Source organism: Helianthus annuus, chromosome 11 (assembly GCF_002127325.2).
Source record: "Helianthus annuus cultivar XRQ/B chromosome 11, HanXRQr2.0-SUNRISE, whole genome shotgun sequence".
Lineage (NCBI taxonomy): Eukaryota > Viridiplantae > Streptophyta > Magnoliopsida > Asterales > Asteraceae > Helianthus > Helianthus annuus.
Window position 1 is genome coordinate 48161783 of NC_035443.2, and position 67292 is coordinate 48229074.

The 67292-nt window shown below is 40.4% G+C and overlaps 2 protein-coding genes and 3 long non-coding RNA genes across 6 annotated transcripts; all 5 read left to right on the forward strand.

Moving 5' to 3' along the window:
- Window positions 1–34062: 34062 nt before the first annotated feature.
- Window positions 34063–34838, forward strand: LOC110890227 (early light-induced protein 1, chloroplastic). Its single transcript, XM_022137823.2, has one exon. The coding sequence runs from the start codon at window positions 34120–34122 to the stop codon at window positions 34621–34623; it is 504 nt and encodes a 167-aa protein (XP_021993515.1). The 5' UTR covers window positions 34063–34119; the 3' UTR covers window positions 34624–34838.
- Window positions 34839–39313: 4475 nt separating this feature from the next.
- Window positions 39314–40252, forward strand: LOC110888227 (probable glutathione S-transferase DHAR2, chloroplastic; the record flags this gene model as incomplete). Its single annotated transcript, XM_035979878.1, has 5 exons — window positions 39314–39513; window positions 39601–39744; window positions 39838–39955; window positions 40056–40196; window positions 40247–40252. Coding segments are annotated over 5 exons (609 nt in total), but the record flags the coding sequence as incomplete, so codon positions are not given.
- A 9211-nt stretch (window positions 40253–49463) lies between these two features.
- LOC110890228 lies at window positions 49464–50389 on the forward strand. Of its 2 annotated transcripts, none has more exons than XR_002564329.2 (4): window positions 49464–49597; window positions 49758–49843; window positions 50016–50150; window positions 50227–50389. It is a non-coding gene; the product is annotated as an uncharacterized LOC110890228 (long non-coding RNA). The 2 variants fall into 2 exon arrangements; XR_002564330.2 differs by having other exon boundaries at window positions 49758–49834.
- Window positions 50390–55256: 4867 nt separating this feature from the next.
- On the forward strand, window positions 55257–57222 carry LOC118483722. The gene is made up of 3 exons (XR_004871197.1): window positions 55257–55288; window positions 56850–57015; window positions 57106–57222. It is a non-coding gene; the product is annotated as an uncharacterized LOC118483722 (long non-coding RNA).
- A 316-nt stretch (window positions 57223–57538) lies between these two features.
- Window positions 57539–58608, forward strand: LOC110891994. Its single transcript, XR_002565744.1, has 2 exons — window positions 57539–57619; window positions 58339–58608. It is a non-coding gene; the product is annotated as an uncharacterized LOC110891994 (long non-coding RNA).
- Window positions 58609–67292: the final 8684 nt, after the last annotated feature.

Here is a 67292-nt window from a genome sequence, read left to right on the forward strand (position 1 = left end):
AAAGAATGGCTGGTGCCTACAACAAAAATGTCAGATTAAGGAAATTCCAAGTCGGAGATATGGTGTTGAGAAAAGCATTTCAAAATACTATCAATCCTGCTGACGGGAAGTTAGCACCAAAATGGGAAGGTCCCTACTTGATTGAAGCTGAAGCAGGAAAGGGGGCATACAGGTTGCTAACCATGGAAGGAAACTTGTTGCCAAGAGCCTGGAATGCTGTTCACTTAAAGAAATATTTCATGTGAACATGATCCTTCATGCATGTGATCCTTACATTGAAGTATCCTTGAAGGATCCCGGTGATATCAGTGATCCTTACTCTGGTAATATGCTTATCCTAGAAACTATTGCATTTTCTTACTTTTTACCTAAGGATAAGGATCATGTATCCTTCATCCTCTACTCACGAAACATTTGAGTTATGATAGTTCAGGTATCTTCAGCATATCGTCAAAGATCTTCAAAAGCACCGCAGATTCTTGGGTCCAACCCCAGTTATCCTTGGGATTATCCCCAGTTTCCGCCAGCAGCGCACGATGATCCTGATATAGTTCACGTCTTTGGGACCAGTACCCACTTCCGGGGCTGACAACCTCATCGTACTGGCTATATTTAGGATCCTACGTATAATGGTAGACGTACCATACATCCGTTCCTAAGGTTTCTAACGTTTTCACGTTAGCTAAGGTTTTGACATTTTCATGTCACTAAGTTTGGATAGTCGCCAGAAAGGGCCATACTCCAGTTTACATACGATCCTTTGGGCTTGTCCCCAGTTATCCTTTGGGCTTGTCCCCAGTGATCCTCCGGGATCATTCTCAGTTATCCTATGGGCTTGTCCCCAGTGATCCTCCGGGATCATTCTCAGTTACCCTTTGGGCGTGCCCCCAGTTACTAATTTATTTCTTACACTGGCTTAGTCCCAAGTTGTGCTTCGTTTTTCAGGATTGTCAAAGTTAGACCACATAAGGATCCTTAACCCTTATTATCCATCAAAATCTTATCTACGATTGTCTCGATTGAAGGTTAGGATCCTAACTTGGATCCTCAGGTATGATCCTTGACCATTTTGATTATACTCACTATCCTAACCGACCCTTACACTTTGACAACCAAACCTATGATCCTTGAATTAAAGTACTTTGAAAATTTTCAATATCAGGATATTTGATCTGGGATCATATCCTAAATTTGGATAACATATTTTCAACCCTTGTTACTTTAAATATACTACAAAAACAATCAAGAAACAAGAAGATAAGGATAACAACACGAGATAAGCCAGAAAAATTAAAGTTATATTATTAAACAAAAGGATCTTTAACCCTTTCAAAAGTTGTCAAAATTGCCAACCCACATTTCTACCAGCAAAACATGGCCCGTCCACATGGGTTGGCAAAAGGTGTCCATTGTCTATGCGGTCTTAGCATTGTGCAGGAAATTAAAAGCGGCAGGATCACAAAGGCTTCATCCCCCAAACAGAGGATCCCTCCACCTTTTGCAATCCTACCTACTGTTCAAAGGATCCAGGATCCTTAACCCTAAAAACTATTGTTCGAAGATTACAGACCATAATTGTTTCAAATACCACAAACTACTATCAAAATTTAAAAAAACTGGGCTCCGGCTATGTCTAGAAGTTTCCATCATCGCCCAATCTTGCAGCTCAAACCTTCGCTGCACCATCACCACCAGCTCCACTTTCCTCCCCCTGATCCTTACCAGCATCTCCACCTTCAAGCATAGGGATATCCTCAGCATCATCGTCATCCTCCAACTCTGCTAGCCTTGCCTTCCAGCCTTCAACATCCCATGTGCTCTTATCAAAGGAAGGATCCTGAGCCTCCGTAGCCATCTGCAGTTGTATCTTGTACATAGCTATCGCGACAGAGACCTTAGCGTCCTGAGTAATGTCATGCTTCTCATAATCAAACTTGATCAATGCTTTGACAGCCTCATCCTTAACAGCCCGGATCTCCTTCTCAAGATCAGCGATCTTGAGATCCTTCAGCACACCCATCTGTTGAAGGTCGGCAATCTGGCGATCCTGATCTTCAACGTGGCTAACATAAGATTCTATTTCAGTAAGTTTCTGCAAAAACAACAGGATATGACGTCAGACACGGGTGATCCTCAAAAACCATCAGGATAACCAACAGGGGCAGTGATCCTAACCTCGTTGACAGAATCAAGAAACCGCTGGCGAATTAGGGGAAATCCTTGAAGATCCTCAGAAACCTTCCTCTTCTTTCCCTTACCCCTAATGGGTAATTTAGGGGCTGAAGCAGAAGGACTAGCAGCAGAAGTCTTCTTCTTCGAAGACTTGACGTTGGCAAGATCATCAATCCCAAACAAGGAGGCAGACTTGGCAGACTTAGCAGATTTCCCAGCACCTACACAATCAAAACAAGATAAGTCTCCTAACTTATTTAATATTTTTGCATAGAACTTACTTTTTGGTAAGGATACTTACTTGACATTGTGGCAGATGCGGAGGATACTTCTTGTGAATCTTGGATGGTGACTTGAAAACTTCTGACCTCAGGATCAAGCTTTTTAAAAGCTAACACTCTTTCTCTTGCAGCAGGGGTCAATTTCAGGTGAGCAACGGAAATAGCTGCACAAAAGACAAAGGAAAAAAGACATTAGTGATCTTCATCATATGAGACAGGACTGATAGTGATCCTTCGAGGATCCTCTACCCTACCATGAGTGGCCCACTCCTTGGGCAGATCATTCCCATTAGGGAGGGAATCCCTTCTCACAAAGAAGAAACGACGCTTCCAATTTGTGTCATTTTTGGTAACTTTCAAAACAGGGTGATCCTCCCCGGCCTTCCGTTTCAACAAATATCGATGAGAACCAAACGTGGTAAGATCATAAAGCGCGGCCAGCTCTGCCATCCCTAAATCAATCCCCTCCTGCTCGATGATCCTCTCGAAGGTATACAAGACCCTCCAGATCATCGGCATAGCTTGGATATAAGATATGCCGGTCAGAGAAAAGAAAGATTGGGTGAAGGCCGGAAAAGGATACGAATATCCTATGGTAAATGGAGTTGCAGGAAAGATCACCCAGGTGTCTGAAACAAAATCACTCAAAGCAGTGGATGTGAAGGATTTGAAAACAGCATCCGCCGGGAAGCAATGACGAATCCTATCTACATGAGCATCGGTAAAGCAACATCTCTCCGTAGGAGAATCCTTAATGATCCCTTGGCATTTCAGGGGACTGCTCTTCTCGTGATCCTTATGGGGAGAGTTTCGGAGCAACATTCTCACAGCAGAAAAACAGAGCAAGAGAAGGAAGAATGAAAAGAGAAGAAAAGAGAATACCTGATCGATCTTCGGCAGCGATTATAAAGGGAAGATATCTCGAATTTGAATGCAGAGTGATCCCAACCCTATCTCCTATTTATAATCATGATTTGCAGGGATTGTCACATCTATGACGTAATGATCGCAACGGCTAGTTCGATATTAACGGCTAGTTATTCGGAGTTGCCCGTTGGAGATAAGATCAAAATACAACTCGTCAATTTACAATAAACTCCTTATATTTTGGGGGCAATTGTTAGGGCTGGAATTTCATTATACATGATCCTTACACGTGATCCTAACCAATGATCCTTGTTTCTTTGGCAGATAGTGATCCTCAGCAGGACTTCAGGATCAGGATCATGGACCATTATAGGATCCTCATACTAACGGTCACCTCCGCTTAATGCAATGTTATTTTGCAGGAACATCTAGCAGGATACGCTCTTAGCATCATGATCAAGGGACGCGTCTTCACAATTATGGCAAGAGCTTAATCGGAGATAGACGTTGCACAGGATATGGAAACTTGGCTTGATTTATGGGCGGCAATTTAGGCTAGATTGTCTATTATTTCTAAAGGGGTAATGAGCTGATAATTAGTCCTTTTACCTAAAATAGGTCACCTACACTTGTATAAATACCACTCTTCCTCATTTGGAAGAAGAGACACGACATACACACGACATACAACACAATTCTCACACACTTAGACACTCAAAACAATAGTGATCATTGTACTCAGCTCATTATCATCCGAAGTTGTAACTATATTTTTCTTATATTGAAGTTGGTGATCGGTAGTTGCCATCACCCGAGGTTTTTTATGCCGGAGATCATACATTGATCAAGGGCTTTTTCCTCGTATAAATCATTGTGTCTTTGCATCTTTATCACAGAAGTGATCCTTTACTTTCATAATTAACCAAGCATCATACCCCGTTTACATAAAGTTTGGTTACATTATCCTTGTGTGATTTTTGACCAAAACACTAATCAGGATGTTTAACCTTTTACCCAACCTAGTATTATCAAAAAATCAAACGACGTTTACAAAGGAAAGATCATACCAGGAATAGGATATAACCCTATTATCAAACCTCAATTCCTTTGCAACTTTTCCAATGAAGATGTCCCCTGTGTGAGATACTTAGTGCATTAGTTCCGAGCCTTACTCTTTGAGCTTTACATCATTGCTTTAGTGGGAATGTCCCCTGTGTACAATGTCTTCAAACACTTAAAAATCTTCTGGATATCAGTTCCCATTCTATAGACAATTTTTCAGGGGTAAAACCCAAGAATGTACTGGAGATAAATTCCTTGTATCCTGGGGAAAATCCCAAATTTTCATGCGCTACAGGCGGGAGTGTATAAACTCCAAGACTTAGAAAGGTGAAAACCTTTAAACCTTAGAGAGTATGAAAATACCCTTTCGTGAGAGAGGGTGATCAATCCTCATATACCTTTAGGATTCAGGATATAGCCAACAGTAACGAAATTGTCAGCCACTTTTACATGGACTGGTCCCGCCACCTTGAACTATCCCTGAATAACTTGCGCTCCAGGCAGAGTGTTTAAACCCAATTCGGAAGAAAGGTGAATACCTTTAAACCTGTGAAGGGATCAGGATCCCTTGTATGTGAGAGAGGGGGCCAATCCTCTAATCTTCTGAAGTATCCCGAGTGAGCATCCTGGAGCTATATCCCGAAGCATATACTGCAAAACATCCTTACACTAAGGTGGGTGCTAGCTTGGCTAACACCCCTCCAATGCTTAAGTTAGTGTTGGGTTTCAAAGAATAAATTAAACCAAACATATTTAAAATAGATAGAATTCATACCATCCTGAGTTAGAAATTAAATTCTAAACTCACTTGAAATAAAGCTTAAGGTGTATAGCATTCCAAGATCTCGGTAGCATATCCCCTTTCATATTCTTGAGTCTATATGCTCCTTTCCCTGCTTCTGATTCAACTTCATATGGTCCTTCCCATTTTGGAGCTAGCTTGCCATCGGCAGGATTAGTGGTATTCTGAAAAGCCTTTCTTAACACTCAATCTCCAACCTTAAATCTTCTGGTCCTGATATTCTTGTTATATGCTCTGGATATTCTTTGTTGATATGCTGCCATCCTTAGCCTTGCTGCATCTCTCTTTTCATCTATAGTATCCAAATCTTGACTCAAGGCTTCAGGATTCTGTTTAGGATCACTTAGGGTAGATCTTGCAGTAAGTATTGTCATTTCCGTTGGAATCATTGCTTCTGCTCCAAATACCAAGGAAAATGGGGTTTGGCCTGTTGCGTTCTTTACCGTTGTCCTATCAGCCCACAAAACAAAGGGTAATTCTTCTGCCCATCTTCCTTTTTTGGTTCCAAGCCTCTTTTTTAAGTTATTGCAATTATCTTGTTTGAGGATTCTGCTTGTCCATTCGCTTGAGGATGTACTGGAGTAGATGTTATCATTTTGATTCCCTAACTCTTGCAAAAGTCAGTAGTCCTTTTGCTTATAAATTGAGAACCATTGTCACAGATTATCTCGGCTGGTACTCCAAATCTGGTCAGGATATTTCTCTTTATGAAGGATACTACTTCTTGATCCCTAACTTGAACAAATGCCTCGGCTTCAACCCATTTGGAGAAATAATCTGTCATTGCCAACATAAAAACCTTCCCTCCTGGAGCCTTTGGAAGCTTTCCCACTATATCCATACCCCACTTCATAAATGGCCAAGGGGAAACAATAGGCTATAATGGTTCAGCAGGCTGATGCAATATGTTACTATGTCTTTGACATGCGTCACATCTTCGAGCATATTCTGCGGCATCTTTTCTCATTGTTGGCCAATAATATCCTGTCCTTAACACTTTTGAGAATAACGACCTGCCCCCAGTATGGTTACCACAATCCCCTTCATGTATATCCTGAAGTACTTCTTTAGCTTCAGGATCCTCCAAGCACCTCAAATACGGTCCTGCAAGAGATTTCTTGTATAAAACATTATTTATAATAGTGAATCGTGATACCTTCATCCTAAATGCCTTAGGATTTTCATTTCCGGGGATGTGTCCTTCTTTGAGATATCTCACAATTGGAGCCGTCCAAGATTTAGGATCCTCTTCAGGATACTCTGCTCCAGGATCCTGAATAGCCGCTACTTCTTTACCCCGAGGATTCGTTGCAGGATACAAGACATGTATTATTGGTATTTGGGTTCCTTCTGGTATCCTGATCGATGATCCCAGATTTGCTAAGGCATCTGCTTCGGCGTTATCCTCTCTTGGTACCTGTTCAAGTGTAAAAACATCGAAATACTCTGCTAACTTTTTGAGAATATCGAGGTATTCGATTAATTTCTCACCCTTAACTGCATACGATCCATTAAAATGGTTAGTAATTAACAAGGAGTCAACATATACTCGCAAATTCTTGATACTCATACTCTTAGCCAATTCTAATCCTGCAATTAAAGCTTCATATTCTGCCTCATTATTAGTAGCAGGAAATTCACACCTAATGGCCTGGGGTAATATGTCCCCTTGTGGCGATTTTAGTAGTATACCTAAACCTACACCTCTTATATTGGATGCACCATCAGTATATAATGTCCAGGATCCTGAAGATTCTCCTAACTGTTGAACTTCTAGGTCTACCTCATCCTGAATATCACTACTGAAATCAGCCACAAAGTCAGCTAAAGCCTGAGACTTTATGGCATTTCTAGGTTCATATACTAAATCATAAGCACTCAACTTTACTGACCACTTGGCCATCCTGCCTGACATTTCTGGTTTCCTAAGCACATCTTTGACATGATAATTCGTTCTAACATGGAACCTATGTGTTTCAAAATAATGTCTAAGCTTTGTCGATGCCATGACTAGAGCTAATATCAATTTTTCTAAATGAGAATACCTAGTTTCAGCATCTAACAAACTTTTACTAACATAATATACAGGATATTGCTGGCCTTCATGGTCTTTTATAAGAACGGCACTTACAGCATTCCCTGATACAGCGAGGTATAGGGATAGTGGTTCACCATTTTCAGGCTTCATCAATAGAGGTGCAGTTGAGAGATATCGCTTCAAATCCTGCAAGGCTGCTTCATGCTTTGCTCCCCATTCAAATTTCTTATTCTTCTTGAGGATATTATATAATTCCTTGCATTTTTCCGAGGATCTAGAAATAAATCTATTCAAAGCTGCTACTCGGCCTGTTAACCGTTGTACATCCTTCATATTCGAGGGTGACTTTATATCCAGGATTGCTTTAATCTGCTCTGGGCTTGCCTCTATCCCCCTTTTTGTCACCATATATCCTAGAAATTTTCCTGCCCCCACTCCGAAATAGCACTTAGCAGGATTCAGCTTCATGTTATACTGATCCAGGATATCAAATGCTCCCTTGATATCCTGGAGGTGATCCTCAGCCTTTTTAGATTTCACCACCATATCATTGATATATACCTCCATGGTGTCCCCCAGCTTATCTTTGAACATCATGTTTACTAATCTCTGGTATGTTGCACCTGCATTTTTCAAACCGAAAGGCATAGCAGTATAGCAATATATACCTGTTGGTGTCATGAAAGCAGTATCCTCCTGATCCGAAGGATCCATTTGAATCTGCTGAAATCCTGAGGATGCGTCCATGAACGTTAGCATTTCATGTCCAGCAGTAGCATCCACCATTGCATCGATATGAGGGAGAGGAAATGGGTCTTTAGGACAAGCCTTGTTCAAGTCCGTGTAGTCTACACAGACTCTCCATTTCTCGTTTTTCTTCTGTACCACAACTACGTTTGCTAGCCATCTTGGAAACTTGACTTCTCTGATCATCCTGGACTTCAACAATCTTTCAACTTCCTCTTGGATAATCTTGTTCCGCTCAGGAGCAAATTTTCTTCTTTTTTGCTGAACATGCTTGAATGATTTGTCAATTCCAAGCTTGTGAGTGATAATGTCTTTGGATATGCCTGTCATATCCTCATGCTTCCATGCAAATGTTAACATCCTGCATTTCAAAAAGTTAGTTAACTGCTCTTCAATATCCTGAGGGATATTGGTTCCTACGAGCACCGAGATATCAGGATTATCCTGATCCAGGATAATTTTCTTCACATCCTGCTCCGAATCCTCCACGATATCCTGGGCCCGCTTCTTTAATTGCTATGCTGCACTAGGCTTAGTTGAGGATTTCATCGAGGATGAGTAGCATTCTTTCGCTTCCTGCTGATCACTTTCAACCTTGAAAACTCCCCAAGGGGTAGGGATCTTGATGCATTGGTGATATGTTGATGGCACAGCCTTCATATCGTGAATCCATGGTCTTCCCAGTATGATGTTATAGCAGGATAAGGAGTACATCACGCAGAAGCGTTGTATGGAGTTGACCCCTTCAACATATACTGGTAACTTTATCTCCCCTACGGTATTCCTAGCTTCTCCACTGAAACCAACGAGCACAGTGGACTTCGAAGTAATGTCCATCGGAGATACATTCATCCTCTTCAATGTTTCCAGCTGAATTATATTGACAGAACTACCGTTGTCTACCAGTATCCTGCGTACAAAATGGTTAGCCACATATAATGTTATTACCAAAGCATCATGGTGAGGATCCTGAACAGTATCCCTGTCATCACTATCGAAAGTGATCACTTTATCAGTTGTGAGGGTAGTCATCCTGGCTGGTCTGTCTCCCCTCTCACTCTTAGCTTACTTTGCATGTCTCTTGGCCGCTGAATACGAAGTTCCACAAATATCGGATCCTCCTGAAATAAAGTTAATTATCTTGGCATCTGCTGGGGGTGATGCTGCTCGTTCAGGATCCTTCTCGGGATCCTGCCCTTTATTCTTCTTTTTTCCCAACAAGTCCTTCAGATACCCCTTGCTTAACAGGTAACTTATCTCTTTCCTTAGAGCAATGCAATCCTCGGTCATATGTCCGAAGTCTTCGTGGAAGGCACACCATTTGGATTTATCCTTCCAATCAGCTTTCTGCTGGTTCTTTCGAGGCCACCTAGCTTTGTCCCCTAAACCCTGCATAGCATACATTAACTCAGGTATATTAACAGAAAAGCAGTATTCAGATAAGTCAGGATATTCTTCAGGATCCTCGTCTTCAACAACATTCACTTTCTTGTTATCATTTCTGCCATATGGCTTGGAGCGATATGGCTTATATGAGGTTTCTGATTTCCTGTTAGTTGATTCATAGGTTGAGGTAGAATTCATCCTCTCCTGCATCTTCTTGTCATCTTCCAAACGGATATATCTCAAAGCCCTGTTACGAGCTTCGTCGTGATTCCTGCAGGGATTAATTACCAGATCCTGATAAAACTGAGAATCCTTTTGTAACCTCATCTTAAAAGCTTGCACAGCTGTTGCAACATCAATGTTAGGGCTGGATTTTTACAATACATGATCCTCACATGTGATCCTAACCAGTGATCCTTGTTTCTTTGGCAGATAGTGATCCTCAGCAGAGTTCCAGGATCAGGATCACGGACCATCATAGGATCCTCATGCTAACAGTTGCTTTCGTTGAATTTAATGTTGTTTTGCAGGAATGACTAGCAGGATCCGCTCTTAGCATCACAATTAAAGGACACGTCTTTACAACTATAGCATGTGCTTAATCGGAGATGGACGTTGTGAAGGATATGGAAACTTGGCATGATTTAAGGGCGATAATTTAGGCTAGATTTACTTTTATTTCTAAAGGGGTAATGAGCTGATTATTAGTCTTTTTACCTAAAATAGGTCACCTACACTTGTATATATAACACTCTTCCTCATTCGGAAGAACACACAACACAACTCTCACACGCTTAGACACTCGAAACTATAGTGATCCTTGTACTCAGCTCATTATCGTCCAAAGTTGTAACTATTTTTCTTATATTGAAGTTTGGTGATCGGTAGTTGCCATCACCCGAGGTTTTTTATGCCGGAGATCATACATTGATCAAGGGCTTTTTCCTCGTATAAATCATTGTGTCTTTGCATATTTCACATTGAAGTGATCCTTTACTTTTTCTACAAACCAAGCATCATACCCCATTTACATAAAGTTTGGTTGCATTATCCTTGTGTGATTTTTGACCAAAACAGTTTGGCGCCCACCGTGGGGCAATTGGTGCTTCATTCATAAGAAAACTTTCTGTTCGAAATCATTTCAAAGAATTACATGGCTTCATCATTGAAAAACATGTCCACGGCGATGTCTGCAGTCACCTCGTCTCAGAACACTCTGCCTCCTCCACCGGCAGGATCCCAGAAGAATGCTGAGAAGAGACAAACTCCTACTAACTCTAAACCTCCATCTTCTTCTGCTATGAATTCTTATATTCCCAGTACTAGTGATGTATTTACTTTGATTTTACAGATGAAGGATCGTATGCAGCGGCAGGATGAAACTAATGAAAGGATCCTCAGGGAAATTGGAGATCTCAAAAGACAAAGGAGAACGGCAGAGGATCATTCCCCACTGATGCCCAAATCCTTGAGCTTTGATACTCCAATGATCACTTCTCAGCCATCGGAAATTCCAGACGTGCAAATTATGGGAGAATCAAGAGGATTGCACCTCGGATCAACAGCAATGACTCAGACATCAGGCTCACACTTTCAGCCGGCAGGATCCTATCCCCAGCATATGGGATCCTTCATGAAATCAGGAGCCTACCCGGGAGCGCAGCAGTTTCAAGGATCCTACTTTGTTCCAGGATCATCCCAGGTTCAAGGATCCTCCTTCGTTCCAGGATCATCTCAGATACCAGGATCCTTCCAGATACCAGGATCCTCCCAGATGCCAGGATCCCTAAAGAGTTTGCAAACAGGAAGTCTAGATGTCCATCAAGGGGACTTCATTCCAATGCAGACCATTGCTTCCACTGGTCCCTCCGTTATTCCAGAATCCCAGCAATATGGATTCACTAACTTGAACCCAATAGGAGGTAATACTTTAAATAATTATCTTACCACTAACCATGGATTCATGCAGGATACAGGTATCAATCACGCCATGGCCAGGGAGTTGCAGAAGCTAAAAGATATGATCTCAAGTGTTCCAGGGGTAGTCAAGCCTATCCCAGAGATCGCAGATGGAAGCCATAAGGTATCTCGCTTTGCACCACCAATTTGTGATGCAGAGGTACCCAAAAGGTTCCATATCCCTACTATGAAGCTGTATGATGGTACAACGGATCCTGAGGAGCACATAGCACAATACAGGGAAAGGATGGAGATCAATCCAATCCCGGGAAAGCTAAAGGAAGCATGCCTATGTAAAGGATTTGGATCCACTCTTACTGGATCAGCTCTTAAATGGCTGCTAAGTCTTCCCCCTTACTCTATTACTTCATTTGCTAATTTAGTTAATTTATTCAATAACCAATTCTCTTGTAGTAGAAAATTTGAAAGATTAACTAGTGATTTATATAGGGTAACTCAAAGTCATAATGAATCATTAAGGGATTATATAACTAAATTTAGTAAAGAATCCTTGGACATTCCCAACTTGGATATGGCTACGGCTGTTGAAGCCTTCAAAATGGGACTGCTTAAGGATTCATTATTCTATGATGATCTTGTTATGACACCATGCAGGAATCTAGATGAAGTAAGAACTCGGGCACTCAGGTTCATCCGGCTAGAGGATGACAAGAGGATCCAGGAGAGACAAGTAGGATCCTTAAAACAGGAGAAGCAAGGATCCTCCTTCAAGAACAACAAATTCAAATCCTACCATAGAAATGAGAACCAGAATGTGCATGCTGTTGACCAAGAAGAGGATGATGAAGATTATCCTCCAATCTCAGAATATTGTTTTTCCGTTGATAATCATGAACTAATCCTTGCAATGCAGAATCTAGGTGAAAAAGCTAGGTGGCCCAGGAAGAATGATAAACCATCCGGGACTAAAGACAAGTCAAAATGGTGTGCATACCATGAGGATTTTGGGCATCTAACTAAAGAATGCATAGCTTTAAGAAAAGAGATTGGATATCTGTTAAGCAAGGGGCACCTAAAAGAATTGTTGGGAAGAAAAAAGCAAAGGACTCAGGATCCTGAAAGGATCCCTGAAAAGGCTCCAGCACCTCCGGCAAATGCACAAGTGATCAACTTTATTTCCGGAGGATCAGACATCTGTGGTACATCTTTCTCGGCTGCCAAAAGGCATGCAAAGGAGTCAAAAATGGATAATGGAGAAAGATCTATTAGAACATCAAGTGTCTCAGAAGGGAAGATGATAACGTTTGATGAGGATGATCGCATTAACATTCAGGATCCTCATCATGATAGTTTAGTTATTACTCTCTTTATCTCTAACCATTTTGTCCGCAGGATCCTTATCGATGGAGGAAGCTCAGTGAACATTATCCAGCTTGATGTTCTGAAGAAAATGGGTATTCCAGAATCAGACATCACACCAAGATCCTCCGTGCTTGTAGGATTCAGTGGAGAAACGAAGAAAACTCTGGGGGACATCAAACTCCCAATCTACGTGGAAGGATTACATAATTATCAGAAATTTTGTGTTATTGACTCTTTATCTTGTTGCAATGTTATCCTTGGCAGGCCTTGGATACATGATATGAAAGCAGTCCCATCCACCTACCATCAATGTGTGAAGCTCCCTAGCCCATGGGGAATAATCAAGATCGACAGTGATCAGCAGGAGGCTAAGGATTGTTATACCTCATCCATGAAGCCAACCTCGAAGCCAAGGGAGCAATAGCAATTACAGTATCCTCCGAGGAATGTCTTGGAGGCAAGGGAACAAGATGTGGACGAAATCCTCTTGGATCCTAGTGATCCTGAATCAAAAACTATATCGGATCAGGGATCCTTGGCAAGATGAAAGAAGACTTAATATCCTTCCTCAAAAGAAGAAAATTTACCTTTGCTTGGAAACATGAAGATATGACAGGTATATCTAAGGATATTATTACTCACAAACTTGGCATTGACAGGTCTATCAAACCAATCCATCAAAAAAGGAGGAAGTTTGCACCAGAAAGGAATGCCATTATCCAAGAAGAAGTAGAGAGACTACTTCGAGCAGGTATGATCAGAGAGGTAAAGTATCCAAAATGGTTAGCCAATGTGGTCGTTATCCAAAAGAAAAACGGAAAGTGGAGGGTATGTGTCGATTTCACTGATCTGAATAAGGCATGTCCCAAGGATCCTTTCCTATTACCCCACATTGACTCCATGGTGGATGCAACAGCGGGGCATGAACTGTTGACCTTTATGGATGCATCATCTGGATTCCAACAAATTCAGATGGAACCATCTGACCAAGAGGATACAGCCTTTATGACCCCAACAGGTTTGTATTGTTATATTGCCATGCCTTTTGGATTAAGAAATGCAGGTGCAACATATCAAAGGCTGGTGAATATGATGTTCAAAGATCAAATTGGACAAACTATGGAAGTATACATAGATGATATGGTAGTCAAATCAAAGAAAGCTGAGGATCACCTAAGGGATTTGGAAGAAGCATTTGATATCCTTGATAAATATAACATGAAGCTTAATCCTTCAAAATGCCACTTTGGTGTTAAGGCAGGAAAATTCCTAGGATATATGGTAACTCAGAGAGGCATTGAAGCAAGTCCGGAGCAAATTAAAGCACTAGTGAACATCAAGTCCCCTGCCAATGCTAAGGATGTGCAAAGGCTAACAGGCAGGATAGCAGCTCTGAACAGGTTCATATCAAAATCCTCAGAAAAATGTAAAGAATTTTACGATATCCTAAGGAAGAACAAGAAGTTTGAATGGACTGAGAAACACGAGAATGCTTTACAAGCCCTTAAAGAATATATGTCCTCAGCACCAGCATTAACAAAGCCCGAAAAAGGAGATGTGTTATCCTTATATTTGGCGGTATCCTCAACCGCTGTAAGTGCTGTCCTTGTTAAGGATCATGAAGGTACACAATATCCTATCTACTATGTAAGTAAGAGTTTACTTGATGCCGAATCCAGGTACTCACACCTCGAAAAACTTATTCTTGCATTAATCATGGCATCAACTAAGTTAAGGCATTATTTTGAAACCCACACTATTGTTGTTAGAACTAACTTTCCAATTAAGAATGTCCTCAGGAAACCAGAGATGTCAGGAAGAATGGCTAAGTGGGCAGTAAAGCTTAGTGCCTGTTAGGGCTGGATTTTTATCATATGTGATCCTTACACGTGATCCTAACCAGTGATCCTTATTTCTTTGGCAGATAGTGATCCTCAGCAGGACTTCAGGATCAGGATCATGGACCATTGGAAGGATCCTCATGCTAATAGTTATCTTCGTGTGATACAACATTATTTTGCAGGAACATCTAGCAGGATACGCTCTTAGCATCATAATCAAGGGACGCGTCTTCACAATTATAGCACGAGCTTAATCAAAGATAAACGTTGCAAAGGATATGGAAACTTAGCTTGATTTAAGGGCGGCAATTTAGGCTAGATTGTCTTTTATTTCTAAAGGGGTAATGAGCTGATTATTAGTCTATTTACCTAAAATAGGTCACCTACACTTGTATAAATACCACTCTTCCTCATTTGGGAGAATATATACGACATACAACGCAACTCTCACACACTTAGACACTCAAAACAATAGTGATCCTTGTACTCAGCTCATTATCATCCGAAGTTGTAACCATTTTGTTCTTATATTGAAGTTTGGTGATCGGTAGTTGCCATCACCCGAGGTTTTTTATGCCGGAGATCATATATTGATCAAGGGCTTTTTCCTCGTATAAATCATTGTGTCTTTGCATCTTTATCACAGAAGTGATCCTTTACTTTCATAATTAACCAAGCATCATACCCCGTTTACATAAAGTTTGGTTACATTATCCTTGTGTGATTTTTGAACAAAACAGTTTGGCGCCCACCGTGGGGCAATTGGTGCTTCATTCATAAGAAAACTTTCTGTTTGAAATCATTTCAAAGTATTACATGGCTTCATCATTGAAAAACATGTCCACGGCGATGTCTGCAGTCACCTCGTCTCAAAGCACTCTACCTCCTCCACCGGCAGGATCCCAGAAGAATGCTGAGAAGAGACAAACTCCTACTAACTCTAAATCTCCATCTTCTTCTGCTATGAATTCTTATATTCCCAGTACTAGTGATGTATTTACTCTGATTTTGCAGATGAAGGATCGTATGCAGCGGCAGGATGAAACTAATGATAGGATCCTCAAGGAAATTGGAGATCTCAAAAGACAAAAGAGAACGGCAGAGGATCATTCCCCACTGATGCCCAAATCCTTGAGCTTTGATACTCCAATGATCACTTCTCAGCCATCGGGAATTCCAGACGTGCAAATTATGGGAGAATCAAGAGGATTGCACCTCGGTTCGACAGCAATGACTCAGGCATCAGGCTCACACTTTCAGCCGGCAGGATCCTATCCCCAGCACATGGGATCCTTCATAAATTCGGGAGCCTATCCAGGGGCACAGCAGTTTCAAGGATCCTACTTTGTTCCAGGATCATCCCAGGGTCAAAGATCCTCCTTTGCTCCAGGATCATTCCAGGTTCAAGGATCCTCCTTCGTTCCAGGATCATCCCAGATACCAGGATCCTACCAGATAGAAGGATCCTCCCAGATGCCAGGATCCCTAAAAAGTTTGCAAACAGGAAGTCTAGATGTCCATCAAGGGGACTTCATTCCAATGCAGACCATTGCTTCCACTGGTCCATCCGTTATTCCAGAATCCCAGCAATATGGATTCACTAACTTGAACCCAATGGGAGGTAACACTTTAAATAATTATCTTACCACTAACCATGGATTCATGCAGGATACAAGTGTCAATCATGCTATGGCCAGGGAATTACCGAAGCTTAAAGATATGATCTCAAGTGTCCCGGGGGTAGTCAAGCCTATCCCGGAGATTGCAGATCGAAGCCACAAGGTATCTCGCTTTGCACCACCAATTTGTGATGCAGAGGTACCCAAAAGGTTCCATATCCCTACCATGAAGCTGTATGATGGCACAACGGATCCAGAGGAGCATATAGCACAATACAGGGAGAGGATGGAGATCAATCCTATCCTAGAAAAGTTGAAGGAAGCATGCCTATGTAAAGGATTTGGATCCACTCTTACTGGATCAGCTCTTAAATGGCTGCTAAGTCTTCCCCCTTACTCTATTACTTCATTTGCCAATTTAGTTAATTTATTCAATAACCAATTCTCTTGTAGTAGAAAATTTGAAAGATTAACTAGTGATTTGTACAGGATAACTCAAAATCATAATGAATCATTAAGGGATTATATAACTAAATTTAGTAAAGAATCCTTGGACATTCCCAACTTGGATATGGCTACGGCTGTTGAAGCCTTCAAAATGGGACTGCTTAAGGATTCATTATTCTATGATGATCTTGTTATGACACCATGCAGGAATCTAGATGAAGTAAGAACTCGAGCACTCAGGTTCATCCGGCTAGAGGATGACAAAAGGATCCAGGAGAGACAAGTAGGATCCTCAAAACAGGAGAAGCATGGATCCTCCTTCAAGAGCAATAAGTTCAAATCCTACCATAGAAACGATAATCAGAATGTGCATGCTGTTGACCAAGAAGAGGATGATGAAGATTATCCTCCAATCTCAGAATATTGTTTTTCCGTTGATAATCATGAACTAATCCTTGCAATGCAGAATCTAGGCGAAAAAGCTAGGTGGCCCAGAAAGAATGATAAACCATCCGGGACTAAAGACAAGTCAAAATGGTGTGCATACCATGAGGATTTCGGGCATCTAACTGAAGAATGCATAGCTTTAAGAAAAGAGATTGGATATCTGTTAAGCAAGGGGCACCTAAAAGAATTATTGGGAAGAAAAAAGCAAAGGATTCAGGATCCTGAAAGGATCCCTGAAAAAGCTCCAACACCCCCGGCAAACGCACAAGTGATCAACTTTATTTCCGGAGGATCAGACATCTGTGGTACATCCTTCTCGGCGGCCAAAAGACATGCAAAGGAGTCAAAAATGGATAATGGAGAAAGGCCTATTAGGACATCAAGTGTTTCAGAAGGGAAGATGATAACGTTTGATGAGGATGATCGCATTAACATTCAGGATCCTCATCATGATAGTCTAGTTATTACTCTCTTTATCTCTAACCATTTTGTCCGCAGGATCCTTATCGATGGAGGAAGCTCAGTGAACATTATCCAGCTTGATGTTCTAAAGAAAATGGGTATTCCAGAATCGGACATCACACCAAGATCCTCCGTGCTTGTAGGATTCAGTGGAGAAACGAAGAAAACTCTGGGGGACATCAAACTCCCAATCTACGTGGAAGGATTACATAATTATCAGAAATTTTGTGTTATTGACTGTTTGTCTTGTTGCAATGTTATCCTTGGCAGACCTTGGATACATGATATGAAAGCAGTCCCATCCACCTACCATCAATGTGTGAAGCTCCCTAGCCCATGGGGAATAATCAAGATCGACAGTGATCAGCAGGAGGCTAAGGATTGATATACCTCATCCATGAAGCCAACCTCGAAGCCAAGGGAGCAATAGCAATTACAGTATCCTCCGAGGAATGTCTTGGAGGCAAGGGAACAAGATGTGGACGAAATCCTCTTGGATCCTAGTGATCCTGAACCAAAAATCTATATCGGATCAGGGATCCTTGGCAAGATGAAAGAAGACTTAATATCCTTCCTCAAAAGAAGAAAATCTACCTTTGCTTGGAAACATGAAGATATGACAGGTATATCTAAGGATATTATTACTCACAAACTTGGCATTGACAGGTCTATCAAACCAATCCATCAAAAAAGGAGGAAGTTTGCACCAGAAAGGAATGTCATTATCCAAGAAGAAGTAGAGAGACTACTTCGAGCAGGTATGATCAGAGAAGTAAAGTATCCAAAATGGTTAGCCAATGTGGTTGTTGTCCAAAAGAAAAACGGAAAGTGGAGGGTATGTGTCGATTTCACTGATTTAAATAAGGCATGTCCCAAGGATCCTTTCCCATTACCCCACATTGACTCCATGGTGGATGCAACAGCGGGGCATGAACTGTTAACCTTCATGGATGCATCATCTGGATTCCAACAAATTCAGATGGAACCATCTGACCAAGAGGATACAGCCTTCATGACCCCAACAGGTTTGTATTGTTATATTGCCATGCCTTTTGGATTAAGAAATGCAGGTGCAACATATCAAAGGCTGGTGAATATGATGTTCAAAGATCAAATTGGACAAACTATGGAAGTATACATAGATGATATGGTAGTCAAATCGAAGAAAGCTGAGGATCACCTATGGGATTTGGAGGAAGCATTTGATATCCTTGATAATTATAACATGAAGCTTAATCTTTCAAAGTGCCACTTTGGTGTTAAGGCAGGAAAATTCCTAGGATATATGGTAACTCAGAGGGGCATTGAGGCAAGTCCGGAGCAAATTAAAGCATTAGTAAACATCAAGTCCCCTGCCAATGCTAAGGATGTGCAAAGGCTAACAGGCAGGATAGCAGCTCTGAACAGGTTCATATCAAAATCCTCAGAAAAATGCAAAGAATTTTACGATATCCTAAGGAAGAACAAGAAATTTGAATGGACTGAGAAACATGAGAATGCTTTACAAGCCCTTAAAGAATATATGTCCTCAGCACCAGCATTGTCAAAGCCCGAAAAAGGAGATGTGTTATCCTTATATTTGGCGGTATCCTCAACCGCTGTAAGTGCTGTCCTTGTGAAGGATCATGAAGGTACACAATATCCTATCTACTATGTAAGTAAGAGTTTACTTGATGCCGAATCCAGGTACTCACACCTCGAAAAACTTATTCTTGCATTAATCATGGCATCAACTAAGTTAAGGCATTATTTTGAAACCCATACTATTGTTGTTAAGACTAACTTTCCAATTAAGAATGTCCTCAGGAAACCAGAGATGTCAGGAAGAATGGCTAAGTGGGCAGTAAAGCTTAGTGCCCATGAGATAAGATATGAACCAAGAACAGCCATTAAATCCCAAGCACTAGCTGACTTTGTGGCTGATTTCAGTAGTGATCTACAAAGAGAAGCAGAATTGGAGGTCCAACAGCTGGATGAGACCAAGGATCCTTGGATACTACACACTGATGGATCCTCAAATGTAAAGGGCACAGGGCTCGGGATACTACTAAAATCGCCACAGGGGGACATAATACCCCACTCCATAGCCTGTGAGTTCCAAGCAACTAACAATGAGGCTGAGTATGAAGCCTTAATTGCTGGCTTGCAAATTGCTAAGGATATGGGGGTAAAATATCTTAAAGTATATGTAGACTCATTATTGATCACCAATCACTTTAATGGATCCTATGCTGTTAAAGGTGAAAAACTAACCAAATATTTAGAGATAGTCAAAGAATTGGCACTCTCTTTTGTTTCTTTCAGCTTAACACAGGTACCAAGGGAGGATAACACAGAAGCTGATGCATTGGCCAACTTAGGATCATCCTTGAAAATTCCAGAAGACATAAGTATCCCTATCATCCATATCCTGGCTCCTGCTATTGAAAATCAAGTGGCCATGGAAATAGAAGAGGATACTGCAGTAATCCCTAGTGAAGAAGCTCAATCTTATGCAGGATCATGGGTCTCACCAATCATGGAATACTTGCAAGACGGAGAGATTCCAATGGGAGAAAATCCTAGAGCTTTCCGGATCAAGGTATCTCAATTTACAATCTTAAATAATGTGCTATATAAACGATCCCTTGCAGGACCATACTTGAGATGTATTGAGGATCCTGAAATTGAAGAAGTGTTGAAAGACTTCCATGAAGGAGATTGTGGAAACCACACTGGGGGCAGGGCATTATTCTCAAGGATCCTTAGAATAGGATACTACTGGCCAACCATGAAAAGGGATGCTGTAGAATATGCTAGGAAATGTGATCCTTGTCAAAGACACAGCAATATCCTTCATCAACCAGCTGAACTGCTACACCCTATACCATCCTCTTGGCCATTCATGAGATGGGGGATGGATATAGTTGGCAAGCTCCCTAAAGCACCTGGTGGAAAAGTATTTATGCTTGCTATGACTGACTACTTCTCTAAATGGATAGAAGCTGAAGCTTTTGCTCAAGTCAGAGAAAGAGAAGTTATATCCTTTATCAAAAGAAACATTATAACTAGATTTGGCATTCCCTCTGAAATTGTATGTGATAATGGTTCCCAATTCATTGGAAGCAGAACCACTAACTTTTGTGACAGTTGGGGAATCAAGATGATAACATCAACACCAGTTCATCCACAAGCCAATGGCCAAGCAGAATCATCCAACAAGATCATCATCAACAATCTGAAGAAGAAGCTAGGATCCAAGAAGGGAAAATGGGCAGAGGAGTTACCTTATGTGCTATGGGCTGATAGAACAACTCCCAAGAATGCCACTGGTTAAACACCTTTTTCTTTAGTATTTGGGGCAGAAGCAGTGATCCCAACAGAGATGGTGATCCCAACTGCTAGAACAAGTGCTCGTGATCCTGAAGAAAATGCTGCAATCCTAGCTCAGGATTTGGATACTATTGAGGAAATCAGGGATCTGGCTAGGATAAGGATGGCAAGCTACCAACAAAGAATGGCTGGTGCTTACAACAAAAATGTTAGGATAAGGAAGTTCCAAGTCGGAGATATGGTGTTAAGAAAAACATTCCAAAACACCATTAATCCTGCTGACGGAAAGTTAGCACCAAAATGGGAAGGCCCTTACTTAATTGAAGCTGAAGCAGGAAAGGGGGCATACAGGTTGCTAACCATGGAAGGAAATTTGTTACCAAGAGCCTGGAATGCTGTTCACTTAAAAAGATACTTTATGTGAACATGATCCTTCAAGCATGTGATCCTTATATTGAAGTATCCTCGAAGGATCCCGGTAATGTTAGTGATCCTTACTCTGGTAATGTCCTTATCTTAAAACACTTACATTTCCTTACTTTTTACCAAAGGATAAGGATCCTGTATCCTTCGTCCTCTTCTCACGAACCATTTGAGTTATGATAGTACAGGTATCTACGGCATATCGTCAAGAGTCTTCAAAAGCAACGCAGATCCTTGGGCTTGTCCCCAGTTATCCTTGGGATTATCCCCAGTTTCCGCCAGCAGCGCACGATGATCCTGATATAGTTCACGTCTTTGGGACCAGTGCCCACTTCCGGGGCTGACAACCTCATCGTACTGGCTATACCCAGGATCCTCCGTATAATGGTAGACGTACCATACATCCGTTCATAAGGTTTCTAACGTTTTCACGTTAGCTAAGGTTTTGACATTTTCATGTCACTAAGTTTGGATAGTCGCCAGTAAGGGCCATACTCCAGTTTACATACGATCCTTTGGGCTTGTCCCCAGTTATCCTTTGGGCTTGTCCCCAGTGATCCTCCGGGATCATCCTCAGTTATCCTTTGGGCATGTCCCCAGCTACTAATTTATCTTTTACATTGGCTTAGTCCCAAGATATGTTCCATTTTTCAGGTTCTCGAAGTTGAACAAATAAGGATCCTTAATCCTTATCATCCATTAAAGTTTTACTTGTGGTTATCCCGATTAAAGGTTAGGATCCTAACTTGGATCCTCAGGTATGATCCTTAACTATTTTTAATTTCATTATTCATTTGAAAAACCTTTAGACCTTGACAACTGAACCTATGATCCTTAAAATAAACTACCTTGAAAATGGTGAAATTATAGGATATTTGATCCAGGATCATATCCTATATTTCTTGAACATGGTTTGCTTAATTATTGTTACAAATATATTTCTAAAACAATTGGAAACTAAAAGATAAACAAAGGATAACAACACAGGATAAGCCAGAAAGATTAAGGTTATATTATTAGCAAAAGGATCTTTAACCCTTGCAAAAAGTTGTCAAAATTGCCAACCCACATTTCTACCAGCAAAACGTGGCCCGTCCACATGGGTTGGCAAAGGGTGTCCATTGTCTATGCGGTCTTAGCATTGTGCAGGAAATTAAAAGCGGCAGGATCACAAAGGCTTCATCCCCCAAACAGAGGATCCCTCCACCTTTTGCAATCCTACCTACTGTTCAAAGGATCCAGGATCCTTAACCCTAAAAACTATTGTTCGAAGATTACAGACCATAATTGTTCACAAACCATCAACAACCACAAAAAACCATTACTAAACCTAAAAAATTGGGCTCCGGCCTAGTCAACAATATCCATCATCGCCCAATCATGCAGCCTACTCCTTCGCTGCTCCATCACCACCAGCCTCTCCACCCTGATCCTTTTCAGCATCACCGCCTTCCAGCATGGGGATATCCTCAGCCTCATCCTCGTCCTCCAGGTCTGCCAGCCTTGCCTTCCAACCTTCAACGTCCCACGAGCTTTTGTCAAAGATAGGATCCTGAGCCTCCTCAGCCATCTGAAGTTGTATCTTGTACATAGCAATTGCCGCAGAGACCTTGGCATCCTGGGTGATCTCCTGCTTCTCGCTATCCATATCGATCAACCTCTGAGCAGCCTCATCCTTCGTGGCCTGGAGTTCCTTCTCAAGATCTGCTATCTTGAGATCCTTAAGCACGCCCATTTGTTGAAGGTCGGCAATCTGGCTCTCTTGATCCTCAACATGGCCAAGATAGGTCTCGATCTCGGCAAGTTTCTGCAAAAAGGGAAATAAGGTAAGTTCAGAACCGGATGATCCTCAAAGAAACAGGATACACAAACAGGATATTCGAAACGGATAACCAACAGGGGCAGTGATCCTTACCTCATTCACGTAGTCAAGGAATTGCTGACGAAGGAGGGGAAATCCTTGGAGATCTTCAGAAGTTTTCCTCTTCTTCCCCTTGCCTCGGATAGGTGCCTTAGGAGCTGAAGCTGAAGGACTAGCAGTAGGAGCCTTCTTCCTCGAAGACTTGACATTGGCAAGATCACTTATCCCAAATTTGGAGGCAGATTTGACAGACTTGGCAGACTTCCCAGCGCCTACACAATCAAAATCAAGATAAGTTGCCTTATTAATCAAACAATCTTACATATAATTTATTTTCTATAAGGATACTTACTTGACATAGTGGCAGATGCAGAGGATACTTCTTGTGAGTCTTGGACGGTGACTTGGAAACTTCTGACCTCAGGATCAAGCTTTTTAAAAGCTAAGATTCTTTCTCTTGCAGCAGGGGTCAATTTTAGGTGAGCAACGGAAATAGCTGCACAAAAAGACAAAAGAAAAGAGACGTTAGTGATCCTCATCACATAAGGCAAGTCTGATAGTGATCCTTCCAGGATCCTCTATCCTACCATGAGTAGCCCATTCCTTGGGCAGATCCTCCCCATCTGGGATGGTATCCCTTCTAACAAAGAAAAAGCGACGCTTCCAGTTTGTATCGTTCTTAGTGACCTTGAAGACAGGGTGATCCTCCCCGGCTTTCCGCTTCAGCAAGTATCGATGAGAACCAAATGTGGTAAGATCATAAAGTGCGGCCAACTCTGCCATCCCCAAATCAATTCCCTTCTGCTCGATGATCCTCTCGAAGGTATACAAGACCCTCCAGATCATCGGCATAGCTTGGATATAAGATATGCCGGTTAAAGAAAAGAAGGATTGGGTGAAGGCTGGAAAAGGATACGAATACCCTATGATGAACGGAGTAGCAGGAAAGGCCACCCAAACGTCTGAAACAAAGTCGCTCAAAGCAGCAGATGTGAAGGATTTGAAAACAGCATTCGCCGGAAAGCAATGACGAATCCTGTCTACGTGGGCATCAGTAAAGCAACACCTCTCCGTAGGAGAATCCTTGATGATCCCTTGGCTTTTTAGGGGACTACTCTTCTTGGAATCCTTGTGTGGAGAATTCCGGAGCAACATGCTTGTGACAGAACAGAAACAGAATAAAAGCAAAAAACAGAGCAAGAGAAGAAAGAAAGGAAAAAGAGAAGAAGAGAGTACCTGGTCAATCTTCGGTAGCGATTATAAAGGGAAGATATCTCGAATTTAAATGCAGAGTGATCCTAACCCTATCTCCTATTTATAATCATGATTTGCAGGGATTGTCACATCTGTGACGTAATGATCACAACGGCTAGTCCGCTTATAACGGCTAGTTATCCGAATAGTCCGTTGGAGATAAAGATCAGAGCAAAATATAATTCGTTTATTTACAATAAACTCTTTATATTTTGGGGGCAATTGTTAGGGCTGGATTTTTATCATATGTGATCCTTACACGTGATCCTAACCAGTGATCCTTATTTCTTTGGCAGATAGTGATCCTCAGCAGGACTTCAGGATCAGGATCATGGACCATTGGAAGGATCCTCATGCTAATAGTTATCTTCGTGTGATACAACATTATTTTGCAGGAACATCTAGCAGGATACGCTCTTAGCATCATAATCAAGGGACGCGTCTTCACAATTATAGCACGAGCTTAATCAAAGATAGACGTTGCAAAGGATATGGAAACTTAGCTTGATTTAAGGGCGGCAATTTAGGCTAGATTGTCTTTTATTTCTAAAGGGGTAATGAGCTGATTATTAGTCTATTTACCTAAAATAGGTCACCTACACTTGTATAAATACCACTCTTCCTCATTTGGGAGAATATATACGACATACAACGCAACTCTCACACACTTAGACACTCAAAACAATAGTGATCCTTGTACTCAGCTCATTATCATCCGAAGTTGTAACCATTTTGTTCTTATATTGAAGTTTGGTGATCGGTAGTTGCCATCACCCGAGGTTTTTTATGCCGGAGATCATATATAGATCAAGGGCTTTTTCCTCGTATAAATCATTGTGTCTTTGCATCTTTATCACAGAAGTGATCCTTTACTTTCATAATTAACCAAGCATCATACCCCGTTTACATAAAGTTTGGTTACATTATCCTTGTGTGATTTTTGACCAAAACAGTGCCCATGATATAAGATATGAGCCAAGAACAGCCATTAAATCCCAAGCATTAGCTGACTTTGTGGCTGATTTCAGTAGTGATCTACAAAAAGAAGCAGAATTGGAAGTCCAGCAGCTGGATGAGACCAAGGATCCTTGGATACTACACACTGATGGATCCTCAAATGTCAAGGGCACAGGGCTCGGGATACTACAAAAATCGCCACAGGGGGACATAATACCCCACTCCATAGCCTGTGAGTTCCAAGCAACTAACAATGAGGCTGAATATGAAGCCTTAATTGCTGGCTTACAAATTGCTAAGGATATGGGGGTAAAGTATCTTAAAGTATATGTAGACTCATTATTGATCACCAATCACTTTAATGGATCCTATGCTGTTAAAGGTGAAAAACTAACCAAATATTTAGAGATAGTCAAGGAATTGGCACTCTCTTTTGTCTCTTTCAGCTTAACACAGGTACCAAGGGAGGATAACACGGAAGCTGATGCATTGGCCAACTTAGGATCATCCTTAAAGATTCCAGAAGATATAAGTATCCCTATCATCCATATCCTGGCTCCTGCTATTGAAAATCAGGTAGCCATGGAAACAGAAGAGGATACTGCAGTAATCCCTAGTGAGGAAGCTCAATCTTATGCAGGATCATGGATCTCACCAATCATAAGATACTTTCAATACGGAGAGATTCCGATGGGAGAAAATCCTAGAGCCTTCAGGATTAAGGTATCTCAATTCACAATCTTAAATAATGTGCTATATAAACGATCTCTTGCAGGACCATATTTGAGATGTATCGAGGATCCTGAAATTGAAGAAGTGTTGAGAGACTTCCATGAAGGAGATTGTGGAAACCACACTGGGGGCAGGGCATTGTTCTCAAGGATCCTTAGAACAGGATACTACTGGCCAACCATGAAAAGGGATGCTGTAGAATATGCTAGGAAATGTGATCCTTGTCAAAGACACAGCAATATCCTTCATCAACCAGCTGAATTGCTACACCCCATACCATCCTCTTGGCCATTCATGAGATGGGGGATGGATATAGTTGGCAAGCTCCCTAAAGCACCTGGTGGAAAAGTATTTATGCTTGCCATGACTGACTACTTCTCTAAGTGGATAGAAGCTGAAGCTTTTGCTCAAGTCAGAGAAAAAGAAGTTATATCCTTTATCAAAAGAAACATTATAACTAGATTTGGCATTCCCTCTGAAATTGTATGTGATAATGGTTCCCAATTCATTGGAAGCAGAACTACTAACTTTTGTGACAGTTGGGGAATCAAGATGATAACATCAACACCAGTTCATCCACAAGCCAATGGCCAAGCAGAATCATCCAACAAGATCATCATCAACAATCTGAAGAAGAAGCTAGGATCCAAGAAGGGAAAATGGGCAGAGGAGTTACCTTATGTGCTATGGGCTGATAGAACAACTCCCAAGAATGCCACTGGTCAAACACCTTTTTCTTTAGTATTTGGGGCAGAAGCAATGATCCCAACAGAGATGGTGATCCCAACTGCTAGAACAAGTGCTCGTGATCCTGAAGAGAATGCTACAATCCTGGCTCAGGATTTGGATACTATTGAGGAAATCAGGGATCTGGCTAGGATAAGGATGGCAAGCTACCAACAAAGAATGGCTGGTGCTTACAACAAAAATGTTAGGATAAGGAAGTTTCAAGTCGGAGATATGGTGTTGAGAAAAGCATTCCAAAACACTATTAATCCTGCTGACGGGAAGTTAGCACCAAAGTGGGAAGGCCCTTACTTGATTGAGGCTGAAGCAGGAAAGGGGGCATACAGATTGCTAACCATGGAAGGAAACTTATTACCAAGAGCCTGGAATGCTGTTCACTTAAAGAGATACTTTATGTGAACGTGATCCTTCAAGCATGTGATCCTTACATTGAAGTATCCTCAAAGGATCCCGGTGATGTCAGTGATCCTTACTCTGGTAATGTCCTTATCTTAAAACTATTACATTTCCTTACTTTTTACCAAAGGATAAGGATCCTGTATCCTTCATCCTCTTCTCACGAACCATTTGAGTTATGATAGTTCAGGTATCTACAGCATATCGTCAAAGATCTTCAAAAGCAACGCAGATCCTTGGGTCCAACCCCAGTTATCCTTGGGATTATCCCCAGTTTCCGCCAGCAGCGCACGATGATCCTGATATAGTTCACGTCTTTGGGACCAGTACCCACTTCCGGGGCTGACAACCTCATCGTACTGGCTATACCCAGGATCCTACGTATAATGGTAGACGTACCATACATCCGTTCATAAGGTTTCTAACGTTTTCACGTTAGCTAAGGTTTTGACATTTTCATGTCACTAAGTTTGGATAGTCGCCAGTAAGGGCCATACTCCAGTTTACATACGATCCTTTGGGCTTGTCCCTAGTTATCCTTCGGGCTTGTCCCCAGTTATCCTTTGGGCTTGTCCCCAGTGATCCTTTGGGATCATCCCCAGTTATCCTTTGGGCATGTCCCCAGCTACTAATTTATCTTTTACATTGGCTTAGTCCCAAGATATGTTCCATTTTTCAGGTTCTCGAAGTTAAACAAATAAGGATCCTTAATCCTTATCATCCATTAAAATTTCACTTATGGTTATCTTGATTAAAGGTTAGGATCCTAACTTGGATCCTCAGGTATGATCCTTGACTATTTTTTATACTAAACAACCCCTACACTTTGACAACTAAAACTATGATCCTTGAAAATTTTCAATGATAGGATATTTGATCTAGGATCATATCCTAAATTTATTAAACATGGTTTGCTCAACTCTTGTTACTCTAACAAATATGTTTCTAAAAACTGGGAAATAAGAAGATAAATAAAGGATAACAACACGAGATAAGCCAGAAAGATTAGAGTTATATTATTAACAAAAGGATCTTAAACCCTTTCAAAAAGTTGTCAAAATTGCCAACCCACATTTCTACCAGCAAAACGTGGCCCGTCCACATGGGTTGGCAAAGGGTGTCCATTGTCTATGCGGTCTTAGCAGGTGCAGGAAATTAAAGGCGACAGGATCACAAAGGCTTCATCCCCCAAACAGAGGATCCCTCCACCATTTGCGATCCTACCTATTGTTCAAAGGATCCAGGATCCTTAACCCTAAAAACTATTGTTCAAAGTACAAACCATAAAATTGTTTCAAACATCACAACCACTACCAAACTCAAAAAATTGGGCTCCGGCCTAGTCTCAAAATATCCATCATTGCCCAATCCTGCAGCTCAAACCTTCGCTGCTTCATCACCACCGGCTCCACTAGCTTCTCCACCCTGATCCTTGCCAGCATCACCACCCTCCAGCATTGGGATATCCTCAGCATCATCGTCATCCTCCAACTCTGCTAGCCTTGCCTTCCAACCTTCCACGTCCCATGTGCCTTTGTCAAAGGAAGGATCCTGAGCCTCCGCAGCCATCTGCAGTTGGATCTTATACATAGTTATCGCAGCAGAGACCTTAGCATCCTGGGTGATGTCACGCTTCTCGTAGTCAAAGCTGATCAGTGCTTTGACAGCTTTATCCTTGGTAGCCCGGAGCTCCTTCTCAAGATCAGCTATCTTGAGATCCTTCAGCACACCCATCTGTTGAAAGTCGGCAATCTGGCGGTCTTGATCTTCAACGTGATTAACATAAGTCTCTATTTCGGTAAATCTCTGCAACAAAAACAGGATATGACGTCAGACACAGGTGATCCTCAAAACCATCAGGATAACCAACAGGGGCAATGATCCTTACCTCATTGACATAGTCGAGAAACTGTTGGCGGAGCAGAAGAAATCCTTGAAGATCCTCCAGAGCCTTCCTCTTCTTTCCCTTACCCCTAATGGGTAATTTAGGGGCTGAAGCAGAGGGACTAGCAGCAGGAGTCTTCTTCTTCGAAGACTTGACGTTGGCAAGATCATCAATCCCAAACAAGGAGGCAGACTTGGCGGACTTAGCAGATTTCCCAGCACCTACACAATCAAAACAAGATAAGTCTCCTAACTAATTTAATATTTTTGCATAGAACTTACTTTTTGGTAAGGATACTTACTTGACATTGTGGCAGATGCGGAGGATACTTCTTGTGAATCTTGGATGGTGACTTGAAAACTTCTGGTCTCAGGATCAAGCTTCTTGAAAGCTAAAACTCTCTCTCTCTTGCAGCAGGAGTTAACTTGAGATGAGTAACGAATATAGCTGAAAAAACACAAAAGACAAAAAAGACAAAAAAGACATTAGTGATCCTCATCATAAGAGACAAGTCTGATGGTGATCCTTCCAGGATCCTCTATCCTACCATGAGTAGCCCACTCCTTGGGCAGATCCTCCCCGTTAGGGATGGTATCTCTCCTAACAAAGAAGAATCGTCGCTTCCAGTTGGTATCACTTTTTGTGACCTTAAAAACAGGGTGATCCTCTCCAGCTTTCCGTTTCAACAAGTATCGACAGGAACCAAATGTGGTAAGATCATATAACTCGGCCAGCTCCGGCATCCCTAAGTCAATCCCCTCCTGCTCGATGATCCTCTCAAGGGTACACAGAACCCTCCAGATCATCGGCATGGCCTGGATATAGGACATACCGGTCAGAGAAAAGAAGGACTGGGTGAAGGCTAGAAAAGGATATGAATATCCTATGGTAAACGGAGTTGCAGGAAAGGCCACCCAGGCGTCGGAAACGAAATCACTCAGAGCGGTGGGAGTAAAAGACTTGAAGACGGTATCCGCCGGAAAACAGTGACGGATCCTATCAACATAAGCATAAGTAAAGCAGCACCTCTCTGTAGGAGAGTCTTTGACGATCCCTTGGCTTTTCAAGGGACTGATCTTCTTGTGATCCTTGTGAGGAGAATTTCGGAGCAACATACTCTTGGCAGGATAAAAGCAGAAAAACAGAGCAAGAGAGGGAAGAAAGAGAAGAGAATACCTGATTGATCTTCGGTAGAGATTATAAAGGGAGAATATCTTGAATTTAAATGAAGATTGATCCTAACCCCATCTCCTATTTATAATCATGATTTGCAGGGATGTCACCTCAATGACGTAAAGGTTGCAACGGCTAGTTCGAAATTAACGGCTAGTTATCCGAATTGTTCGTTGCAGATAAGATCAAAGCAAAATATAACTCGTTAATTTACAATGAACTCCTTATATTTTGGGGGCAATTGTTAGGGCTGGATTTTTACAATACATGATCCTCACATGTGATCCTAACCAGTGATTCTTGTTTCTTTGGCAGATAGTGATCCTCAGCAGAGTTCCAGGATCAGGATCACAGACCATCATAGGATCCTCATGCTAACAGTTGCTTTCGTTGAATTTAATGTTGTTTTGCAGGAATGACTAGCAGGATCCGCTCTTAGCATCACAATTAAAGGACACGTCTTTACAACTATAGCATGTGCTTAATCGGAGATGGACGTTGTGAAGGATATGGAAACTTGGCATGATTTAAGGGCGATAATTTAGGCTAGATTTACTTTTATTTCTAAAGGGGTAATGAGCTGATTATTAGTCTTTTTACCTAAAATAGGTCACCTACACTTGTATATATAACACTCTTCCTCATTCGGAAGAACACACAACACAACTCTCACACGCTTAGACACTCGAAACTATAGTGATCCTTGTACTCAGCTCATTATCGTCCAAAGTTGTAACTATTTTTCTTATATTGAAGTTTGGTGATCGGTAGTTGCCATCACCCGAGGTTTTTTATGCCGGAGATCATACATTGATCAAGGGCTTTTTCCTCGTATAAATCATTGTGTCTTTGCATATTTCACATTGAAGTGATCCTTTACTTTTTCTACAAACCAAGCATCATACCCCATTTACATAAAGTTTGGTTGCATTATCCTTGTGTGATTTTTGACCAAAACAATCAAGATGTGGGATATCCAAGGATTCTCGACTGAATTTGTTCACATAATCCCTCAAGGATTCCTGAGGCCCTTGAGTTATCCTGTAAAGATCACTGGTTAGTTTCTCAAAACTCCGACTACAAGAAAATTGACTGTTAAATAAATTAACCAAATGAGCAAACGAAGTAATTGAGTGAGGAGGAACGTTTAACAACCATTTTAAGGCTGATCCTGTCAGAGTAGAACCAAATCCCTTGCATAAGCATGCTTCCTTGAGCTCCGGAGGGATAGGGTTAATCTCTATTCTTTCCCTATACTGGGCAATATGCTCTTCAGGATCCGTAGTCCCATCATACAGCTTCATGTTGGGAGTTTGAAATCTTTTTGGGATTTCAGCATCACAGATAGGATATGCAAAGCGGGATATCCTGTGGCTGTCTTGGGATATTTCCGGAATTAGCTGGACCACTCCAGGTACACTGGATATCATGTCCTTCAATTTCTGGAGCTCCCTGGTAAATGTTGACGTCATACCTGCATCCTGCAAAGAGCCATTGTTGTTAGTAGCAAGAGTATTATTATTTGACACATTACCGTTCTGAGGATTTTGGCCATATCCTGAAGCATATCCTGAACTTCTCACAGTCGGTATCCTGACCGAAGAGGGTATCTCAGGGGTATGATTATGAGAATGGCTTGAGACGATATTCCCCCTATTATCCTCAGTGTAAACTGCGGAACTGAAGTTCAAAGACCTGGGCTGTATAGGAGTGACAGTTTCCTCAACAGGTCTGCTCGAGCTAGCTTTTAAGAGTTGTATTTCTCTTAACAGCATTTGATTAGTCTCCTGTTGCTGCTTCATTTGTTCCTGCACACTTCCAAATAAAGTCAAAATTTCATCGTTAGAGGCTAAAACGGGAGCAGATCCCTGGACACTCCGAGTAGGGATAACATCTTGAGATTGTGAAGAAAACGGCATCCTTGGAGGAGGTGGTGGAAGCACCGAACCAGTAGTAGCAGAGGTCGTAGCAGACATAGTGGAAGAGCTCATGTTTGATCTGGAGGCCATTGTAAACAATATGGCAAAAAATTTTGAAAATAGAAAACCGATTAATGATTTTACAAAGATTTTTAGTAAAAGTAGCACCACTTGCCCCACGGTGGGCGCCAAATTGTTTTGGTCAAAAATTACCTAAGCAATTAAGTGATCAAATTAGTTAGGTGAGGTAGTGTGCTAAAATTATATGTGAAAAATGTATTGGCCAAATTAGATATGAAAACAGTTTCAGGATACAGCCCGGGATATAGAGCTGTATCAATGATCAAACAGTGAGCAAAAATGTAAAGGTTGACACGTGATGTACGAGGAAAGCCCTTGATCAATCTAGATCGCCGGCATAAAACCTCGGGAGCTGACAATCGCAGCTGCCTTGTTCTTCTTATTGCTTCAAATATCAGGATACAGTGCAGGATGTGGTGCGGATCGACTATGTGTTACAATGTAATTTGAATACAAGTGTTTGAGTGTGGTGTTTGCGGTGAGCTAGAGAGTAAAAGTGTTCGAGAGTGTAAGTGTAAAATTGCGTGCCTTAAACTGATCCGCCCCCATCTATTTATAGTAAAGATAATGTAACAAACTATACTAAACTTCCGGGATCCAGCGAATATTCCCACTCGAACGTTGAGGACCAAGTCTTTCGGGTTCAACGGCTTCCTTATAACAAATACGCCCGAGTCTTGAGGAGAAGAAGTCCTGATGACCGTTAGTAACTTACAGCCATTAACCTGCACGTGTTTAATTCACTCAACCTTAGGATATCGCCCAGGATGTTAACAATATCCCCGTCCAGTATCCTGATCACAAATAAACAATTAAAAGCGGGATATTAGTCAGGATATGTATACTCAGAAAATGACCCATAACAATTATAATTATGATTATACATATAATTTAGTTATTTTTTTTATATTTATATAAATGGTAATTATTATTTTATAAATATATGTTTAATATATTAATAAAAAATATAAAAACAAAAAGCTCGATTAGGCTCGCGAGCCGGCTTGAGCTCGATAAGCGAAGCTCGGGCTCAGGCTCGTTTACTAAACGAGCTTGTTTTTAGGCTCGGACTCGAGCTCGAGCTCGTTTAAGCTCGGCTCGTATAAGCTTTTTGTGAGCCGAGCTCGAGTAACTTGCGAGTAGCTCGGCTCATTTGCACCCCTACTTATTTCTTTATTTACCAACCATTGCAACCAGCCATTAAAAGAATTTTCTTGTAAGATTAAATGGTTTTATAAAATAATCTGTATGGTTTTGTGGAAACTTTGTAAAAGGAGGTGGTTTGCTACCTTAACAAGTGAATTCACCATATAGATCATGTCGCATTGGAAAACACTAATTAAAATCGGATCAGATTATTAAAAACAAGTAAACTGTACATACGTTATATTAAAATATCATACACGATATGGCATTTACTAAATCAATATCGTGAAGGATGGTTGGAGCAAATCAACGTAACATATCATAAGCCCGTAACTACAACATGAACAAATGATCAAAAATCTCTTACACATTACCAGGTGTTGCCTTGAATGAGTTTTTATACAAAAATACTAAAACACACTACCCTAACTCTCTAATAAACACAAGACAGTTAGCACTAAACCATATTTGTTGAAGAAATTAAAGTAACTAAATCAATATTTAAGAATTTAACTTTATGCAAAGAACATGGTCTAAATCCAATCACTCAATTAGTGAAATTGCACATGCAGACCCCGAATTCACCACAACAACGTCCCAGCGGCCAATTCGAAAGCCACGTGACCCAACTCAAAAAGCGAGTAACGTGGCCCTCTTAATATCCAGTATTTGTCTCCACCCCTTCCCCTATATAACTAACCCACCACCCCAACAACCACAATATAACAAACAACCTTATTTAACATTAATCGCACAACCTTCTCTCAACCATCCATTGCAATGGCAGCTACTTCAGTACTCTTCATGGCAACCCCCGTCACCACCACCCCTTCATCTAGAAGAACCCTCAACTTTGCTGTCGTCAGATGCATGTCACAATCTTCAACCGACGCTTCCAAAACTCCAGCAGCACCAACTCCGCCACCACCGGCGCCGAAGGTCAGCACCAAGTTTTCCGACGTGTTGGCGTTTGGTGGGCCTGCACCGGAGAGGATAAACGGAAGGTTAGCGATGATAGGGTTTGTGTCAGCGATGGCGGTCGAGTTGAGCAATGGTCAAGATGTGTTGGCTCAGATCTCTCACGGTGGTGTACCGGCGTTTGTAGCGACGAGTTTGGTGCTGTCGGTGGCGTCGTTGGTGCCGTTGTTTAAAGGGGTGAGAGCGGAGTCGAAGTCGAGTGGGTTGATGACGTCGGATGCAGAGCTGTGGAACGGTCGGGCTGCGATGTTGGGTTTGGTTGCTTTGGCTTTCACCGAGTATGTTACCGGCAGTCCACTTGTGTGATAAAATTTTATAAAGATACAAAAAAAAAAAAAAAAAAAAAAAAACAAACAAACAAAGAGTGGTGTTACAAGAAACTGTTTTAAATTGTGATTTTAGAGACCATGAAAGCTTGAATATACGGTAAGAAACTGATTAGAATTGGAACGTTAATAGACATGTACTTTAAAAGCTTGTAAAGTATATGTGTAAATGATGAAATTCCTTAATTTATGATTTTTCTTGTGTACATACGTGTGGCTATATGAAAGTAGATATTTTGAGGGGTAAGGGCGTTCATCACTTACCACATACTCATCACCCGTAACATCTATTACTCACCACACTCAACAATTTTCCTCACATCTTCACGCGTGATAGTGGCCACACGTTGTCGGATTCATGCGTGAAAAAACCATCGGTGGCGGTGTTCCACGGTGATCCACGCGTGGTGGATGGCCGACAGCGGTGCACCCCGTCCCCCCTAATTGTATCATACTAAAAAATATAATATATTGTAAAATAGTTTGGCTGAAAGTCTATATCATATGGATGGCATATAAAACCAGAGTCTTTGGCGAGTATACGCAAAGCCTGAAACATTTGAGATATGTAGAGACTAGACATGATTAGTTTTTAAAAAAATATGCGGATATAGGGTCTTATGGGAGGTGAAACTCGGTCAAGTTACCTAAAATCATACGCTTATTTACCCGAATCACATTCGCGAATACGCGAATCATATACCCAACAAATATTATATATCTCTTATCTATTAGTGCCTTACTTTAATAGATTATTATGTGAAAAATTGAATTTTCATTTGGAATATGAATTTGATAATATTACTTATATTTGGTATGTTGTGAAATATATACATTTTCTTATATAAATACTATAATAAATACATGATAAAATTTAAATGTATGTAGGGCTGTTCACGAGCCGAATCGAACCAATTAGACATTTGCTTGTGTTCGGTTCGTTTACAAACCGATCCGAACCGAAACGAGCGTTTTTTCAACCGAGCCAAAGTCGAGCGAGCGTCTTTCGATCCGAGCATTTTTCGAACGAACGTCAAGCGAGTATCGAGAATCGCAGAATAAACAAGGAATGTGACAATGGGAGTGCTAGTTATTAGAATAAAGTGCAATTTTTGTCCCTGATGTTTCGTCCAATTGAACATATGTAAAAATTTGACAAATAACAAGGAATACAAAAACACCTAACTAGTTCTATTGAGATTAACTAAGCGGGAAGATAAATCATCGACCGATTGAAACATACCCTTATTCTATAGGAAGTTTGAAATTGAATGAATCGATTGAAGCAAAACCCTGACGAGTTGGCGTCTTGGCGAGTGGCGATGGAGAAATCGAATAACGATGGCCAATAGGGGGTTTTGATTAGGGTCTTGCACTTCTGAATCAAATGGCGGGTTGAGACTTGAGTATTGATCGACACTTCACATTTTAGTATTTTAAATTTTGACTCGATTACACAAATGGACATTTAAGTATTGGATAATGGACTATTGGTATTGGATTTCAATTCTAATTACTTAAATGAGCTCTATTCGGATCTTGGACCAAACATTGTTAATGTTGGTCTCTAGTCATTTCATTAAAAATGATACACACAAACACAAATATATATGTGTGTGTGTGTATATATATATATTAAAAAAATAAATCGAGCCAACCGAGCCGAACCGAACTGAGTGGACCTTTGCTCGTGCTCGGTTCGTTTACAAACCGAACCGATCCGAACCGAGCATTTTTCTAATCGAGCTGAATCAAACGAGCAAATTCCGAGCATTTTTTGAGCAAGCATCGAACGAGCGTCGAGCGACGAGCAATTTGAACAGCCCTAAATGTATGTTATTTATCATATTATAACTTATAATAGTTATATAAAAAAAAGTATACAATAGTTATCTATATATATACTACTATATAATACATATTAGAGGGATAATATTAGAATTTGACATCAATTTAGTAAACTTTGGGACATCTTAGGGGTAGGATAAGACTTTGGGACCAATAGGTCCTGGGTTCGATTCTCACAAGGGGGTTTTCCCATATTTATTGGGTTTCCTTCTGAATTGGTGTATAGGCATTATGCCTAGTGGAGATGGATATGATCGGGTGGTTCCGCTGGTGGTACGATGATACTCAGTGGTCCGTCAGTGATACAAATTTGTCGTTCAAAAAATTTTTTAGTAAACTTTATTTAATAAACTTTTCATAACTAAAAATCATTTAATAAACCCCATTTAATTAGTTCTATTTAATAAAAACTCAAATGTAATATTTACAAATCACAAGAGAATCCACATTTTTGTGTGTGATGTCAATATGTCTAAATTATGGCGATATATTTTATTCCGTTAGATTCTGTTCTCTATACATACTTGGCAAATTCGAGGATGATTTTTTATTTGGAGGGGGGGGGGGGGAGAATGGTAATATACAAAAATTCAAAAACCCTAAAATAATAAAATATCTATTAATTATGTTGATTTTCAAACGCGTATAAGGCCACACGGGATGGTTCACTAGTGATGGGTTCTAGTGATGGGAGCACCCAATCAAATCATGCCATGTCAGCACCCAATATTCTAGTGATAGTGATAGAAATGTAGTGGGATACAATAAACATTTTCATTAACGACCATCAATTAACAAGTCTGTATCTTTAATAAATAAATAAATAATAGAAAGTACGTAATAATAATATAATAATAACAATAATAATAATAATAATAATAATAATAATAATAATAATAATTGTACTCCAAACTATCTATATCTATATCTATATACTATATATAAGCATCTCCCATGTACAAAAAAGTAATTTTCTTTAAAATTTTAAGATGGGATATCAAAAGCCAAGTTAAAAACCATAATTTTTGACAATTTTTTCCGTTTCTGCCCTCCTCTCCCTTCAACACCGCAGTCGATTGCACAATCCCTCTCTTCATCAATTAGCCATTAATATCATTAATATGCCATTTGAATGCAGACGTTCCCAATCCCCCAACCGACATCGTTCCCGTTTGCCCTTCCCATTAAAGACCTTCCCATTAAAGAGAGGTACATGGGAGAGAGAGATTTAGGTTATATGCCGCACTAGAACCGAAGCAGATTCAGCAACCAACAATGGTGATTTTTTTCAATTCTTCTTTTCATATATACAATTTGATCCGATATTAATCCATTGCTGTTTCAGGCGGATGTTGAGGTCGATGTTGCAGCAGCCGGAGCACCGAAGAAGAGGACGTTCAAGAAGTCCAGTTTCAGAGGAGTTGATCTAGATGCTCTCCTTGATATGTCTACTGATGAGCTTGTTAAGCTCTTCACTGCTTGTGCTCGCAGAAGGTGTATACATATATATTCATATGCAATATTTTGTATGACTAAAATAGTATTTTTGATAGATCTGTCTTTTTTATATGTAATTTGTGTGTTTGTAGGTTCCAGAGAGGTTTGAAAAGGAAGCCTATGCCTTTGATTAAGAAGCTCCGTAAAGCTGTATGTTTTTTTTATAACATTTTACTGTGATAATCTTGTTTTATAAGGAAATTTATGATGCTGTGTGTTACTGTTATATGCTATTTTGTTACATTATGGTAAGTTTTGTTGCTGAAATACTTTATTGATATTTGATTAATTTATGTAAATAGTGCTACTAAATGCATTGTTTGTTGGATCTTGGTGTGCTTGAATTTAAACATTACTCCTTTTGACATTGATGGTATCTCATAGGTTACTCTTAGGACACAAAGATCACTTTTATCCATTTAGTGGGGTGTCTAAAGAGCTAAAAGCCTTTTCAAGTGGGGCCCCTATTTAGGTATTATCTATATAAGTAATTATATGTATACATGTGTATTCATTTGCAAGTATCTATTCCAACTAGAGGTAAAAAAGACGTGTTGGCTGGATAATGGGTCAAAACAAATGTTAGTTAAAAAGAGTCATTTTAGTATGGGTCAAAAAGAGACATTTTCAAAAGCCACACAAAGTGTATTAAGAGGCATACGATTATATTAGTAATCATGTAGGTGCCGTAGTAGGACCGAGGAGCAACAACTTCGATAGGTTGCTGAGCTGGCATCAATGTTGGTGGTGGTGCCGCCGCCGCTGAAGCATCAGGTTACGCATAAACTTGCTGTGGGGCAGCCTGCGTGGGTTGTAAATTATAGATGGGTTATAAAATATTAACATACTAACATGAGTAAAAAATATAAGTATGACAGACCATTCATTTCAAATGGATAAATTATAGACGGGTTATAAAAGATTAACATACAGATGATAAGGTTATGCTCGTTAGCGGCTTCTTTGTTGAGGAAGGTCAAGTGGATGTGGGACAAGTGACACTCACAACTAGATGGTACCTATCGGGTCGAAACGGTGAGAGACAGGTGGCGATGTTACAAGTTAGTACATTTCGGCGACGAACCGGGTCGATACGGTCAGTACGACGAACCGGGTCTATCTAAGGATAATACTTTTTAGAGAAATGAATGAAATTTATAGATGGAATTGGTTTGCTCAAATTCTTTCATGTACAGGAATTCAATTCAATTTTATAACAACTATTGTTAATAGATCAGGCAAATTATCCTTTTGTAGTCATTCTATGAAAAAGGTCGGGTATTATACGCTTCATATAAATTTCAAAAATCATTGGTGTCGCTTGACCCGTTCCAATATATGTAGCTCTGCCCCTGATAATCACAATCATATTACCAAAGGCTACAATTAGTAAAAAATTTGGGTGCACAGTTATTTTTATATATCTGTTGTTTCAGGTCCGATTACACAGAGTTTTGCTGACACTGGAAGAGAAGCATCTTCCTTATGACCTAAAGTTAGTTGATCTCGGTAACAAGCCAGACCGGTAATCATACAGTATTCCGTATATAACATGTCGTGTTTTCAACCATTCATAATATGATCTACGCATGACACTCTTGGTTTTACGTAGGTTTTTAAGTATTAGCCCAGAAGGTAAAGTCCCATTGGCGAAAGTTGATGACAAATGGATAGCAGATTCCGATGTTATTACACAGACAGTAGAGGAAAAGTTCCCCGACCCGTCACTGGTGACCCCACCTGAGAAAGCTTCTGTGCACACTCATGCTCTTTGTCTCCCCTTTGTTCAGTTTACATTCATTTTTGCAAATTGATGTTGAATAATGGTATTTCTGATTCATATATCTAGCGGGTCGAAGATCTTTTCGACATATATTGGCTTCTTAAAAAGCAAAGATGCGAATGATGGAACAGAGCAAGCTTTACTGAATGAACTCTCTGCTTTCAATGATTACATCAAAGAAAATGTGGGTTCTGTTCTATCTCTCCACACACGCACATATATATCAAACTGTTTGTTGAATTAGGTTGCTGATTTTAAATTTTTTTCTCACGTGTTTGTTGAAGGGTCCGTTTATCAACAGAAAGGATATCTCTGCTGCAGACTTGTCGCTAGGTCCGAAGCTGTACCATATGGAGATCGCTTTGAGTCATTATAAGAAGTGGTCAGTCTCAGATTCACTTCCCCTTCTGAAAATATACATGAAGGTACACTTATCTTTGTTGAATTGCATAAAGTTATCTTTTTGTGAGAGCAGCCTTAATTGTTATGTTCTTTGATTTTTATCTTTATCATAATATGTAACACCCCGTGTTTTCGAATGTCAAAGTCAAAGTCCAAGTCAACTTTGACATTCTTTGACTGTAGATAGTCGATCTTGTGTTTTAGTTGTATTATGTGGAGTAAGTGTTGTACTCAGCAAGAATCGAAGTAATCGAACGTGTTTCAATGCGAACCGATCTGCGACTGTGAATGATAGGAAGTAACAATGCGATAAAGTTAATCTAATCAGTAATCAAACCGATCTAACAATCAATCGAACTCGAGACGCAAATCATGCGAATTTTGGTATTTTACATTTGTGTGTGTGCCTTATGTGTTACTTGTGCGTGCTTACTTTATGATTGGTGTGGGATTCAAGCAAATCAATCGAAAATCGAATTGAAACTCAAAAGCCAATCAAACTCAAATCGAAAACGACATCAAAACGTGACTTAACGAAGATTGTATGTTAGATATAGTGGTTGGGATTAAAAGTAATTTGACTAGGAACTCTGTCGAAATCATAACATCATACGCCGGAATCGAAATGTCGAAAATTCGTCGCAAAAGACTCGAAGTGCGTGGCGGATCGAACAGGAAACATCCTGATCGAACAGGCCAGCCGATCGGCTAAGCACCTTGCCAGCCGATCGAGCTGCCCACTCGATCGGAGTTCCCAGCCGATCGGCTGCCACTTTCCTCTTTTGGAAGCCTATAAATAGGGCTGTCATTGTCATACTTTCCATTTTTGGAAAGCTCTGACCGAACCAGCCATCTTCTTCACCTTATCTCAGATTTCTCTCAATCCCGGTAAGTTTTCACTCTAAATCTTGTACGTTCTTAATCATTACTTGATTCTACACCTTTCTATCTTTCAAAACTTGGATTCTAACCGTGAAATCACCAAGATCTAAGTGTTCTTGGGTGATGTCATCATGGTGTTCTTGAAGAACATCATGTTTTGGCCTCATTCCACTATGATTAGCTTAGATCTAACCGATTTCCACATAAACAAGCTAAGATCCATCATGTATCTAAACATTTTCATAATGTAAAGGATTGAAAGAAGGATTTCCAACTTTCTTTCAACTCTTTTACACTTAATGCTTTCAAAACAGTAGAAACGGAGCTTGAACCGGCTAACCAATCATTCAAATGGTTTAGAAGGTTCAAGATTCGGTTTCTATGAACAAGGTTCACCGATATCGGCTAAACTCTAAACCGACATTCCAAACCGTTCAACCGGCCGGACTTGGGTGATTCCTGTTCGAGCCAAGAGAACAGGTGGGAACGAAGGTTATCGTAGTTCAACACGTTCTCAAGATACCTTGAAAGAATAACAAATGAACAAACAACCAAGTGTTAGACGAAAGGCCAACCAGGTCAGAAATGCTGGCCGAACGGCTAGGCTGTCGAACAGCCCAGCCGATCGGATATGCCAGCCTATCAACCGGGCCAGCCGATCGGCTAGCACATGGTCCCACATTTCCAAACTTTCGAAGTATAGTATTGACGAAGTAATGTTCAACCAAATGGGTCACCCGATTGGTAAACATTACTGTTCGGATCATGAGATACTATGCTTCAACACTTAATCGTTTTCACAACTTGTTCGTAGTAGAGAATGCCAACCGATCGAACAGACTATTCGATCGAGTGACATTCAGTTGAGGGCTAACTTTGAAGCTCCTAGCCGATCGAGTGAGCTAGCCGATCGAGCGAGCTAGCCGATCGAACGAACCGTTCGATCGAACGACTTGAAAAGGTAGGAACACTTCAGTGTTCTCAAATACTGCAACAAAAACTTCAAAAGTTCAAATCCTCTAACACAAACACACTAGAGGAAGAAACAATCCACTCGAATGGTTCAGCCGATCGAGCCAACCGGCCGATCGAACAGGACTGTCCAATCGGATATACCAGCCGATCAAACAGGCCGTCCGATCGAACCTGTCGTTCGATCAACCAGCCCATTCGATCCATCCATACTTGTTTACTTTTCTGCATTACTCATCATTATGCTATCGAACTATTCAGGCTAATCTTACTCTCAGCGCTCCCTTCAATCCACAATCAATCACTGTGAGTATACTCGATCCCTTTTTGCTTTTAGCACTTTTGGGTGTTACATACGTTACCTATCAAATCACAATCAAACACAAACTATTTGAACGCTAACCAACTTGCATGTGCTATTTGACTAAATGAATGTTGTTTATTATGTTTACACGTGGAGTGCTATCTACCTGCCTTAGCAACGATTGAGTTAACGGAAGCGTCTCAAAAACATTCTAGTACTATAGTTTGGACTCAGCACCCATTCACACGGGGGTTGTTAAGGACAAATACTTGCATGGATTACGGTGGTAATCATGTATTGCAAACCGTCTCGGACGGTCAACCCGCAGTCGTTGGTACCGATGGTCCCATGTCGATAGTTAACATGCATCGTTTTCCTCTGTTTACGTGCCTGGTTATGCGTAAACTATTCGAACTCTATATGCTACTATCAAACTTGTGTGCTCACCTTTACATTTTTATGTATTGACTTTAATTTTAACGTATGTGACAGGTAATTAGGATGCTTACTTGCTAGGAAAGCGAGGCAATAATAAAGCTTTAGAGCCCATCTAGCAGTTGTAGGTCGTAGCCTACCTAGGGGTCTCTAGAAGTGAATAAACTATAGCCATGGAGCCGTTGGAGTTGTTCGATCGAGCATCTATGGCATTAGTTGTCTGTAGATCTTGTCCGGACGAGTCTTAATGACACTAGGCCGTACTTTTAAACATTTGGTTTGTAATAGATTAAATCTGAGTTGTTGAAACAGTACTATTTGTTTAGTTGTATTCTATGATAACTTGTTTATTTATTTGGGATACGGTATGGGACGTATCACTTAACTGAATTTGTAATAATAGTTGTTGTGGAAACTTCTGGACAATCTGTTTCGCTCAGGGCCGTGCCCCGATGATTCCGCCATCGGTTGGGGTGTGACAGATTGGTATCAGAGCCATAACTATAGGGAATTAGGCAGACACGACCTAGTCCGGGTCGCTGTCTTAGAGACCTAGACTATAGTTAGGAACCATCAGACCCAGTTTATGTGTTTATTCTGCAATCCTTCACTATCACTGCACTCGAATTTTCAAATAAAAGTCGGTAGGTTTAGTTGGGAATAGGTGTGAAAGCCGCAAACTCCTGACCAAACTGCCTGACTTATGCCGATTTTATTTCGTTATTCATGCTCATCTCATTATTTTTACCAACAAACAAGGGGGATTATACCAAATCAGGAGTGAAATCCATATTTTGATGCATAATTTCCTCTATTTTTTTTAAAACAAGGAAGAAATTGCTAAGCCAAGGGGTGAAACCCCGACCTTGGCAGTTTGTTCTGTACTTACTTATCTCACCAAGGCATCGACGGACTCCAACGACCTGAACTCACAAGTATGACCTAGGGAACGCGTGTGGAATGCCCGAGAATCGAGGTAGAAACACGACCAACTAGAGTCGAAAGTGACGACAAGTCTACTGTGAATAGTCGAATCGCCTTGGGTAGTCGATGTCTAGTAGCCGCAGACAGTCTATCTCTCGATTTTATGTGTTTCGATTCTGAGAACCGCAACCGCATACTCTGATGACTCGTTGATTTTATGTGCATATGTGTGCTTTCGCTGTTTTGTGATTATATTTTGGGATCTTATTCGATTCTACTATCATTTCAATCGACACACACGACTTGCACCGTTATTCTATCCCTAATCGATCCCCAGTTACTGCAATCTAGACTATATTACGATATGATATGCTATACAACTAAGCTAGGATATAGTATACTGTGCTACACGATATGCCATACGCAATCGCTATACGAACGACACGCGAGCTTTGAAGGATAGGTTTCTGTTTTCTGAATGCCTTTGTGATTAAATGGTTACGTGCTTTCGTGGTTATGTGCCTCTGTGTTTATGTGCTTCTGTGCTTACGTGCATCTGTGGTTTTGTGCATATGTGTTTACGTGCTTATGTGTTTCGACGTGATTCTAAGCTTTAGATAGAGGTAGACGTGTGAGGTGAGATTCGATTACGTTGTGTTGAGTCCTGTGACGATGTCTGTTGCAGACCATGTCGTCGTCTGGATCCCGTCAACGTCTGACCCGCCAAGAAAAGAGAGACCGACGTCTCGCTGCTATCATCTCCAAAACCGTGGCGAAAGCTGTGAGTGAGGTGTATGAAAACGCTAGCAAGTCGTCAGAAGAATCCCGAACTGAGATCTCCAAGGATTCAAGAAAGGCTGCTTTCAGCTTCAAGCAGTTCAAAGCCTGCGGACCGAAAGAGTTTACTGGCGAAGATGGTCCGACAGCCATGTTTCACTGGTTCGACTCGGTCGAAGTCACTCTGCGCCAGAGCGGATGTCCTAAGCATCTCCGTACTCTTAATGCTACAGGCGTCTTCCAGTCCCGTGCTCTAGACTGGTGGACGGCCGAACGAAACAAGCGCGGAAATGATGCAGCTTACGGGCTATCATGGAAGGAGTTGAAAGCGATCATGATCGAAGAATTCTGCCCTCCTCATGAACGCCAAAAGCTGGAGGACGAGTTCTGGGAAATCAAGCAGAAGGATGGAGACAACGCTGCTCTCACTGCTCGCTTCAAGCAGCTTAGTATCATCTGTTCTGATCAAGTCAAGACCTCAGATCAAGCCATCAGGAAGTATATCCGAGCCCTACCCTACTGTGTAGCTGATTTTTTTCACGCAGCTAAGCCAGCGACGATCGAGGAAACCTACCTACTCGCCGCTGAGATCAACGATAAGCGAGTCAAGTTAGGTTTCTGGGATAAGCAAACCAAGTCTCTGCATCAAGCCACTGCAACACCCACCGACCCACCTGCTCAAGCCTCCAAGTCATCGAGAAGGAAGAAGAAGCACAACAACAACAGCTCCAGCAACAAGAGCTGTGCTGCCGCGACCACTGCTGCTCCCCTACAATCTGTACCAGCACAACAGCAGCAGCACCAGCGTTCAGCTCCAGTGATCAATGCACCGCCAGCAAAGCGTGCATACACAGGCCCTCACCCACTCTGCACGACATGTTCGTATCATCATCCAGTGGGTCTAGCTAGTCGTTTTTGCACTCACTGCAACCTCTACGGTCATTTCACTGCGAATTGCCGTTATGGTCCCCGTCAAACCCCAGCTCAAGCTACTGTCAACCAAGCTCTACTCCCTGCTCCCCAAGGCCAACCAGCGGCTCCAGCACCAACAGTCAATGCTAGAGTCTGCTTTGCATGTGGTGACCCTAACCACTTTGCCAACCGATGCCCGAACAGGGTAGTCAAGCAAGAGCCCCAGCAGCAGCAACAACAACAGCAGCCTCAGCAGCAGCCGCAAGCAGCCCATGCCCGAACTTTCAACCTCAATGCCCGCCAGGCTCAGGCGGATAACAACATGGTTAATGGTACGTTCCTTGTGAATGGTATTTATGCATCATGTTTGTTTGATACTGGAGCCGATAACTGCTTTGTGTCATTTGAATTCGAGAAGCTCCTTAGTCGTAAGCGCTCTTATCTATCCTCGTCATTCGAAGTCGAAGTTGCTACAGGGATAACCATTGCCGTTAACTCAGTACTCCGTGATTGTACTCTCGAACTCAACAATCACATCTTTCCGATCGACCTTATTCCGATGCAACTCGGAAGTTTTGATGTCATAATAGGCATGGACTTTCTTCGTGAAAACCATGCTGAAGTTGTGTGCTTTGAAAAGATGATTCGATTCTCACTCGCGAATGGTGATCTCCTATGTGTATACGGTGAAACAACGTCGAAAGGTCTCAAGCTTATGTCGTGTATTCAAGCTAGCAAGTACCTCCGCAAGGAATACCGAGCCTTCTTGGCCAACATCATAGTAGCGGAGAAGGGAAAGAAAAAGAAAGTTGAAGTCAAAGATGTTCCAGTGGTTCGTGAATTTCCTCAGGTGTTCCCTGATGATCTTCCCGGACTACCACCAAGTCGTGATATCGACTGTCGTATCGATCTCATTCCTGGAGCTAACCCCGTTGCCAAAGCCCCTTATCGACTCGCTCCATCCGAAATGCGTGAACTCTCGAACCAACTCCAGGAATTACTTGAAAAAGGCTTTATTCGCCCAAGCACCTCTCCTTGGGGCGCGCGAGTCCTTTTCGTCAAAAAGAAGGACGGGTCGTTCCGGATGTGCATCGACTATCGGGAATTGAATAAGCTGACCATCAAGAATCGATACCCCTTGCCCCGAATTGACGATTTGTTTGATCAGCTCCAAGGTGCAGCATGCTTCTCTAAGATCGATCTGCGTTCAGGATACCATCAGTTGCGGATTCAAGAGGAAGACATTCCTAAAAACTGCTTTTCGAACCCGTTATGGCCATTACGAATTTTTTGTTATGCCCTTTGGTCTAACCAACGCACCCGCGGTCTTTATGGACCTCATGAATCGCTTGTGTAAGCCGTATCTTGACCGTTTCATCATCGTGTTCATCGACGATGTCTTGATTTATTCCAAAACGAAAGCCGAACACGCGCAACATCTACGTTTGGTTCTCGAGTTACTCCAGGGGAACCAACTCTATGCCAAATTCTCCAAGTGCGAATTCTGGTTGGAGGAGGTTCAGTTTCTGGGTCACATAGTGAATAGTCGGGGTATCCATGTCGATCCTGCGAAGATTGAAGCTGTCAAAAGTTGGATTACGCCTAAGAACCCGTCAGAAGTTCGTTCTTTTCTCGGACTAGCGGGCTATTATCGAAGGTTCATTGAGGGATTCTCTAAGATCGCTGTGTCGCTTACTGCTCTTACCCATAAGGACAAGCCTTTTGTGTGGGGAAACGCACAAGAGACTGCCTTTCAAACCCTTAAACGTATGCTGTGCAACGCACCGATTCTTACACTGCCCGACGGAAGCGACAACTTCATTGTCTACTGTGATGTTTCTAACCTTGGTCTCGGCTGTGTTCTTATGCAAGGAGACAAGGTTATAGCCTACGCATCTCGTCAGCTCAAGATCCACGAGAAGAACTATACAACCCATGACCTCGAGCTAGGCGCGGTTGTCTTTGCATTGAAGATTTGGCAACACTACCTATATGGCACTAAGTGTACAATCTACACCGATCACAGGAGTTTACAACACATCTTTAATCAGAGAGAGCTTAATATGCGTCAACGCCGATGGGTAGAACTCCTCAACGATTACGACTGTGAGATTCGTTATCACCCAGGCAAGGCGAATGTGGTTGCTGACGCTCTCAGAAGAAAGAGTTACGTGCTCAGTACCCGAAATATCCAAGCACAGCACAACCTCGAAACCCTTATCCGAGAAGCCCAACATGCTTGCTTTAACGAGCGTACATTGAAGAGAGAAAGGATCTATCACAATGGAGCTCAGTTAGTAAGCAAACCAGATGGGATATTCTATTATCTGGACCGAATTTGGATCCCTAAGCGGACCGATTTGCGAAAGATTATCATGAACGAAGCCCACAAATCCCGGTATTCTATTCATCCCGATGCAGATAAAATGTACCAGGTCAGAAATGCTGGCCAAACGACTAGGCTGTCGAACAGCCCAGCCGATCGGATATGCCAGCCTATCAACCGGGCCAGCCGATCAGCTAGCACATGGTCCCACATTTCCAAACTTTCAAAGTATAGTATTGACGAAGTAATGTTCAACCAAATGGGTCACCCGATTGGTAAACATTACTGTTCGGATCATGAGATACTATGCTTCAACACTTAATCGTTTTCACAACTTGTTCGTAGTAGAGAATGCCAGCCGATCGAACAGACTATTCGATCGAGTGACATTCAGTTGAGGGCTAACTTTGAAGCTCCTAGCCGATCGAGTGAGCTAGCCGATCGAGCGAGCTAGCCGATCGAACGAACCGTTCGATCGAACGAATTGAAAAGGTAGGAACACTTCAGTGTTCTCAAACACTGCAACAAAAACTTCAAAAGTTCAAATCCTCTAACACAAACACACTAGAGGAAGAAACAATCCACTCGAATGGTTCAGTCGATCGAGCCAACCGGCCAATCGAACAGGACTGTCCAATCGGATATACCAGCCGATCGAACAGGCCGTCCGATCGAACCTGTCGTTCGATCGACCAGCCCATTCGATCCATCCATACTTGTTTACTTTTCCGCGTTACTCATCGTTATGCTATCGAACTATTCAGGCTAATCTTACTCTCAGCGCTCCCTTCAATCCACAATCAATCACTGTGAGTATACTCGATCCCTTTTTGCTTTTAGCACTTTTGGGTGTTACATACGTTACCTATCAAATAACAATCAAACACAAACTATTTGAACGCTAACCAACTTGCATGTGTTATTTGACTAAATGAATGCTGTTTATTATGTTTACACGTGGAGTGCTATCTGCCTGCCTTAGCAACATAGTACTATAGTTTGGACTCAGCACCCGTTCACACGGGGGTTGTTAAGGACAAATACTTGCATGGATTACGGTGGTAATCATGTATTGCGAACCGTCTCGGACGGTCAACCCGCAGTCGTTGGTACCGATGGTCCCATGTCGATAGTTAACATGCATCGTTTTCCTCTGTGTACGTGCCTGGTTATGCGTAAACTATTCGAACTCTATATGCTACTATCAAACTTGTGTGCTCACCTTTACATTTTTATGTATTGACTTTAATTTTAACGTATGTGACAGGTAATTAGGATGCTTACTTGCTAGGAAAGCGAGGCAATAATAAAGCTTTAGAGCCCATCTAGCAGTTGTAGGTCGTAGCCTACCTAGGGGTCTCTAGAAGTGAATAAACTATAGCCATGGAGCCGTTGGAGTTGTTCGATCAAGCATCTATGGCATTAGTTGTCTGTAGATCTTGTCCGGACGAGTCTTAATGACTCTGGGCCGTACTTTTAAACATTTGGTTTGTAATAAATTAAATCTGAGTTGTCGAAACAGTACTATTTGTTTAGTTGTATTCTATGATAACTTGTTTATTTATTTGGGATACGGTATGGGACGTATCACTTAACTGAATTTGTAATAATAGTTGTTGTGGAAACTTCTGGACAATCTGTTTCGCTCAGTGCCGCGCCCCGATGATTCTGCCATCGGTTGGGGTGTGACATAATATGTTATAACTAACATAATATCATTACATGGTGACTACCCCTTGTATATCAGAAGCAAGTAGAGGAGCATTGCAAAACGTTTCACTAATGTAATTTATGTTCAGATTCGGCCAGATCGTCAAACTTTGTACTGGAGTGCTACATGGCCAAAGGAAGTTGAGCAACTTGCAAGGCAGTTGCTTTATAACCCTTACAAAGTAAGATATTTAATTTAGAAATGTTAAAGTTAAAGGTAGCAATTTCATCACATTTTTGTGTTGATGGTTCAACTTGGGTTGTATTTCATTGAAAACGTGATACACCAAAAACATAGAAAACTTCATCGTTGTGACACATTGTTGTTTGAAATATATACAGGTGGTGATTGGTTCTTCAGAATTGAAAGCTAACCATTCAATTCACCAATATGTGGATATTATGACCGAAAATCAAAAGTATAGCAAGTAAGTTAAATCATTTTTATTGGTACCAACCAAGATTCTTCACTACACTTTGTCAACTCACAAATATAGTTGATTAATTGGGTATTCAGGTTACTTAACGGTTTGTCGGTTAACCTAGCCATTAGTTTTATAACTTTTGTTTTAATAATTAAACCAGCATTTTTGTTTTTAGATTGATAAATGCTTAATGAGGAAGGTCGAGTGGATGTGGGACAAGTGACACTTACAACTACACGGTACCTGTCGGGTCGAAACAGTGAGAGACATGTGGCGATGTTACGAGTTAGTGCGTTTCGACGACGAACCGGTTCGATACTTAAAAGTGTGGCTCCGTGAATCTGTGTCTTAAAGACATATAATTAAATTTTTGTACAAATGTGCAGGTGGCATATGGCGGAGTTGCAATCCGTCACACATCATGCGAGGCGGAAGCGGAAATTGACAAACTCGAAAGACATACCCTTCTACTGAAACATAATATATTAGTGAATTGGTAAAACGTTATATAGAGCTAGCAGGGCCAACCCTGAGAATTCGTGTACCATGTTCGAGCTCGAAAAAACGTGCCCTTAGGTGGAGGAATGTGGAGAGCTTTGAGTTTGATGAGGAAGAACTTAAATCTTTCAATCTCTTTTTGCTTTGACAGTATTTGTTTTTGTTTCATATAAGTTGGTTCTTTAATATGTACTCTTTTCTATCATTCACATGTTATATGTATTTGATCATGTAGCAGCAACCCGATCAGTATCCAAAGAAAGAGCCAATATATAGAATAAAAGGTAAAAGCTCAATTGAGCCTGGTCTCTCAAGTTGAGAGTCAAAATTGTTGGGCGGAATGCTTTGAAAAACTTGATGTCCAAATTCTCGTATGTCATTCGTTTTAAAAATATACCCAATCACCCAATGTTCATGTAGTATTACTTGCCCTTTTGTATTTGTACACAAAGAGGTCGAAATTTCAATTCTATTTATGAATGGGTTGATTATGGTTGTCTTTTATCTCTTAACTGGTTAAATCTTTTATCTATATATATACAACTTATATAAAATTCATGTTCCCACCCTATCTTGTCGACTCCGCCGCAACGCGCGGGTTTCCCACTAGTACTATATATAAGCATTTCCCATGTCTAAAATAGTAATTTCCATTTAATTTTTTAAGATGGCATATGAAAGGTTAAGTTAAAATCCTAATTTTTTACCATTTTGTTCCCTTTCTACCCTTCTCACATAAAATAGATACACAGATTAATCAATCTCATCTCTCTACGCCGGTTCCCTTCTCATTCAATGCGATTATCAGTTTCTTCAACTCAGGGGGTGTTTGGCCTAGCTTTTTTAACAAAGCTTATAGCTTTTTTTTAGCTTTTTTTTACAAAGTAAGCTTAATTTGATGTTTGGTTTAGCTTTTTAAGCTTATGCTTATTAGCTTATATAAGCTAATTTGAATAAGCTTATTTGATGATGGTTTTTTAGCTTATTTGAAGAACCATTCTTTGTGTAAGGGCAAATGATATAAATCTATCTATTATACTAAATGAATTCTCTTAGGCCACAAGGGCTATTCTTAGCCAATCATTTTGATGATGTGGACATGCTCTAAAGGCTGATAATTCCTTTTGAGCGGGATTTTGATTTCTCCTCTTTTTCATTCACACGGTCGTCCTTCTGAGTTTCCTTTTTTATTCTCCTATTTAATTGAAACTGAAGCTTCTTCTAAACAAGAACCCTATATCCCTCTGTATTGTGCTTCTCACGTACTTTTCTTCTTCGCACAATATCTCTCTCCTCAACCTTTTCCCTATCTTATTTTGCAAATCACAAAATTAGGTGTCTAAACCAAGGATTGAAAGCATCGATTGAAGGAAACACAGTATGTTATTTTCGATCCTTAATCTGATCCACATATGATTTTTTCATAACCCTAATTCTCAGCGAGGCAATTCTCATATATCTCTAATTCATCCTAAATTGTTACCCTCTGAACTGGATCTCGGTATGTTAAATTTTAATCTTATAATCCTACGTTTCTACAAAACCCTAATTGTGATAGGTGCGATTTTCAGACCTTCAAACTTCAAAGATCCAGAAAGAATTTGAGGGCTACTGTATGAATCGGATTCTAATCGTGTGAAAGGTAATCGTTTTCTGTTCAGATCTGGTTTTAGTTCATTGAATAAATTGCATGTTTCTAATACCCTAATTCCCTCAATCCATATGATTAGTGTTATAAAACTTTTGTGATGTAGACAGTATGTTCGTTCGTTTGTTTATGTTCCGATTTTGTTTTGAAGTTCCAGTATGCTTTTCAATTTTTCTTTCTTTTGCTTATTATTTTTTAACAATTACAATCTGGGCGTTTAGATCTTTAATCGGGGTGTCTAGGTCTTTATTTTGGTTTTTTGTTGTTATAAAGCAATGGTTTTGTTTCATTTTTTTCTCGATTGGCGTTGTCATCATTGTGGATTTTTTAATCGAGTTGTTCAATTGGGGGTGGGGGGGTTAGATCTCCGCATCTGTTTTAGATTTTTTGTATAAGAATTGTTTTTGTCGGATTGTTCTGCTTGGATTAATGTCCGTCTGCGAATTTGCAACATTATTACTAAGGTTGGTGGTCGCAGGCGAGAGGTTTTGTGAATAGGGCTGGAAGTCACTGGTTAGAACATGATTTTTTTATGAAATTAATTGGGTTTTTTCTTATGTTTTAATGAATTTGAGTTTTTGGTTCTTCATTGCTGATTCTTGGTTAAATTGAGTTTTTTTGTTTCACTTTCATAACATCTTCAATGTCAGTTTAACCTCTTTTGTTTTAAATCATTAGTTTGTAAAACCCTATGTTTTTGTTATTGAGGAAGTTGGATAGGGAATTTGGTTATGTTGGTGTTTTATAACAGTTTTTTGGAGGTTTTGATCCTCTGCCGCATGATTCTTGGAGAGTGTGCATAGTGGTTTTAGTTTAACTTTCTTAATTTTGACTTTTGGTGTAGAGGAAGGTCAAGAATACATTTGAAACTTTTTTATATAACTAATGCAAATAGTGCTATCAATTTAATCTATTTGTGTATTTTATTCTTTTAGTTAATTTTGCAAATTTTATCAATTGCCAAGTATACGTATTTAACTAAATGATATAAACCGCTAAGAAAATAAAAGGTTGAAATAGATAGAAGGGCAATGAAGACCGTTTTATTTGTTGTTATAGGTGCCAATGTACATACTAAAAAATACTCTATGAAAAGGCACGGGCTTGAACTTCTTGAAACATGACCAGAGACGTTTGATGGAGATCACAAGAAACAAGCATGGCTTCAATGCAAATATGCATCCCTGGTGGTTCATGGTGAATGAGGTATAGTTAGCACCTGCTGAAACTTTTATATTTTATTTTAACTAAGTTTATTTTTGAGTTGTTGTTTTTATTATAATTATTATTATTATTATTATTATTATTATTATTATTATTATTATTATTATTATTATTATTATTATTATTATTATTTTGCAGGTCTTAAGAGGCTTTGCTTGCAAACTATATGATTGTCCCTTCTTCCTTTGAGACTTTGGGCATATCATCCACCTGAACTTGAGGGATGAACATATTCCATGTAAGAATTTTATAGCCAAGGTATTTAATTTAAGACAACAAGAAAAAATGTTTTTGAAGACATTTGCTGAGTGTTGCCTATGTTTGTCAGATTGTTTTGGACAATAACATGTCAAAGATACAAAGAGTTATCAGTAAGATTGATGCCATCAATAATGATAGGACATGCTATCATGTTGCATCTACAAACACAAAGGTTAAAATAATGTGTGGTTATTGGAATTAGGCACAGTTTATGTTCTATCATATCTGGTTTCATAAAGTATTTTTTTTATTGTATAGGATTTTTATAATTTGGTAGATGTATATCTGGATGTTGTTTTCTTTCCCAAATGTGTGGAGGACATTCAGACTTTTCAACAAGAGGGTTGGCATTATGAGTTGAACAACCCTGAAGAAGAAATAACTTATAAAGGTCAATATGATTTTCGCCAAGTAATCCTTACTGATCTTGAGTTTTTAGTTTTTATTATAAATATATATTCTATTGTTATTTATATGATTACATGCTCGCATAGACTTCTCCTATTAATCAAATTCCTTTATTAAATGAGCTCAAATTAAAGTTTTAGTTGGCTTGAACACATATAAACTCGGCTCGATATTAACTTGCTAAACCGAAGATTTTCGTTTTTAACTTTCATCAATTTCATAATACGTCTTATTTCAAACTGACTTCAAAATATAGTTCTATACAAATGGTTGAGCTGAGATCATTCTATTGTTTTATTTGAAAAGTTTTATTTCTACAGGAAACAATTGACGGATTCATGTATACGACTTAACTTTGCACATGATAAAGATTTACTTGGCACGTAGCTTTTAAGGAAACTTTTTGAACCAACTAACAAATTGGGCGGGTCGGGCAGGTGTGGGTCACCTGTTAAAGTGACTTTGGGTCAGAATGAGTTCAGGTCAATATGGTTTAGGATTAAAATGAGTTTGGGTTAAGACGGGCTCAGAGCAAAATGAGTTCGGTTCATTTAAAAAACTTATTAATTAAGATCGGGTAAACATGAGTTTGGAGCAAAATTAATTCGGGTCAAACAGGTAGTTTAAAAGAAAAACTTTCAAACTTTTGGAATCTCTTGAAAAAAGTAAAGACTGGAAAATAGTGCGGGTTGGGTAATGGTGAAACAGGTGGTTTGAGATACGGGTTAAAAAGGTGAGTCAACTCAGTTAACCTCTTACACCATTACCATTTATTATAGTTTTATAGTTGTTGAATACATAGTAACTGAGTTTGTGCTTATGCAGTCTAGAAACCACAAGGCATGTTTCAGTGATTATAATAACTCTCTCTACAAACGAACTGAATACATCATCTATTGGGTGAGTTGGTTTATTACATTTGCTATGTTTTTGTTTAGTTAAGCGTATGATCTTCCGGTAGGTGTTAATTCGACCATTTACATGTGATTGGGTCTAATTTGGTTAGGTTTTACATCAGATGGGTCAAATAAAGGGTTAGTGAAAAGGGACAAACGAGTTTAATGTTGGCTCAAAGCCAGTATTTATTTCAAATAGGTCGAACAAAATAAATCTGAAAGGCAGCCATTGTAACGGGTCAAATGGGTTGAAAGTGGCTGAAAGTATGTTTTTAATGCAAACGCCCTTTTTCATTGTTTAATTCAAATATATAGATGATCATTGTAATTATATTGTTTCTGAAATCATACATATTGAAATAATTGTTTTGCAGATATCATCCCACATTATCAGCTAATCAGATGAAAGTGGCAACTGAGTTTGAGTATCATGGAGGTATGTCTTTCTAGGCATTTGTTTATCAAGCATTAATGATGAGGAGTGCACGTGTAGCTAAGGAAGTCGATCACAAGGTATTGCTTCTTTGTTCTGTGTGTAGTGATTTGTGTACACTTCGGATTTGGTTTGGGTAAAAAGGAAACTGGGTTGATTTGGGTAAAGATGAAATTTCATTTGGGTGTTTTTGGGTCCGCTAAATTAAATAATGGCTCAATTTGGGTCTTCTAAAACGGATCAATACGGGCTATTCTTATAAAACCCGCTAACTTAAAACGGGTTCAAATGGGTTTGCACTACCCATGACCCATTTTGACACGACTCATTCACGATTCCATTTTGGCCAGAACCTGTTTTGACCCAAAACAATTTTGAAACCTTTAAAAACGGACTGTTTTGACCTGTTGGCTGACCTGACCCGACCCGACCTGACCTGTTGGTTGAGTTGAGCTATACTTGCTTCACCCCTGCAAAAGAACAATTAATCCATGCTATTTAATATTTATCATGCAACTTTTCGCCAAGTAATCCTTACCGATCTTGAGTTTTTAGTTTTTATTATAAATATATATTCTGTTGTTATTTATATGATAACATGCTCGCATAGACTTCTACTATTAATCAAATTCCTTTATTAAATGACCTCAAATTTAAGTTTGAGTTGGCTTGAACACATATAAACTCGGCTCGATATTAACTTGCTAAACCGAAGATTTTCGTTTTTAACTTTCATCAATTTCATAAATACGTCTTATTTCAAACTGACTTCAAAATATAGTTCTATACAAATGGTTGAGCTGAGATAGTTCTGTTGTTTTATTTGAAAAGTTTTATTAAATTATAAGACATGTAAAAGTAAATCATCCTATCTTATTTAGTAATAATATTCAAAATATAGCTCTATATTACAGGACCAATTTGTCGTTCTAAAGATCGGAATCAAATACTAAATAACTACATATAATTATATTTTCTATTTTTGGTTATTATATTTTTGATGTAGTCCAACAACTGCAGTAGTTGGCATCTCCAATACCTTTGTTCTAAAGAATTTAGTTTGGAATATAATCAAATGAACCCCTTTCATACCACAACAAATGAAGATGATGGCTACAAGTAAAACCATTGATTGTAGACAACTTAAAGTTAATTGTAGCAATTCATCAAACATCTGGTGTGCGGGTCATAATCATCAGAAATGATAATGAGAAATGATAATGATCTGCATATTATGAATAGTTTAAATTCCTGTGGATAGTTTTTTTAACCGTTTTGTTAGATCGTAATTATTTTCTTAGTTAAATATTTAGATCAGTAGTTTAATTTAATGATAAATATTTGGATTAGTAGGTGAATGCTTAAACTTATTGTACATAAATTACAATGATAAGTTCACGGGTTTGCTTGCTTATGGCTGGGAAGTTTTTAGCTCTAAAGAAAGCTTTATTAATCATATCAAGTTGTCTTCAAGAAACATGCATGCAACTCTAGCGGTAAAGGACCTTTGGGAATGGTGTATACTTTTTATTTAACATTTGGGTTTTAAAGCTACAATGACCATCTAATCTTATTAGTGATTATTTGTCAATGAGAACTATTTGGTTCTTTACATATTCATTCGGGTTTTTTTTTTTTCAGTTTTGTTTAGGTTGGATTTAACAAAAAGGATACTTTAAAGTTGTTTTGTGAACCCAAATTTATTTGGATTAAAGTGGAATTCGGTTGAAGCATTCATCTATTCAGATTCAATGGACTGTTTTCCTATCTAAATTCCACATTTGATTGGAACTAAAACAAAAAAAATGTAACTTTATCCTACGAGTTTTTAAGAAGAGTAACTTTATCTCAGTTCCCATTGTTTATATTCTGATGCTTATAAGGTTTTACCTTGCAGATTCCTTTATACAACACAAGTTCCACAGTATCTTGAGGGTGAGAATTACGTCTTTTCGGGCGGTCGTGAGGTCATCAATGTCTTCTCAATTCTTTGCATAATAGAGCATTTTTCGTACACAGGTTAGTTTAAATTTAAAATAATACGTACGCTCTAGACGGCCTTGCATGTAATTTCAAATAATGTGGTGTTTGTGATGGTGATTTGATCTGTGACAGCTGTTCTCAATGAAAAGGACACGCTTTAGAGACACAACAAGACATGGGTGTCAGAAATGTAGGTTTCGCTCCAGTGGTGATCGATTGTGAAGAAAGGTTTTTGCTTGGTCGGAGATGAAGACTCAAAGGGTAACGCCTCTGCTTCTTTGGGCGTGAAGGATGGTTGACGTTGAGTTTTTTCGTATTGGATCACGTCGGAGATGAGGGGGGCTTTGGCCGGATAAGAAAAAGGGTGGGGTGGCACAAGAATTTGTTGTTCTCTAAGTCTCAATTTCATCCCCAACAACTCAAAAAAGGTAGGAGGAAGCTTCATATTAAGATTCATCTTTATCTTTTACATTAGTTAGCGTTCGTATTAGTTTAAGCGGAATGTCATCATTTGAAAAAAAAGAAGATTGAAATAACTACTTATACTACATAAAGAAGTCTCAACATAATAAAGGGAAGCTGGTGATGTTATTAGTTGGGTTGACTAATATTGTTCCAAATAAATGTTTATAACTTATAATGTGTTTAGACCTTTGATAATTCAACCAAGAATGATTAAATTAGAAATTTTGAGTTTTATACATAATGGGTTGGATTGGGTAGTAACAACTCGCCATGAACTCTAGAGTTGCTTTTAGGTGCCTTAGCAAAATCAAATAAGCCCCAGGTATAAATAAGAGTAATTAGATAATGTTTGGTGAAGAATTTGGTAAAAATAACCAAAAGAGAATTAATAATTGATAGCTCAAACTAATAAAAATGAGAAAAAACCATATCGTTACAATGACAAGTCAAGATATGATGATAAAAGATAATATTTCTGATTGTTTTATTTGAACTCAGTGTGAGATTACTGTTTAACTTATGCAGTTTTAGTCTATGAAACTCGCTACTGTTAATCCACGAATGGATTTTAGCCTTGAAGGACTCATGCAAAATATTTAAGACATATTTTAAGAAAATGTTAGTAGCATTTTTCCTATAAAAATATTTTATGATTATTCTAAAGGGGGTATATTTTAACCAGGCATTGAATTGCCCTTAAGACCTTCCTGTTCACTTGGCGCTGACATGGCAATGACTTATATTGTTAACCGATCGCAACTGGCAGTTATGCAAGGGGGATTTCTGGAGTTGAAAGTTCTTCAGATGCAGTAAGAACAGTTAATTCCAATTTGATGTATATTAACAGAGGATTTAAAGATCCTGCCTCCTAGGAAATTTGTTTTTTTATTTTAATAAGTTGTTTGTTTATTGTTTTCTAAGTTAGAATATTATTAGTGCTCCAATTTAGTTTTACATAATCTTTGTTTCTTGTCGAAGGTAACATGGTATAAGTTAAATGTAAGAGTAAATTTCAAAGTTCGTCCTTTATGTATGTCTAATATATCAAAGTATGTCCTTTATCTTTAATAACCTCAGAAAACATCCTTAATGTTTGAAAATCCTTACATGTTACGTCCTTTAGTCCTAATCCAGTTACTTTTCATGGTTAAATTTGACTAAGTCAGCTCCACATAAGGGTATTTTGGTCATTTTATCATAAATATTAAAATAAATAATCATCAAAAACTATAAATATATACAGAATTATATATGTGTATATATACAGAATGTCTTCTCCCTCTCTCTCTTTCTAATTATCCTACCCCCACAACCACAACCCACCTGCCACCGCCACCGCAATAGAAGCCTGCCATCCCAAACCGGCTTGTTGCCATCCTTAATAAAAAGGGGTTATGTCTAAAAATTAGCACACTTATCAATCTAACATCCGTTAAAAACGAACGTCTGAAACTCAGAAGTGAAGAAAGTACCTGCCACCGCCACCGATCTGCCACCACCGCCACTCGATCTGCCACCACCGCCACCGATCTGCCACAACCACCACCGCGACCCATACTTCTCTCTGTTCTACACAACCACCACCGCCACTCGATCTGCCACCACCGCCACTCGATCTGCCAACCGACCACCGCCACTCGACCACCACCATCACCCGGGCACCGCCACTCTCAGATCTGTGAGATCTTGGCAACCTGCAAGAAACGAAAACCCTAATTTATTCCAATCTCAGGTACGTTGTTTGTAATCGCAAATCAGAGGCGGTGGTGTTGGCTGTAGTTGGGTGATGGTGGCGGGTTGGTTTTGTATTTGTCATCGCCGCCGGTTCCTGTGGCGGTTTTGAGACGGAAGTTTAGAGAGAGAGAGAGAAAGATGAGATTGTAGAGAGAGATTGAGAGAGAGCAGGTAGAGTAAGAGAGTGAAAGTGGTGGTGGTGGCAGATCGGTGGTGGTGGTGGTGGTGATGGTGGTGGCAGGTGAGTTGTGGTGGTGGTGGTGGTGATGGTGGTGGCAGGTGAGTTGTGGTGGTGGTGGTAGTGGGGGTAGGTGAGAGAGAGAAGGAGAATGTATATATTAAATGTCTGTATGTATTTACATATAGAGTATGTAAATTAATATTAAATCTAAATTGTTTATTGGTTTTATAATTATTTATTATAATATTTAGGATAAAATGACTAAAATACCCTTATGTGGGGTTGACTTAGTCAACTTTAACCATGAAAACTGATTGTGTTATGACTAAAGGACATAACTTGTAAGAATTTACAAACATTGAGTATGTTTTCTGAGGTTATTAAAGATAAAGGACATACTTTGATATATTAGACATACATAAAGGACGAACTTTGAAATGTACTCTAAATGTAATGTAAGTTAGTTGATTTAATGGTAAATAATAATAAAGCTTTGCATTGCAACTTCGAATTAAGTGATTTTGTTTTGATCTCCCTGCATAAATTTAATTGTATGTTCTTGACATATAATGTACAAGTACAACGCTATGCCGGTACCGTATCCATATCGTAATGAAACGTACCAATAACGTTCGTATTCCTGTTGCAACATGCATGGGAATTTTACTAGATACAGAAAAGAAAGGCATGAGATAATCTTAGACAAAAGTACACAAAACACAGATTAAAGATTTCGCTTCAGAGACTGTCAAATTGTGTTTTTGTGAGTGATTCGACACCCGAACAGATCTTCTCGCTGCCGCAGCTTTAGAAGAAGATCACCCGAACAAATCTTCTCGCTACCAGAGCTTTAGAAGAAAAAGGTGACCGAGGGATTAGCGGATTCCGATAGTGTCTTGAAGGTCCAACCAAATTTCAACAATGTGATGTTGGGTGTTTTTTTTTGTTTTTGCCATTGACAAATAAGATGACTGTATGAGAATTGTTGGATTCACAAATAAAAAGCTGAGATTTGTATAGGGGAGATAGTCCTTTAGTTTTTGTTTTCTGAGCGATGTGGGACAAGAAAATGAAGGATGTAAACCTTATCGAGCCGGCTCACGAGCCGAGCCATTATGTTAGCACGTCATTTAAGGTTTGTTTAGATTTTAAATAGCACGTCATTAAAATTAAATTCATTGTGGTTTTTATATCCCCATTATGTTAGGTGATAACTCTAAAATCTTATTCTAAATGCCATTATTACATGATGTAAATGTAAACAAAAGTACTTTATTTGCAATGTTCGATCATGATCCATATAATATTCTTATATAGATTTTGTTTTTTGGTTAGAAGGTTGTTGAAGTAACTTCAACAGAATGTAACTTACAAGGTAGGTATTTTAATAAATACTTTATAGTGGCGTAGTTTACAATTTGATTAATATTCTGCTGTTTGATTGATTATATGCGATTCGACTGACGTATTATATTAGTTTTGTAGAATTAGGGCTCAATTTGTAAGAGTTATTTTACTGCAAAATCAATAATAGCTAGGTTTTTTGCAATGATATTTAATTTTGTAGCCTTATGGGTTTGATGAAAATTGCAATCTTCATTTGTTTATTCTGATGATATGATAAAAAAAAATATACGTTTAGGAGTGTTCGAGTATCATGAATGATTAATGACACTTTGTTATTGCATTCTAGCTTTTTTAATATATGTTTTTGAACTCTTTTCATTGAATTTACGGCTCAAATGGGTTCATACTTGAAAGTTGTCTGAAGTCTATTTTTAAAGCATATAATCTTCTAAATCGGTTTTATTTATAGATTTACATGGTTAGTGTAATAAATTGTTTTGAGTTTGGTAAAAAAATTATATCGGACCTGTCACACCCCCAAAATCCACCCGCGAGTAACACCCGCTTCGAGGGCGTGACTGACCAGGATCCAGCCACCAATTATACTGAATAACTAAATTGATAACGAAAGTAATACTTACTAACCATAAGATTAGCAAATATCAAGTTCAGAGTTTAAGGTTTCAAGTTTAAACAGTAACAAGTAGCGGAAGCATAATTAAATAGTTTTAAACAGTGTTCATAAGGTACGCATAATAAATGCCCAACACACGGGCAGACGACCACTACACATCCCAAGCAGCTGCTCCAGTCACTGGCCACCTGCAAAGCATGCAGTAAGGGGGGTCAACAATAATGCTGAGTGAGTTCACTAGTTGTCCAGTTTTAATTTCCAAAATCTTGTTTCACCAGTTAATTTATCCGTTTATACATGCCATGGGGAGCTACCCCAAAAGTTAGCGACTAAACTGTTTTTCCAATACCGAACACTAGGTAACCGTTTGCGTTTCCGCAGGATGCCCCGATGTCAATGTTCTATCATCATTGACGGATGCCTGAGTACATTACTTCACGACCGATCCCATACCATGGCACGGTGTGAGGCTGGTAAGACCTAAATAGCGCTATCAACTAATAACCCGTTCGCCTGGCACCGGCGACTAATCGGTATTATGTAGTAGGGACTTGAGTGATAGAGTTGCGTTTAGTGCCGTTGGTTGCATTCCGTATAAACAGTAATTAACTAAGAAGGTTTCCCAATACAAGGGAAGATAAAGTACGTTTGTTCCCAGTAACTAGGGAAGGAATGTAAATGGTATCCCTTTTTACAAGGGGATAGGGTTGTTCTAGTCTCGTGTCCCAAACCACCGGGACGCATGCTTTTAAGTTGTGAACTCACCTTGGGTTGCTCGGTATGATACGTTACTTGGTTAAGTAGGTTGGTCACCACGTCCTAACATGGTTACCAAATAGAGGTCAAGTCGGGTACAAGTAAACACATAGCGAACACGTATGGCAATACATAAGCAAACACGTATAACATACGAAAACACAAACAGTTGGGGTATTGGGCCTAAACAGTAATCAGTTACACAAGCAGTCCAGTTAACAGACAATCCAACAAGTTCTTTGGCCCAATAACAGCCCAGTCGAGACAAGGGTGACTCGCAACCAAGGTTGCGACTCGCAACCGAGGTCTCGGTTCATCATGCTTTGGTTACGACTCGCAATCAGAGATTCCGACTCGCAACCGGCGGTTCCGACAAAGCAGTTGTGGTTACGACTCGCAATCGGATCGATACGCGTTGATTACGACTCGCAACCGGGAGGTCTCGACAAATCCTGCTGTGGTTTCGAGTAGCAACCAAAGGTTGCGACTCGCAACCGTGATTACGTGCACATGAAACAGTTTCTAGAACCTGTCTTGTACTAACCAATAGAATTGCATTTTCATGAAACAAATATGTACTATCCACTAATATTGCATAAACATGTTTTCTTGTCTAAAATAGGCATAAATCGGATCAAACTAAGCATATTTGAAATATTCAAGTGACATTCATCAAGTTCATCATTTATTCAAACCACATTCAAACAACATTCAAACCCAAATACTATGCATAAAACCCTCTAACCAAAACCCTTATATTTCTCGGACAACATTAATGCACACAAACAAGTTATCAAAACAACATTTTATCATGAAGGTCCTAAAAATCAATTCTAAACCAAACCGATTCACATGGTGTCACACATATGTAAACCGGTTAACACAATCATTTCATATTCAAGACCCTCAATCATCACATAAGCATTATTTGGTATTTAGTAGTCACTTTCTTTATCAATCAAGTGCTAGATCACTAAGTTTTTGCTTAAACAACAATAGTAGCATCATTATACAAGATAAGGCACATTTGTCATGCATAACATTTAACAAGCAAACACAAACAATATCATCTTCACTAACCGGTTACTCGGGGTTGAGAGAAAAAGGGGTGTTCGGGTGGTCTCTTGGTTCGGCCGATCTTCCTTGTTGATAGCTCACTTGATCCGAGAGATATGAAGGAATGGGGAGATGATTTTGGTTGCTAGAAACTTAGGGTTTAAGTGTGAGAGGAGAGTGTGAGAGTGTAGTGAGATGAGTGTTGTAAAAATGGTTAAGGGAGGGGTGGGTTGGTTTATATAAGGTTCCGAATGGGCTTAGGGGGGTTCCGGGTTGGGTTTTTGGCTACAAGGCCTTAACCGGCCCAAGTGCTTCACTGTTCACTCGAGACCGGGTGTGGTCTCGAGTCGGGTTCGCGGGTCTCGGCTCACATATATATACATACGTATAACACACTAGTACAAAGATCACATATAATCATCAAGCTATTCATTTAATAATGTACACGTTTACATACACAAAATGTTGGTTCGAGAAAGTTGTCCGGGAAAACCCGAAGTGTCACATTATCCCCAAGTTTTAGGAACTTTCGTCCCGAAAGTTAAGGCAGCCACTGTCAAGCTAGTGTGAGTGAAAGCGTTTCAACGGGGTGTCACATCATCCCCCCGTTAGTTTGGAATTTCGTCCCGAAATTCGGTTGTAGCTTCAGTGCTGGGGTTTTCATTAGGGAACAGCTGGGGATACTTGTGCTTCATCTGGTCTTCCCGCTCCCAGGTATACTCTGGGCCACGTCGCGAGTTCCAACGGACTCGTACAAGAGGTATCTGGCTACGTTTGAGGATTTTGATCTCTCGATCAGTGATCTCAATCGGTTCCTCAGTAAAGTGTAGCTGTTCATCAATCGTCAGTTCCTTAAAAGGGATCACCAGTGTTTCATCCGACAAACACTTCTTCAGGTTAGATACGTGAAAAACGTTGTGTACTGCGCTCAGTTCTTCGGGCAGGTTCAATTTATAAGCAACCTTACCGATCTTCTCGGTAATTTCGAATGGTCCGATATAACGCGGATTAAGCTTGCCCCGTTTACCAAAGCGAACCACACCCTTCCAGGGTGAGACTTTAAGTAGAACCCGGTCACCGACCTGGAATTCCAAGGGTTTCCTACGCTTATCAGCGTAGCTCTTCTGACGGTCACGAGCTGCCGCCATGCGTTGTCTGATCTGGGCAATCTTTTCCGTTGTATCTACCACCATCTCTGGGCCCGTGATTTGACTATCACCGATTTCTGCCCAGCAGAGGGGTGACCGGCATTTACGACCGTACAATGCCTCAAAAGGTGCTGCCTGAATACTAGTGTGGTAGCTGTTGTTGTAAGAGAACTCTACTAGCGGTAGATGCTTCTCCCAGTTCTTGCCAAAATCGATCACACACGCTCTAAGCATGTCTTCTAGAGTCTGGATGGTGCGTTCAGACTGTCCATCCGTTTGCGGGTGATAAGCAGTGCTCATGTCCAAACGTGAGCCAAAGCATTTGTGCATAGCTTGCCACAATTCCGAAGTAAATCGAGCGTCTCGGTCTGAAATAATTGAGGTTGGCACTCCGTGCCTCGAAACTACTTCCTTTAAGTAAATCTCCGCCAGGGTAGAAAACTTGTCTGTTTCCTTAATAGCCAGAAAGTGCGCGGACTTGGTCAATCGATCTACGATTACCCAAATAGTATCATTTCCGCGTTGAGACCTAGGTAGCCCTGTAACAAAATCCATGGAAATTTGCTCCCATTTCCATTTCGGGATTTCTGGTTGTTGGAGTAGACCTGCCGGCTTCTGGTATTCTGTCTTGACTCTCGCGCAAGTCAAACATTTGCTGACGTATGTTGCTATGTGGGCCTTCATACCAGGCCACCAATACGTAGTCTTCAAGTCGTGGTACATCTTGTCCGAACCAGGATGTACTGAGTAGCGGGACTTGTGGGCTTCGTCCATCACGAGTTCACGTAAATCTCCAAAGAGAGGAACTCAAATGCGCCCTGTTACATAGTAAGCACCATCTTCTTTCTGTTCTAGTTGCTGTCTCGATCCTCGCAGGGATTCAGCCCTGATGTTTTCCGGCTTCAATGCTTCAACTTGAGCACTTCGGATCTGGGTAGGGAGGTTAGACTGGATGGTAAGTTGTAGTGCTCGCACGCGCTTTGGTATAGTGTCCTTTCGGCTGAGGGCGTCTGCCACGACATTGGCCTTGCCCGGATGGTATTTGATGGCGCATTCGTAGTCATTCAAGAGTTCGACCCATCGACGTTGTCTCATGTTCAATTCCTTTTGCCTAAAGATATGCTCGAGACTCCTGTGATCGGTGTAAATAGTGCACTTGGTACCGTACAGGTAATGTCTCCATATCTTAAGAGCAAAGATCACTGCTCCCAGTTCCAAGTCATGCGTCGTGTAGTTCTTTTCATGCGTCTTGAGTTGTCGAGAGGCGTAGGCAATAACTTTCTCGCGTTGCATTAGCACGCAACCGAGCCCATGAATAGACGCATCGCAGTAAACCACAAAGTCGTCAGTACCTTCAGGTAGCGAGAGAATAGGAGCGCTACAGAGGTTATCCTTAAGCCTCTGAAAAGCAGATTCCTGTGCTGCATTCCACTTGTAGGCGACGCCTTTCTGAGTGAGTGTCGTGAGGGGTTGTGCAATCTTCGAGAATCCCTGAATGAATCTGCGGTAGTAGCCTGCCAAACCCAAAAATTGGCGAACTTCAGTGGGAGTCTTAGGCGTAGGCCAGTTCTTTATCGATTCGATCTTAGCGGGGTCGACGTGAATTCCGTCCTTATTAACTACATGGCCGAGGAAATGGACTTCTCGAAGCCAGAAGTCACATTTAGAGAATTTGGCGTACAGTTGCTCGTTGCGAAGGAGTTCCAGAATAAGGCGTAGGTGCTGTTCATGCTCTTCTTGACTTTTTGAATAAATCAGGATGTCGTCGATAAACACAATCACGAATTTATCGAGGTAAGGCTTACATACGCGGTTCATAAGATCCATGAACACTGCCGGCGCGTTGGTCATCCCAAAAGGCATGACGAGGAACTCGTAATGACCATAACGAGTCCTGAATGCAGTCTTGGAAATATCTTCATTACGAACTCTCAGTTGATGATATCCTGATCGCAGGTCAATCTTAGAATAGTAGCCCGATCCTTGCAGCTGATCGAATAGGTCGTCGATGCGCGGGAGAGGGTAACGATTCTTGATGGTAACCTTGTTCAGCTCACGATAGTCGATGCACATTCGGAAGGTGCCATCCTTCTTCTTGACAAAGAGTACTGGGGCTCCCTAGGGTGATGAACTAGGACGGATAAATCCTTTATCCAATAGTTCCTGTAATTGCGTAGAGAGTTCCTTCAGTTCTGCAGGGGCTAGACGGTACGGTGCACGAGCTATAGGTGTTGCTCCGGGAGCTAGCTCGATTTGAAATTCGACCTGACGGTGGGGAGGGAGTCCAGGTAGTTCCTCAGGAAATACCTCGGGGTAATCTCGTACAACGGGAAAATCTTCAATCCTCTTTTCCTTTTCGTGGGTGTTGGTGACGAGTGCTAGGATAGCGGTGTGCCCTTTCTGCAAACACTTCTGGGCTTTTAAAAGCGAGATAATGCCTGTGACTTCTCCACCTTTGTTGCCTTGAACGATGAGGGGCTGACCAGAACGGCGAGGTATACGAACTGCTTTCTCTTGACAGAGGATTTCAGCGCGATGCTTGGATAACCAATCCATGCCAATGACGACGTCGAAGCTTCCAAGTTTGACAGGGAAAAGATCGATACTAAACGTGTGGCCAGACAATTCTAGGGTGCAGTCGTGGATCACATGCGTGGCCTCGATGTTCTTACCATTAGCTATCTCGACGATGTGCTTAGAACTTAATAATGCGGGCGAGTGCTTAAGTTTCTTACTAATGCGAAGGGATACATAACTGGCATCGGCACCGGAATCAAATA

Bases quoted from the DNA above. Each gene is read 5' to 3' on its own strand.
- LOC110890227 (XM_022137823.2), top strand. From the start codon at position 34,120: ATGGCAGCTACTTCAGTACTCTTCATGGCAACCCCCGTCACCACCACC.